This window comes from Gymnoscopelus microlampas (assembly GCF_963454915.1).
Source record: "Gymnoscopelus microlampas genome assembly, chromosome: 24".
Taxonomy (NCBI): domain Eukaryota; kingdom Metazoa; phylum Chordata; class Actinopteri; order Myctophiformes; family Myctophidae; genus Gymnoscopelus; species Gymnoscopelus microlampas.
The window spans coordinates 27283524-27355612 of NC_139961.1; the positions used below are offsets into that span (position 1 = coordinate 27283524).

General features: G+C 42.7%; 1 protein-coding gene across 1 annotated transcript; it reads right to left on the minus strand.

Annotated features, from left to right (window-relative positions):
- Positions 1-37942: 37942 nt before the first annotated feature.
- slitrk1 (SLIT and NTRK like family member 1) lies at positions 37943-40060 on the minus strand (the record flags this gene model as incomplete). Its single annotated transcript, XM_084051208.1, has 1 exon — positions 37943-40060. The coding sequence occupies one exon, from the start codon at positions 40058-40060 to the stop codon at positions 37943-37945; it is 2118 nt and encodes a 705-aa protein (XP_083907334.1).
- Positions 40061-72089: the final 32029 nt, after the last annotated feature.

Sequence of the window (72089 nt, forward strand, 5' to 3'; positions counted from 1 at the left end):
CTGTCCCTGTTAGCTCCCACACTCGTGAGAGTGAGGGACCAGGGGCTGATGGTGATACTGGTGGCCCCAGAAGGGGTCACTGGGTATCAGTCAAACCTCTCCTGTACGACCGCTCATGGCTGCTTCCGTTACGCAGAAACATGCTAACGCTAGCAGGGGGCGAGTTATTTTGTCCCTGACCAGTACATCTGACTCTCTGGGCTCAGCCCATGAGGGGATGAATCTGAGTGCCGTGGGGTCACCCCAGAATGGTTTGAGACATGATGCGAGACGTCTCGCACTGTGCCGTTCCATACCAAAGTCCATTGAGTCCTTCTACAGGACCTGATGGATAGGGGCAGAGCTTTTTCCTCAATAAAGTCTGCTTGGCGGCTATCTCAGCCTGCCATATTACTTGGGGCCGAGACGGTGGGTCAGCACCGCCTGGTTTGTCGGTTCATGGAAGGGACAGAACGTCTCTTCCCGAGTCAAAAGTCCCCGGTCTCGCCCTGGGATTTGAGCCGGGTGTTGGACTCCTGTCCAACATTTTTCGAGCCTCTGTGTCAGATTGACAGAACAACTGTCAATCAAGACTATGTTACTGATGGCTTCGGTGACTACTGTAGAGCTCAGTGATCTTCATGCACTGTCAAGTACACGCTGAGTGTACGCAGTTCAAGGAAGGGGCTACAAGGGTGGTTGTCAGACCCAAACCTGGGTGTGGGCCAGAGAACCCCTTGGTACCAAGTGTCCTTGTGACCTTGGGTGCGGTGCACCCGCCTATTTTTCGCCTCTTAGGAGGATGAAAGGTTACATTGCCTTTGTCCGGTTCGGGCTTTGGAAATGTGCATTGGCAGATCTAAAGGCTTTGAGAAAGTCAGATCAGCTATTTGTGTCATGGGCTCCACGGATAGTGGGCTAGCCCATTGCATAACAGACACTTTCCCACTGGATTGTAGAGGCTATTCAGTAGCCAATTCCAGTGGTGGGATGCTGCCCCAGTAAAACGGAGGGCACATTCTACGAGGGAAATAGAGACATCATGGGCCCTCTTCGGGGGGGTCTCCATCTGAGATGTCTGCAGTGTGGCATGTTGGGTTTAGGCCTTGACATTTGCCAGGTTCTACAGTTTGGACGTAACTGCAGCCCCTGTGGCGCATACAGTACGGTCCTTAGTGTAGCCTCCAGACACGGGGATCAAGTCCCTAGGCTGGTTGCTCTGGACTTCGAGATAACAATCAGGGAGTGTACTATATCTCCCATAGCGAGACATCGAGTGAAATATTTGAAATAAAACTATAGGTTACTGACGTAACCCCGGTTTTATGATAATATAAGCGAGATGTCTCGAAAGACACCCTTCTTGTTTACGAACGAGAAGAGAAAGGTTATCTTGAATTAGGGAAAATGACCCATCCACTGACTGATATAGGAGGAGGGCGGGACCTCCAGTCAGAGGAAGGTCAGTCCAGCCAATAGGATTGTCTGGAAGTTTATGAAGGTGTACTTCTGTGTGATCACGCCGGAGGGCGCTCTCCCATAGCGAGACATCTCGCTTATATTATCATAAAACCGGGGTTACGTCAGTAACCTATAGTTATATTCCCTCTCCCTGCATGGTCCACTCTCAAAACTAGCTCATCCTTGACGTGGGTGTAAAATTATTCATAAATCATAAATGGGTTTTGGAAAACGTAAAGCAGGTGCAACTTGTGCCCCCGTAGAAAATACAAGAAAAGACAAGTGATCGGTGCAGGCTGCTGATTCCCAGGAAATTCCATGACAAAAATAACATCGATTGGATACTTTTTGAGACTCACACACACAATTAAGCTTTTAAATAGAGCGAAACAAGAGGGAGGGGATCATTTCCTCTGACCCTGCAACGGCGGGTTCCAACATTATACACATAACTGACGAAATAATGATGACATAAAACAACATAACACCTTCCACATAATAACAACCAAATAACGCAATAAAACACAATGGATGTGTGTGTGTGTGTGTGTGTGCGCCCCAAGGCATGCTGGGGAGGCTGAGAAGTTCAATGGTATACCCTGGGATTGTACAATATATTTTATGTATTTCATAGCTAAAAACAGAAAGGTGTGACCCATGGAGTGCATATAGGGCTGTCTGTCATGAGTAACCCAAATGTGTGGTCAGCTTTTGGGGGTATGTTCTATAGAGAGGCCCCTCAACATGTGATTCCAATATTTATTTTATTGGTTCATTTTCCCCCAAAAATATAAAAAAGAAATGAAAAGGGTAATTCAAAAAGCACGGCCCCTCACGCATTAGCTCTGGGGTTTTCTGAATTATTAGGCTGAAAAGTAATCTGAGCTTGGCCCTTGGGCAGTGAAGTCACAGCCGATTAATCCCGCCCCTCCCCTATCCTTTCCTTTGGGGGGGGGGGGCGGAGCAGAGGCAATGATTGACAGGCAAAATCCCTCAACAGCGACACCCGCAGGCAAAGATTTATTTTTTCATTGCAGTTGAAAAGACTTTAGAAATGTGAGAGAAAAACACCTGCCATCAATGGAGTGGAATTTTTTGTTAAAACTTTTTATACACGTTTGAATGACAAAGACTTCTAATGTGTGGTAAAACTGAACGTCATGAAACCTTTAAAATACCCCCAAAAAGTTTGAAAGTGAAAAAGTCCTTTAAGTCTCCCTGTGGGTTTTATAAATAATGAATCACTGAAAAGTATAACAAGACCTTGTGACTAAATAACTATATTGGATCCACAACACTGGGCCTTTTTTCCATTTCCTGAAAAGTAATGGTTTTGGACATGCAAGGTTTCCACCTGACAGAGACAATGTATTACTTTTCTACTGAGAGTATACCACTTGTTCCTTTTCCTCTTATTCTAATGTATCTGTATTTCTCGCTGTATACCTGCTTGACAGCTGAAGGATGCATCATCCATCTTTGCCGCATAAATCATTTTGCATTTGCCTTTAGTTCAGCAGATTTTGCTTGTCACCTTTGAGTTGATATTAAACAACTTGTAATTCATTCTTACATTTCAATTTTACAGTTCATTTACAGTGGCCAGCCAGAGCCAGCCAGCCAAATATTAAACACAACTTATTCTAAAAGCCCTGCTAGTGGGCCCTTGAGGCTATGTGCTTATTCTTAAACCTAACCAGACCCATGTGGTTTGAACCGACTGACATCGCCATCCCCCCACACTCACCAGTGGGACTAAAAAAGTAACTAAAATGTTCCTAAAAAATCCCTGGCCAATGAGGGAAGCCCATGCATGCAATCTCCAGAACACACTAAGATTTCTGCGTCTTTCTCGGGGCTGACAGAGATATTCGTGTTTTTTCGGTTCTCGGAAACTGTTGGTCCGTACAAATTGCCATTCGGCACCGCACACCTCAGCGTCATATGAGTCATACATGCCTTAGTTTGAGACTGAATGGTCGTATGCTCTCTGAGTTACGTCCGGGACAGTGTCTCACACACACACACATTCTGTAACCTATAGATATAGATGGATACATGTGAGGGGGGGTATATTGTCTCAGTGCCTCAAAAGTCCAGTCTGTTTCTACTCACCCGTTGGACAGAGAACCTTGCAGCTTACGAAAAGGAAACTAATGAAGCACAGGGAAGACATCCACACACATTTTAACCACAGCGGGTGGTCCTTAGACAAATGAAAAGCATAAAAAGTGCCAAAATTGTGGCATTGCCTCTATAAGTCTTGAGGGATATTGTGTGAAAATGGATATGTTGTCCTAATAGTGATGCTAGAGGAAAGGCTGTGGGGGTCACCAGCAGGATTTATCCTCAGGAAGGTGCACAGTAAATTCCATAGCGATCCAGTCAGCAGTTTCTCCAGATATATCAGATACACATTGGCATCCTCAGGATCCCACACTAGTGAGGCTAAAATGTCAACAACATTTCCAACAAGCTTGGTGGCTCGAAATAATACTCTATGACAAGCAGGAGATGGAACATGTAGCTTGGTTTCTTTCTCTCTTTCTTTGGTGGCACTTGGCTCCGCCGCCTCTCTCTCTCTCTCCACGGAGGCTGCCATAAGTGTTGTGACCTGGCGGTCGCACTTACAGTGTGTCCCCGTCACCGAGGTTAGAGAGAGAGAGAGAGAGAGAGAGAGAGAGAGAGAGAGAGAGAGAGAGAGAGAGAGAGAGAGAGAGAGAGAGAGAGAGAGAGAGAGAGAGAGAGAGAGAGAGAGAGAGAGAGAGAGAGAGAGAGAGAGGTATATAACAGATGTACTAACATTTGGCTTTTGGAACAATGAGGCAAGCCTGGCATTTAGTGACATTTTGCCTTCTTGCCAGATGCATTCAGGGGGTCAGAGATGTGGGGGAGGGGATGGGGGTTTGTTATTGTGGAGTGACTTGTGAATCTTTTCACAGGAAGTCATGTCAGCTTAGTTTCTTTTTTTTTTCCTATTTTTATCCCACGATTTTGTAACCCACATTTTTTCACCCAGTGCCAATTGCCTATGTAATCCTGGGCACTACCTACCCTCTGCCAGCCTAGGGAGAGCCCAAGCTGAAGCTCATATGCCTCCTTCAATGCATGAGGAGCAAGCAGGCCGCTTCTTATCACCCGACAGGGGGGGGTTTCCCTGGTTGGACATAGCGCGTGGAAGGAACACGTTATTCCAACCAGTTCCCTTCTCCTCCATCAGGCGCCCCGGCTGACCAGGGGGAGGCAGTATAGTGACCAGGATTACTACATGTTTTTGTGAGGGTATTAACTACCCTGGGAGACACAGGGAGAACATGCAAACTCCACACAGAGTAGGCCCTTTCGCCAACCCCACCTAGGGTATGGGCGCTGATGACGCGGAGGAGAGGACACGCCCCCAGCGCCCACAGCGTCCCCGGCGGGAATCGAACCCAGGACCTTCTTGCTGTGAGGCGACAGCGCTACCGACTGCGCCACCGTGCCCCCCAGCTTAGTTTCTTTGTTTTTTTATTCTCCCAAATTACGGATGTGATTGATAGTGCGCTAGTTCTGTGCAACTGCCAACTTTTGGTTGCAAAATTATAGGCAGGCTATGCAGAATAAAGTACATAACATCGTAAAAAGAGCTGCATACAGCATTGTGTAAACATGGTGAAGTCTTTGAGTATATATGCATTTTGATTGCTTCCTCGAGTTAGGTAGGGGAGCCGTTGCATTAGTGTATTATGGCTTTTGGCATTATCCAGACTAGAACAAAGATACATAGATCATTTATCATCTAGGTTAAAAGGCAAGAAAAGTATAATGATGAATAGGGTTACAGATATGTGACATTGCTGTACTCTGAGGGCATCACTCTTTGCATCAATATTGTACGATGTTATCGTTTGTACGCTGTGTGATCATCTCGTTGATGCCTGTGGAAGAAAAATCTGCTTTTCCTTTTCATCATGATTTATTGTGTCCTGAATAGAGACATTCCTCATGACCCTGAGGCAGCCAATACACTGACATTGCCGTGTAGAACAAACGGCACTTTCTGTAAGAAAGTCGATCAGTGATCATCAGGATATTGCACTTGTGTTTTCTGTAAGCGTAATGAACAATTCATTTTACCTTAAAAAAAAAAGGTTGAGTCTGCGAATCTGAGTGTGGTGTATAAATCATTTAAAGCGACCGAAGCGATACTACAGCCAAGGGAAAATGTACATTAGGGGACTTTTTCAAAAATTAACTGATTCCAAGGCACTTAATAATCAATAATGTGTAAATGACACGAGACAACATGACTCATGCCTCAGTGCCAAATCAGGTTTCTGATATTGTGGACAATGCCCCAGGTTTATGTTCAGCCATGTTATCATTATCAGCTTCTTCTCACGCCTCCAATCAATAATCCCCCTGTCCAGCCTGACTCTGTGCACTTCCATCTCTTTTTATTCTGACCTTTCAGAAGAGCAGACATCACGCAGATTCACGCTTGAGATAATGTTCCAAGAATCAATGAGGACAGAGTAAAGTGATTCTTCATTAACCCTGTGTCGAGATTCCCACCATATTTCACTGTCTCTTTCCTAGACACACAGAGCGAGACACATACACATACACACGTGCATATGCACACACACGTGCACAGACACACACGTACACACGCACACACGCTTACTTTTCTTTTGGTGCATAATGCTCTACAAGTCAAGGACTGCCTCAGAGAAGTCAGAGATATGCTGTGATCTTTTGACAACTCTGTAGGCGTCATGTATGCAGCTTGCATCTTGACAACCCTCTGATCCCCTTTATAATGTAATCTCTTTGCATATCCTCATTGTTCATTATTGGGTAAAGATAATAACACAAAAATCACACCCAGTGTGAGTAAGCGGTGCCTACTGTGTTTGATTAGTGTGTGCTGGCATTCAGACGGTAGTGCTCTATTTGATGTGTGTGTGGGCGCTGGTATTCAGGCGGTACTACTCTATTTGATGTTTGGGCGCTGGTATTCAGGCGGTACTACTCTATTTGATGTGTGGGCGCTGGTATTCAGACGGTACTACTCTATTTGATGTGTGGATGCTGGCATTGAGGTGATACTACTCTATGTGTGCTGATTAGAGCAATGGTCACCGAGTTATGGCCATTTGAAATGTTTGAAACTGCTGTAACACTGCTGTAGTGGCCCATACAGTATGTGTGCAATTTAGGTTTATTTAGTTACTTTGAAGTATTGTTTATGATTTTATGAACTTTTAAGTAGTTTTACTTTTAACTCCCTCTAATAACTGTTGAGTATTTTTTACTCATTTGTATGCATGCACGTGTGCTGAGCCAGGCTGTGCATGTCTTTAATGTACATGTCTCCTGTTTGTGTTTAATTAGTGTAATTGTTTGCATCTTTGTGTTGCAATAAGCTGCAGCTGTTTATGCCGTGCTCGGACCGATGGACAAACACACACGGTCAAATGTAGAGCGGCTGGCACCGCTAAAAATAAGAAACTGGAACACCTTTGATACATAATAAAGCATCAGAGAATACATACTGTGCTGCATAGAGAATAAAATTCCCATGAAGGCAAATGTTCTTACAGTATATAAGGCTCATGTTGTAGGACGTTTCACCAAACACCTTAATGACATAAGCCTAAATACAGATAAGAAAACAAAAGACTACCACCGCAAGAATAATTGCCCTGTCTCTGTTTATTTTGGTGGATATTTTTTACCCCCTTGTGTTATCAGTGTCGCGAACGTGCATGCTCACTGCTCGGTACATGTCTCCATTACGAGCTTTATCTTCGCCTTGCAGAGGTTGTCGTGTCACTCAGCTACACACAGATCCACTGCAGGAGAACAAATGAGGTCCAACAAGAGCACCACAGACTGCTGCTCTGAATAAGACATCTCTTACTGCACCGAACATAAAACAATGCAGCTATCTATAGCATCAATATGTCATGGTAATACAGGTACTGAATACTACAGGTTTTCTTTCTTCCTTTTGGGAGGGGGACATTTATCTTTACGTCAGTGTAAATATTGCTTTGGTAATGGTTTTATATTCAGCCCAACTGGCTCTGTAGTGACTGTAATGAATTAGGTCCAGGGGTCTCAGTTGACAGCCTGGATCTGCACGGTCCCTGGAGCGCTGAGTGGCCCAGCCCAGTGCTTCTGTGATCCAGTGCATTTGCCCTGATGCTCGATGCCCCACAGTTATTTCACAGGTTTTGAATGGAGAGACGTTCAGAAATCCAGCATCATTTGAACCCAATGAGCGTGCCTCCAAAGTGGTCATCCATCATATATCGGCCTAATCAATATTAAAACATATCACACAAACCCGAAGCGAACTCCATTATGGTCAATTTAATCTAGCTGAATAGACTCCAGACTGGTCATTTTTCAGGCTCTCAACTGTGCTGGCAATGCTATATTTGACCAAACAAACATGGTGTCCTGCTGTAACCTCATCTTTGTTCTGCTTGAAACTCCCCATGTTAAATGAAGGAGCCTTGATCTTAAGTGATTGAGCTCTCCATTTTGCTTTGAAGAGGCTATTAACATTTTAGACATAATCATTCAGGTGATTCAGGCAATTCATCTGATGAATAAAAGGGCACGAGCTCCTCCATTATTACCCCTCTCCCTCAAGTGGTTTGGGCTTCAACACCTGGGTCACTAAGACCTTGTGATTGTGGGCATGGTGGGTAACGTGTATCCTCCAGAGAACAAGTTTCCAGATTCTAGTTTTTGTATTTTTAATTAGGAAAACAAAACAACAACATTGCCTCGGCCATACCCCAACCTTGTAAACCTTCTGCTTTCATTTCAACTTCCTGACCTTTAGGCTGACCTGTATTAATTGTTGATAATGATGAGGATTCGTGGGTTTGCGGCACAACATGCACATCTCAAACACATCTCTTAAACTTCATGTGGTTTATATCTATTGCAAGGTAACCCATTTGTGCCCCTGTTCAATTTCTGGGCCTGTAATAGGCTCTATTAATAATAGCAGCCAGGAGAATGAGACTAGCAGGACACTGCCAAAGACATCAAGAGCTGCCAGCTAGCAAATTGGTGCTGTGGGAACCAACACACAGGCATCGGTCACAAGGATGTCCCGCATTAACATACGGATGTGCTCAAGAAAGATGCAGGAGTGCAAAGCACCAACGAGCTGGCAAGATGTATGGAGAACCGAGATGACTGGATGCGACGATGGAGGGCTTGTCTGAGGACAACAGAGAGAGAGAGAGAGAGAGAGAGAGAGAGAGAGAGAGAGAGAGAGAGAGAGAGAGAGAGAGAGAGAGAGAGAGAGAGAGAGAGAGAGAGAGAGAGAGAGAGAGAGAGAGAGAGAGAGAGAGAGAGAGAGAGAGAGAGAGAGAGAGAGAGAGAGAGAGAGAGAGAGAGAGAGAGCTCTGTGCATAACTGTGGCTTTCCTGTTCCGGTGCGCGTGATTGATTGCTGCCGAGCCAATCAAACAAAGCCATGGGAAGGGAACGCAAACCAAAACAGGAAACGAGTATGCCACCTTCTGGAAAGCCGGGACTACATTTATGCACAGAGCCTATAGTGTGTTACATCACAATACCGTAAGTGATGAGAAGGATATTTAGCAAATGAAAAAAGGGTAGGATTTTGCACATCCCTACTGTTTCTTTCTTTCGGGTGGGGTGGTGATGTGGCAGGAGGCTGGCAACCCCTACAGGGAAGCTAACTGGATCAGTGTCTCTCCGAAGCTTGATCCATGGTCCCCAGTGAAGTGTGCGTCATGAACGTTTGACTGGGTAACTTGAGCATGTCACCGCACCTGAGATTCAGTTGAGTGGACAAGTGAGTTGAGGCTATAAATCTGGGTGAACCTTCAGTACTCTAGAGAGTTCAGGCTCTGTGGGTGAACTTACTGTGAGGTGAGGCTCTCTGGGTGAACCTAAAGTATTGTCTGAAATAAATAAATACAACATTTCGGGAAGATAACGGGAGTAGAAATAGGGAAAGAAAGGGAACCGTTGCACTCTTTGTTGTGGTATTGGCTCATCTATGAACATCATAACAATGCATGTGTGCATCCGTGTGTGTAAGAGATTTGGTCTTGCAAAGTGCTGAGATTCTGTCAGATTGTCTCTATTTTCTATAGCTGTGATTGCTAGTGAGTCAGCCAGAACCTGGCGCTACCCAGACGGCCCTGCACATGCGTGTGTGCCTGCCTGCCTGCCTGCCTGCCTGCCTGCCTGCCTGCCTGCCTGTCTGTCTGTTTGTCTGCCTGCCTCAATTGGCTCAGGCGATGGCTTGGACAGTGCACTCGGGACGTTAGCCATATGCCAATTGCCTTCTCCATAAATACATGTGAATCCAGTCGAGCGTCTTTGGAATGGACCCTGGCATGGTGCTGAAAACATCCAACAACATCATAAAACTATAGGACCAGATGAACTGGAATGTGTGCTAACTGGATGGAAACTCATCTACAGTCGTCAGTCTTGAGCTGGTGCTGACTGGTTTTGGAGATTTGGATGTACAGTACTTAAATGCAGTTGTATTTTAGACACATACAGTAGAACAATATACTGTAGTAGTATGTTCTCGCATAATGCAGTAGAAGTGCCCAGAATATCCCTTTGCTTTTTTTCCCCCACGCACACACAAAACACACACACGCTACCTCACGCACGCACGCACTCTTGCTCTCTCTCTCTCTCACACACACATGGACTATTCAACCACCACAGGGACTGTGATCATGCGATGTGTATTTGTACATAATATATGTGCATGACAAAAGTTATTTTATGTCAGATGTTCTTTTGTTTTTGATTGTTGAAGCATGTAAATGGACTATGCAACCCCCACAGGGAATGTGATCATAGGATGTGTATGTGTACGTAATATATGTGCATGCCAAAAATTATTTCATGTCAGATTTTTGTTGAAGCATGTAAAGCAAGATACATTTTTGTGTAAAAGGACAATAGGGTTTTTATGTTTCCGTGCCCTACAGCCATCAGAAAAACAAAGTTCACAATAATACATTTCATTTGATGTTAGTAGATAACATTTACACCCACAACTATGTTACGCCAGTTTGTTCAAACGTATTATGCTTGAGCGATACATTCATACTGTAGATACATGGTGTTTTATTGACTTTAATCAGCCTTTCAAGTGTATTAAAACTCACTGATGCACCCTAAAAAAACATTTTGTACTCACTCAAAAGAAAGCTGTCTTAAAACAGAGCTTTTATAGATTTAGATCTGTTAAACAAACAAACACAAACGTTTAATTATACACTCACTTCCTCTGGTAAATAATAAATGGGAAAAAAACAAAACAAAAGTCTAAACCATTTGTCCTCCAAGTCAGGTACATACCCTTACCCCAATTACCAGTCTCACATATAGCCTGCTACGTGAGTGAGGGGTGCCCCTAGTGCCCAAAAACAAGAAAAACTAAATGGATACAGTAAACAAATTAACTACTGCAACTACTACTAATCAAATAGTGAAATAGCTTATACACCCTGTTTTAGACGGCTTGGTTAAAATATAAATTAAGATGATTTTGTGTGATGTGGCCAATAAAGTAATCTGGTTGTCAGTGTTCCCTGCATTATGCCAATTCATGTGTGATACACTGTGCCCATAATTAAACATTCATGACAGTGGGCCCTTAACGACTGGACTTAATCTACCGGTAAGAGTGTCCTATCCTTAAGACTAGCCTGTCAAAACACACACATCCAATTAAAAGATAGAAAGCCTGCACAGTAGGGGCTGGCATGGTTCCAGTCTCTCTCTCTCTCTCTCTCTCTCTCTCTCTCTCTCTCTCTCTCTCTCTCTCTCTCTCTCTCTCTCTCTCTCTCTCTCTCTCTCTCTCTCTCTCTCTGTGCACACGAGACATGTCATGACAGTGACCATGGCACTGAATTAGACAGAGCGATAATATTATTAACCATTTATGAGTAATAAGAGGAGTTAGAATAGAGAAAGTAAGAATAGAGAAGAAAAACAAGAGAACACATTAAATAACAGAAAGACACAGAGTCTAAATCAGATGTACAATGTCCAAATACACATAAGCATAATGCGAGGTTAAAAAATAGTGTGGTGTATTTCAAGGCTAATACAGTGGAATATGAAATTATTATGATATTAGTACATTGTAAGCACAAAACCAGTAGAGTGTTTCATAAACAGGTGAAGACTATAAAAGTCACTAGTCGCTATTTGAGGAGGTTCTAGCAGTGGCTAAAAGCTGTTGAATTGGCCAAGGTGACACCTTCAGCTGTTCTGTCCTGTGTCTTGGATGTGAGTCTAAACGTGGAATCAAGCTGAGCTAAGTGCAGTCTAAACTAGGCAATAGGGCCAATAGACTGACAACTGCTCTCCACTTGGGTGGAACAAACTTAAATGCTTACTAATCTTCTCTAAATTCACAGATAAATATAGGACTAAGTTTTAGTAAAATAGGGCCGAGGGAAAAACCCTTTATAGTGGGATAACATGATCATTCTGTCTCTTAAATCCGAGATTAATGATGCGTTTCTTTTAAGTCATTTTGATCATGTAAATCATTTATACCACGTCAGACATGTTACTGTTTAGACTTATTTCAAAGCTAATAAAATGTTGAATAATAATGTTATAACGTGAGTGTATGGAAAAGTACCGTTCTATAGATAAGGTTTAAGAGAATACTTTTATGTGCACAAATCAAGGCAGATCCTAAATGCATTGTATTGACCAAGCAGGGGCGGGCCCACGCATGTGATTGACAGTCACAGACTGCAGATGGGCTATTTGTGTTAACTGTCTTGCTATATAATGGCCTGCATTACGAGTGAGCAGGACTCTGTGTTTTGGCTATACACAGTTGTCACGTTCAGCAGAATAAGCAGATTCTATGAACAAAGATGCACCATATATTGAATTGACTTGGATGTATGGATTGCTGAGAACTTTGACAATAAAGTGAATTGTTGAGAATGTAAACTCGGACTCTGAGCGTTGGCTTATTCTCCGCCGCCGGATATGGATTCTTATTTCTACCGGTCCGCTATGTTCAGACACCACAATAGCAATGTATAAAAATTGTAATACAGAAAAGCATAAATGCTCCTTTTGCAGGTAGAGAAACATACACTGTCGGGCAGAAACATTGTATATCCATATTTCAACTTTTCCCCATTGTTTGTCATACAAGAGAGTCGCACAATAGTAAAGCGACAAATGTCGACATCATTTTTTAAGTGAAAATTAAAGTGGTTAAGTCTGTCTGTGGGTTTTATATATATATAAATTCTGAACCAATGAAAAGTGTTAAAAAGAGCATGACTCATGACTCTGGGGAAGGTCGTAAGACCGAAACGTCAGTCTATTTTGTTACTTGCACCGCATTAAATAAAAAGGCCTAAATAGTCCGTGTTGCTCCAGCGTTCCTTCTGCTACTATTATATCCCTACTCTTGTGACGCACCGGACTGGCCGTTTAAGGCTGAGGCGCAACGGTTGAATCCCTTTGTTGTTAAAAAGAGCATTTGACTAAATAATAACTACTTGGGATCCACTGGAACACAGGTTATTTCTTTTATTTTCTGAGAAGTAGTTTTAGACATATAATGTTTCCACCGACAGCAGCAATGTGATATAAAAGCAGCAGATATTGAATCACCAAACATTTTTTTTGGGACCCTCTTAACGTCTTTTTAGACTGTTTTATGAAATGATTTGATTCTGTACAGTAGCACTTTGAGGTTTGTTTCAAAAGTAAAGTGTAATACAAATAAAAATTGATTATTATTATTATTATTGTACATGATATCATGGTGCGTAGTTAAAAATAACAATGGAGTAATATGAGTGTGTGTGTGTGTGTGTGTGTGTGTGTGTGTGTGTGTGTGTGTGTGTGTGTGTGTGTGTGTGTGTGTGTGTGTGTGTGTGTGTGTGTGTGTGTGTGTGTGTGTGTGTGTGTGTGTGTGCGTGCGTGCGTGCGCACATGTATTTAAATGTAGGTATGTTCATGCATATGTGTTTGCATGCTTTGGTGCATAAATGTATATGTGTGCATGCATGCGTGCATGCCTGCCTGCATAGTGTGTTTCTGTGTGTGTGCGTGTGTTTAAAGTGCATAAACAGGGCCTGATGCCAGCGGTGAACCACAGTAAATGTAGCCCTGACTGTGACTGTTTCCCTTAGCTCCCTCCCTGTCACTAGTAATTAGACTGATGGCTCTGTGTGCATTCTGTGTGTGTGTGTGTGTGTGTGTGTGTGTGTGTGTGTGTGTGTGTGTGTGTGTGTGTGTGTGTGTGTGTGTGTGTGTGTGTGTGTGTGTGTGTGTGTGTGTGTGTGTGTGTGTGTGTGTGTGTGTGTGTGTGTGTGCGTGCGTGCGTGCGTGCGTGCGTGCGTGCGTGCGTGCGTGCGTGCATGCGTGCGCGCACCATGTACCTCTCTCTCTCTCTCAACACACTTCCCCTCCCTGTCTATATCTACCTTACTCTAAACATCTCTTACTCTCTCTTCTTTGCATCTCTGTCCCGTCTAGCCGTCTGTCTGTATGTTGTTGTTTTTCTCTAACTCTGACTAAGCCTTCAAAATGTACCTAAATAAACAGCCCAAATGAATGAATGCTGCACGAGCTTCATTGGCTCTGACAGCCTTGCAGGGTAAATCAATGAAGTGATGTCATGGCAGAGGACAGGAATAAACACCAAAAAATAGATATGGCATTTTCACTTGCACGGTGGCATTTAAAAAGAAAAAAGCTACTATGTTGACACTACAATGATGGTGTGTCTTTCAATTAAGCAAAATTAGCTTGTTTTTTTCTTTTATTTTGCCATTGTTGTCTGAATCTGTCTATGTTCTCTGTCTCTGCCTCCCTCTCTCTCTCTCTCTCTCTCTCTCTCTCTCTCTCTCTCTCTCTCTCTCTCTTGTTTTTGCTGTAGCTTGTGATGTTCTGAATGCAAGGTTTTGCATTTGATAAAGTCCTCCAGACATATATGATATAATGTGTTTGTATTTATGCTTTGCTTATTCTGCAGAAGTCCAGCTCTGGAAAATACAGCAGAATCACTTTATTTTCTTTGAACAATTTGAATCAATGGAGCTTGATAATAGCTGACACGAGCTGGTGGACACAAAAGATAGTTTGATATTTTTAAAAGGCGGTCTATTATTTTTCCGTCAAAGCTACAAGAACATGTGATGCAATTAGCATTTAATCCATAAGTCTTTAGGTGTGTGTGTGTGTGTGTGTGTGTGTGTGTGTGTGTGTGTGTGTGTGTGTGTGTGTGTGTGTGTGTGTGTGTGTGTGTGTGTGTGTGTGTGTGTGTGTGTGTGTGTGTGTGTGTGTGTGTGTGTGTGTGTGTGCGCGCGTGCGTGCGTGTGAGAGAGAGAACGAGAGCGAGATTGAGTGAAAGGGTGAGTAAGTGTGGTATGGTATAATAATAACATAAGTGTGTGGGGTTGGACAGGGACTGTGTGTGTGTGTGTGTGTGTGTGTGTGTGTGTGTGTGTGAGAGAGAGAGAGAACGAGAGCGAGATTGAGTGAAAGGGTGAGTAAGTGTGGTATGGTAATAATATAAAAGCGTGTGGGGTTGGACAGGGACTGTGTGTGTGTGTGTGTGTGTGTGTGTGTGTGTGTGTGTGTGTGTGTGTGTGTGTGTGTGTGTGTGTGTGTGTGTGTGTGTGTGTGTGTGTGTGTGTGTGTGTGTGTGTGTGTGTGTGTCGTTGGGGGGAGGGAGACTGTAGCTCTGTTCTGTGAAGAGGTGAATTGGAATTGGTTGAGACTGTCTTGCCACTCAAACACAAAGGAACGTGAAGAAGACTAATGAGTCGAAACACGTGTTTGTTTCAGTGTAAGTGCTCTAGCGCCATTTTTGCATTCATAAATGCTGATGAGACATAAATGCCGGCAGACGCGAACCTCTACGGGGGGCTTCCCGCGGGCGGGTCACGGACAAGGTCAGGGAGAGAAGGATGAGGCTGGCTGGGCACTGCATCAGGCAACCGGAACTGATGGTGAGCAAACTGACACTGTGGGAGTCAACCCAAGGCAGAGCTTGGAGTGGAAGGGGGTGCACCCCCCCATCAGTGGTTCTCAACCAGTGGTCCGGGGACCACCAGTGGTCCTTGAGGGGGTTCCAGGTGGTCCCCAGCTAAATGATGGAGAGTTGATAACCAAATGGACCCTTATAGATCTTTAACTCTTGAGAGTGTAAACCCTCACAGGGTTTACATTTACTTACGGGTCCATTTGGTTTAATTTTACACTCTCAAGAGTTAAATGATTGTTAAATTACTTAATTTACAAGAAGTCTACACAATTAGAGAATGTAGAAGAATTGTTTTTTTGATCAACATTTTGCCTGTTATCTCTCCTATGGTACCAACATCAATACAGCATGGAATTGTGGACAATCTTATCCAACAATAACAAAATATTCTATAAGTCTTGAGTCTGAGAGTCTAAATCTCATCAAATGGTGGTCCGTGGCTCAAATGCTGAATAAATAATGGACCTCGATGTGAAAAGGGTTGAAAACCACTGCCCTACATGGACACACTGTGGTGTGACAGCAGAGCTAACAACACTGCAGAGCTCTGGACCTTGATGCTGCATAGGAGGGAGTGGAGGGCAGCGATCCAGGGGTCCCGAGTTGGTGTTGGCTAGTCCGTGCCCTTGCATTGCCTCGCATTGCTGACTGAGCAATATGATTCGCCACATGTGTTACTTCAAATCAGACGACTGTTGAATAAAAGCAATAGAACACTCCCTCTCATGCCCTATATTGTTTAATTTTGTACCATCTGAGTAAGCATTTCCGGACTTGATATAGAAATATTTCCTGATGATGACATTGAGCATTATTGATGCATCAGTGCCTTTTTCAAGGCAGGGCAATTTAGTTGCCAGCAAGGCTATTGCAATGATATTCTAATGCAATTCTACACCACCCAGGCAATCAGTTACCAAAAACTGCCACTCAGGGTTTTCTATGCTTTTGAAGTAAAATAGGCCATTTCCGAGTGGAGGTCAAGAAGAAAGTATGGTAGGCAAGTATTTTCAGAAACGAGGCCCCCGGGTTCGAAAACATGTGGCTGAGGTCCTGATGGTGAGCCAGTAAGTTGGTGAACTTGCAAATGCAAGTCAGGGAAATGAGTGCACCTCTTGAGTGGATGCGTGTCTGTCTGTCTGTCTGTCTGTCTGTCTGTCTGTCTGTCTGTCTGTCCTCGTACCACTAGAGCCGTCCAGTCTGTGTGTTTGTGTTGGGGAGGGCGCTGTAAGTGGAGGAGGCAGTAGAAGATAATAGGTCCGCAGAGAAAAGAATGACGAGCACAATATGGGAAGCTGTGGAAGACACAAGAAGTGTGAGGGAGGTTATAGTGCATGTCTTATGATAGAGAGAAAGAGAGAGAGGACAACAGGGGAAAGATGAAAAACAGTGGAGGTAGAGAAAGAAAGAAATAAAGGAAGGAAGAGAACGAGCGAAAGAACAAACGAGGGAGCAAGGAAGGCAGGAAGGACGAGACATGGAACGGCTAGGGGGTGAGGCAGCTGTGACAGAGAAATGGTGAAGCAGGATAGAGGTGAATGGCTGTGGAGGGAGGGAGGGGGGGTGGTGAGGAGAGATTGAGAGATTGGGCTGAAATGAAAGCGTCTGTAAAGTGAACTGAGGGGGAAATGAAAAGGGATTGAATGGGGACGCGGTGGGGGTGGGGAGCGGGCTGGCAGGGGTTTGTGAAGGCGGGGGACAAAAGAGAGAAGATGAGCGATGGAAATCATTGAGGTCCTGCGTGCGCACCAAGAGCCTTTCACCAAGTAGAATAGAGGAAGTGCAGGGGTCACGAAGGGGGGGGGACTTTTCTTTCATGTCTAATTTTTGTGGAATGACTGCCCATTTTGAAGTGAACCTTGTTGTTTTACGTGGTGATTTTGATACTGCAAACAAGCCTGGAACAAGGTGTGTTATTAAATGCTAATAACACCCATCTGTTTTATTCTCAATGGTCTGTCGACTAACAATCAATCAAAGTGTCAAATTAAAGCAGATATGACAAGTTTGGCCTGTTGATCCATGCCATTTTGCATTGCCTGCTGGATGATTACATCACAGAGTAGGCGTACTGTAGATTGAAAAAGTAGACCCTTCACAAAAAAGCAAATATTTGAATATATATTTTTCTTTTCTATCTTTGCTTCTGGGGGTCCCTGGAACTAAATATTTTGAGATGGGGGTCCGCAGCCAAATACATTTTTGGGGGTCCTTGACATGAAAAGGTTTGAGAACCACTCATATTATAGCATCAAAAGTGTTTCGGAAAACTGTTAGGTTTTAGAAGACTTTTGTAGAATCGGCCTCAGGTCTTAATGGGTTAACATATGTAGATTGAAAAAATAGACCTTTTACAAAAAAGCAAAAAAAAAGCAAAAAGGCTGAAGCTTTTTTTAGACATCAAGCGACTACTGTTTCACATGAATCCTTGAATGTCGACGTCAATGAGCCAGCATGTGCGAAATCAAGCTAAAAATAGCATGCTGTCACACACAACTGGCAAATTTGTGCATGCACTAAGATCCGCATGCAGCTATGTTTAATTACGACAAGCTTTCTGTCACATTTTTCCACTGGCATCCGTTGGCCGCATTGTGACAGCTTATCATCGCTTGTCATTCCCCTCTCTCTCTCTGACTCTCTCTCTCATGCTCACGCTCAAGTCATGCATAATGAGTGCTCATTCATGAATGCAGTTCATACATGGCGGTACAGCGCACACCCACACCTCCCTTTTTATGTAACAACTACAGCTAAAGCTATGGCAGGATGGCGTGATGGACTTGGCTCTATCAAAGCCATGCCAGAAACGAGAATGGGAGGGACTCTGTTAAGTCACTTCGTTAAGTCCCCCTTGATCGCTTGAGTTTCATGTTCTGCCAAGAGCTGCTTTGGAACTCTCAGTTCATTATGAGGTGTGTGTGTGTGTGTGTGTGTGTGTGTGTGTGTGTGTGTGTGTGTGTGTGTGTGTGTGTGTGTGTGTGTGTGTGTGTGTGTGTGTGTGTGTGTGTGTGTGTGTGTGTGTGTGTGTGTGTGTGTGTGTGTGTGTGTGTGTGTGTGTGTGCGTGCGTGCGTGCGTGCGTGCGTGCGTGCGTGCCTCATGCCCTACAGTAGTATGTTGTTTTCGTCTGCCAAGGAAACTGCAAATTATGGATATGATGACATAATTCCTACTACCAACCCCTCAACTCTTTCTCACTTACTACTCACTCTTTCTCTCTCTGCCTACTACTTTTGTGTAAGAATGAAAATAGGCCAGGAGGTAAGAGAAGAGACTCAATCGATTCTTTTTTATAAGTCGATCAATACATGGGCACAGGCTAGAATGAATTGAGTTAGGTTATGATCATCTAATGGAAATAATTTCCCCTCTCCTCTTGCCAATTCCACTTCCATATCCCTCCGTTGGCATTAAAGAATGGTGGCTGCCATTATCGTACTGCTAAAAATAATAATAATTTAAAAAAGACAATGGGAAATCCTTCACTGCAGCCAGGGTCAGAGAGGTTGTACGCCAGCACCAGTGTTTGGTACTGGGTGTGTGGGTAGACCGGAAGCCAATGAACAAAACAGTTTTATTAATTGACAATGTAAACTGATTTATATGACCACCTCACAAGTCCTTCATCCAGTTGCTTTGATATTTACAAAAACATATTAGAGAATACCTTCCCTGGTTCCCATGGCTTTACTGGCATGGCCTCTTGGTTCTCTGCTTGCCCCAGGACTGCTCTGTTACCACGACAGTCCATTGTCAGTGTTAGAGACATTTTCTATTTATGTGATTTGTGTTTATTCTGGTATTAATTGCCTATTTTGAATTTGAATGTTATATTTTCTTGGTTATTTGATTATTCTATGGATTTGAATGGTTTGAATAGAGGCTCTCCCCCCCCCCCCCCCCCCTGGGAATGGAATGATTTGGGTGCAGGGCACCTGAAGGGGTGATAAGTAATGGGTGACACCATGACAAGGAAAGAATGTGAGATGGTTAAGCGTCACAGTTTGCTGACCGCAGACTCTTTTTTGTTTTGTAAAATTCAAAGTTTATGTTTATTTGATGGAGTAACGCTCAAAAATAAATATCATTTGATTGACGCAACTTTCGGATCTCCGTGCTTGAGTGTTTGTAAACAAGAAGAGATGTGAGTATTCAACAATAGACTGCAACACCACCCCGACCAACATTGGCTTTATTTGTTTGTTTGAAAGGCCACAATTTTAGTCAACAAACTCATACTTTCCCTCTACCAGTCTCTTGTTCTGGGTACGAAAGGTTTCACGAAGACATGACAAAACTAAACAATAAACAGCTAGTGGAAACTAAAGCGTTCTTCACCTTGCCTGTGCTACAGCGAGTATTCCCAGAAGATCCTCTTGCTATAACCAACAGGCTCACACTCTACAGCTGTAGCAATTGGTTGCGTTGCCATGTCCAAATGTCTGTCACCCACTGTCCGTCACTGAATCCTGTTTGTGTGTTTTAAAGGTTTCGAATTCCCCATCAACAACTCATGACATCATTGGTACTCAATTATAATACTGCATTGGAAATACAGCCCATCTTGTCGTTTTTAGGCTTAGATGTGTGTCCTTGAGCAAGACACTTAACCCCTAACTGCTCCTGATGAGCAGGTTGGCACCTTTCATGCTTTCCTTCACGGTCGTTGTGTGAATGTGTGTGTGTGTGTGTGTGTGTGTGTGTGTGTGTGTGTGTGTGTGTGTGTGTGTGTGTGTGTGTGTGTGTGTGTGTGTGTGTGTGTGTGTGTGTGTGTGTGTGTGTGTGTGTGTGTGTGTGTGTGTGTGTGTGTGTGTGTGAAAGAGTGAGTGTAATGCACCATGTAAAGCGCCTTGGCTACAGGCGCTATATAAATGCACCATTTACCATTTTTTCCCATAACCACCAGGGAGTCATCAATGGGAATGGACAGATCCAGCAGGGGGGCTGCCTGCATGCACCATAACAATCATGTGATTCTATAAGCTCTTTTATATTTTATTCCATTAAGACCGGGGAATCTGTCATTTTAGATTTTAACCACTTTAACCATTATTTTACACTTTGGCTATTCAAAAATAGCAGATATACAAGCTCATAGCGCGGCATGAGCTTGTAGATCTGCTATTTTTGAAAAATCGCTAGGGGGTTGCAAATCTTTGAATATGTATTTCTTAAAGCAACCATTTTTACTCAAATCTTTGCTTCTGGGGATTCCACAAATGTCTTCTAAATCCTAACAGTTTTTTTTTTAAACTTATGTTTCTATATCAGTGGTTCAATTTGAGTTTAAAAATGTTTGCTTTGAAAAAATATGTATATATTCAAATATTTACACACACTTTCACGATTTAAAAAAGAAAATTGCATAAAATGACACGCACACGAGATGCGTTCCCGGATTGGATGGGTTATTCCCAGTTGTGATGTCACAACTGAAGAAGTTCCCTCCAATCAGCTACTTACTGTTTGCATCCCATTCCCTGGAAAGACACACCTACCATCCAGCTCTGCTAGTCCTTGTTGAAATATCATTATGACAGAAACAAGCAGTGTTTCTATGTCAAATGTTTGCTGTCAGACAGCAAAATAGATATGTCTATGGTTTTAGAAAAAAGATGAATAGATGTGTAGTAAATGGCTTTTGGGACAAGTTAAAGGAGGGCCTCACCTCTCTATCTGTCAGTCCCAATGGACTATGGTCACCTACCAAAAATGGCTTTGGGGAGGAACAGAGGCTTTGAAATTATTTATTTTTTTAGAGAAAGACTAGTAGATTTAGGTTTTCTTATTTTAAGGAACTTTCCTAACATGCTTCATAGTAACAGGGGAATGGTACAAAATGGACTCCAAAATGGCTGATTGGTAGTGCTAAGTACATGAAAATGAAATAAAAAAACATTGACTGATAAGGAAGGAAGCAATGAATAGTCACATAATCTAGTCCCAACAGACAGGAATGAAATGGAACATGATCATGTTGTTCAGTACAGGCTACATTCCAAAACATAGAGGATATTATGTTGACCATGCCAAGGAAAACATGAATTCGGTTCCACATTCACTATGACTATAATACGATATGATATGTACATACTGTAGCATTGTACTGCCTGTATACAGCCTGCCTTGTATTGAGCCGAGGTACAGGAACAAAAAAGAAAGGAGAGGAGAAAAAAAAGTCTGGGAAGGAAAAACCTTTCGGTTGCACTGTTGCACTCGTGCACACACATGCACACATTTCCACTCACAAATGAAAAGAACACACACACACACACACACACACACACACACACACACACACACACACACACACACACACACACACACACACACACACACACACACACACACACACACACACACACACACACACACACAGTTCATGCAGAAAGCCACTGAGCGAGCTGAGAGAGAGAGCTAGAGAGCGTGGGTTGTCTTCCCTATGTTTCTGTGTCTCCACAATCATAAATTAAACCCCTGGGAAAGACTGAGAGGCAGAGGGGAATAGAGAGGGGAAGAAGAACAAGAAGAGGAAAGACGGGACGGAGAGAGATAGAGAGAAAGAGATAGTAGGCAGAGACACAGAGAGAGAGAGAGAGAGAGAGAGAGACAGAGAGTGAGAGAGAGAGAGAGAGAGAGAGAGAGAGAGAGAGAGAGAGAGAGAGAGAGAGAGAGAGAGAGAGAGAGAGAGAGAGAGAGAGAGAGAGAGAGAGAGAGAGAGAGAGAGAGAGAGAGAGAGAGAGAGAGAGAGCAGTCGAGAGAGAGAGAGAGAGAGCAGTCGAGAGAGAGATAGGCAGGCAGAGATGAAGGGAGAGCAGAGAACGAGACAAAGCCTAGAGACCCACCAGAAGCCCCAAAGGCCTAACATGAGAGGAAAGAGAGAGAGAAAGAGAGTGGGAGGCAGACTCCTCTGCTCCCCCCTCCTCTCTGCTGCCAACTGTGCATCGCTGAAGGCTTTCATCATCTTCATCTCTGATACGTTGTTTCATTTCTTTCACAAGGGGTGATGTTCAGATTGGAGAGCCATCAAACCAGTGAGTGAGTGTGGATGATGTTGTGGGGAGATCACACATCGCAGAGACAGGCATCATCATCTGTAAAAGACTTTGTGAAGCGGGGCAACAGCTTCATGGTGGCGGTGGGGCGGGTGTTGGGGTGGTGGGGGGAGGTATAACAGTTTCTACCGATGAATGATGAATGGTCAGCCGAGAATAAATGAAAGATTAGAAGAGAAAAAATAACCTCTTATAATGATCACATCTGTCCGGGTCAAATCGATCACTACAAGCAGATGCTTTTCATAAGTACATTTTTAAAAACATCAATGTTATCTCTGTTTCTAAATTGTTCATACCAACCTATATGGAAACTTTTTAAATTGTACTCCCCCAGGCTCACTGCCAATTCTTCCGTCTATTCCCTCAACAATGCTCAAGGGGACATTACCAATCCTGGCATTATCAATCCACTTGACTAGGGTGACTCAGTGTGTGTGCATTCCTTTTCTGTCTCCATCACCAGTAGCCCTGATTGTTTCTTTCTCTCTCTCTCTCTGTTGGAATAGACTACAGACAGCCTGAGGAACACTGAGTTTCACTGCTGTGATTTGTCATAAGCTGCTGGAAGATGTTTACGTTTTCCATTGAGTGAAAACAACTTTTTTCTTCTTTTCTTCCCCTGCCTTGATTTCAATGTGCGCACAGCTCCAGTCTCAGTTATCCAGCTAGGAGCAGACAGATTACCGCGAGGCAAAGTAACATTCATGGATAGATAGATGACCGGGTTAGCATAAGGTACTATAAACCATTTGCAGGGATCATGACAATAATGAACACAGGTATACAGTATATACTGTAAGTATGCAGAATTGCATTGCAATTGAATTTTAAAAGTATTTTAATTAGATATAAGGCACTGCACGGTATGGCTCCACTCTATATTTCTGAATTACTGAAACCAGTGCAAAACGTGAGATCTCTCAGGTCCTCTGGCAAAGGCCTTCTGGTCGTACCCAAGTCCAGACTCAAAACCAAGGGTGACCGTGCCTTTGCAGTGGTTGCTCCCACTCGGTGGAACGCTCTACCCTTGGTTATTAAAAAAAAAACGCTGAGTCAGTTGGTTGATTTAAGAGTCTCCTGAAAACACATTTGTTTCATAAGCACTTTGTTTCACTTCATGTGCTGGTTAGTGCTTTTGTTGTCTTGTTTTTACGGTTTTATCCTTATTGTTGTAACTTTATTTTTATAATGTGATATGTTGCTTTGAAAGGTGCTTTATAAATAAAGTGTACTTACTTACACAGAAATACACAAATTGGCGTGTATGGACAGACTCAAAATCAACACTGTAAAGAGGCTACAGTGTTGATTGTAGACTACAGCTTGTGTATAGCATTCTGTCCCAAGCTTTTGATCCATTTAAGCAGCTGATCACTCTAACCCTGATCACTAAAGCAGTTTACAGTGTAATAGTAATCCGATAGTGTCTAAACTGATTCCCAGTGTGACGGGAAGCTTAAGAAGTATATTTCTGGTGCACCCGTGGATTTTGTTTTTTCTGCACATCTTACCCATGATGCATTCTTGCCTCAATCCTGAAGCGGAGAATTCTAATACTGTAATAGGACTATTTTATATGTAAGGGCACAAAAGCCATCTGTCAGTTCAAGTGTAAAACATTAAATTGGACAGATTGATCCCCCTCTCTCTCTCCTACGCACGCACGCACGCACGCACGCACGCACGCACGCACGCACGCACGCACGCACGCACGCACGCAGTGTTGCACTGCCCCTATGTGTGAGGCCTACCACATAGGGAGTGTGTGGGTATTGTTAAGGCAGATGCAGTCATCCATCATTCAGCCATCAAGGGAGAGACAGTGGCAGTTTATAGATTGTCTGCTTCTCTCTTCTCTCCTCTCTCTCTTTCTCTCTCTCTGGCTGTCTCTCTCTGTGTGTGTGTGTGTGTGTGTGTGTGTGTGTGTGTGTGTGTGTGTGTGTGTGTGTGTGTGTGTGTGTGTGTGTGTGTGTGTGTGTGTGTGTGTGTGTGTGTGTGTGTGTGTGTGTGTGTGTGTGTGTGTGTGTGTGTGTGTGTGTGTGTGTCTCTCTCTCTCTCTCTCTCTCTCTCTCTCTCTCTCTCTCTCTCTCTCTCTCTCTCTCTCTCTCTCTCTCTCTCTCTCTCTCTCTCTCTCTCTCTCTCTCTTCATCTCCTGTCACATACGGTACAAAGGAAAGGAGGTGTGCTCGTCAATGCCAGACAGTGTGGACTGACTTCCTACCATGTCTGCAGTCCCACTCAGGGGAAAAGAGTGTTTGCCACCACAATGGATAAGCGCTCGGATACCGTCCTCTGCCGACGTGTCTGTCTGTCTGTCTGTCTGCCTGCCTGCCTGCCTGTCTGTCTGTTCGTCCTGTCTGTCTTGCTTTTTTCAGTTCACATGGCACTTCACTACAAACGGTTCTATCTATATCTGGTAGCCTAATATCTCCTAATATTCAAGTATTTAAATATTATTATAATAATTATTAAATAAAAATAGGCCAGAATTAAGAGGATATGTACATTTTCCCCTTTACATTTCTTCTTTAATTTTTTTCTTTCTTTCTTTCTTTCTTCTGTCCATCCGTTTGACTGTCCGTCTGTTTGCCCTGTCTGTTTAGCCGGTGACTTTTATTTGCAGACTTTCTGGGCATATTTTTTTATTACATTGTCTCCTTTTCAGTCCCACTGGACATAAACCAGTGATTCATGGTGAGTGAGACACGTTGGCTCTAACCAGCTCTGGACAGAGCCTGTTTGCTGCTCGTTTGCTGAAGCACAAAGTATATGAGCATATAGAACATTATATGTGACATTACATCACCATGGTGGGATAACTGTCTGTCATCTTACCTGGGCATGGTTTACTATTGCCACCTATGGGCAGCAATATGATTTTCACCTGTGCTGCTGCACCTACAGTACAAGTACCGAAGTGACCAGCAGATGATGGAAGTACTCACATGTTTTACTTAAGTAAACGTATCAATACTGCAATGTAGATATACTCTGTTACAAGTAGAAGTCCCGTATTCAAAATGCACTTGAGTAAAAGTACAAAAGCAATCTGCATCAACATATACTTAAAGAACCAAAAGTAAAAGTACTCATTGTGCAGAATGTCCCATTTCACAAGTTCAAAATGTATTAAAAGATCTTTGGAAAATAGCAGATCTACAAGCTCACAATGCCCGTGATGCGACGTGAGCTTGTAGATCTGTGAGCTTGTAGATAGTTTAGTAACTAGTTAGGCCTACTAAAGTTTTCGTATAATTGTAGTCGAGTAAAAGTACAATATACCTCCTCTGAGAGGAGGAGGTATATTAGGTATGGAGTAGAAGTAAAGTAGAAGTAAAAGTATTGAAATTTGTAAATACTGAAGAAAGTAAAACTACCTCAAAATTGTACTTAAGTACAGTACTTGAGTACTGAGTTACTTTACACCTCTGGAGACCATAGGGCTGGCATTACTTTATACACATCGGTATAGAGAGGAGTCACTTATTTAAGTCAAAAACAATTACAAACAGTTAGTAAACTACCCGTTAACAGTACAGACAGCTAAGTTCTAACATTGTTGTTGATTGGGTAAAATACAATTGTCATTGCTGGAGTCAAATTCTTTACATGTAAAACATTGTTGGGAAACAAAAATACACAGATTATTCGGTGTCTGAAAAACAATACCCAGTCAACGTTATTGTGTTAATTTTAAATAAGCTAAAATAGAGCTCAAAGTAACTTTTAGTAACATAATAAACACATAGGTAGGCTACACCACATTTGCTAAGAGGAGTGTATTTATTCTGGGGGGCTCTCCTTGGTCCAAGGCGGTTATCCCAGCATAGAGTTTAATTTGAATAAAAAGAAACACGTCCCTGGCCCAACTGTGAATTACGTACATGATGTAACTTCACAGATAAACTGACCCCAATGCACATAAAACAAGCCGCGCTGTACTGCCCAAGCATCTGCGTAAATGAACAGAGATTAATGTAATGTATTTCCTTTCTCAGACGGCAAGATGCTATACGTATGCCTTTAATCAGGCTATGCACGGATGTAATGGATTTTGCACACTAAAGGAATGAAATCAAGTTAAATAAAAACTGAATTTTATCTGCAATGAGGTCCATGTCACAAGGCTCATTCCATTAATTTGAACTCCACCGAGCCAAGCCTTTCTGCTGCATGGTCTTAATGGTAAAAAAACAAAGGCAGATAAAACCCTGTGCTTGATGTTCCATCCCTGCATTGTGTGTGTGTGTGTGTGTGTGTGTGTGTGTGTGTGTGTGTGTGTGTGTGTGTGTGTGTGTGTGTGTGTGTGTGTGTGTGTGTGTGTGTGTGTGTGTGTGTGTGTGTGTGTGTGTGTGTGTGTGTGTGTGTGTGTGTGTGTGTGTGTGTGCGCGCGCGCGTATACAGGCATGTGTGTGTGTGTGTGCGTATACAGGCAAGCGTGTGTGTGTGCGTGCATGCATACATATACTGTACAGGCATGCGTGTGTGTGTGTGTTCACATATGAACTGACAGGCTCCAATGTTCTTCGTATGAGAGGAAGTTAGAACGCCCAGAGCATCTGTTGACCCAGCTGGTATTTGCTGAGCGGTTGTGGTACACCAGGTTAAGGACAGCATTTATGTGTGTGTGCGTGTGCGTGTGTGTGTGTGTGTGTGTGTGAGTGTGAGTGTGAGTGTGAGTGTGTGTGTGTGTGTGTGTGTGTGTGTGTGTGTGTGTGTGTGTGTGTGTGTGTGTGTGTGCGCGTGCGTGTGCATGTTAATGCGTGCATTCGTACACCTGTGAATGTGTGTGTGTTTGAGAGAGAGAGAGGGAGAGAGATGGAGAGAGAGACAGGGAGGGGATGAAAGAGACTAGGGGAGAAAGTTAGCCTATATATGTACATATGCGTTTGTACATTATGTGCATAATTTGCACACATATTGTTGGTGCATCTGTACATGCTTGGGAGATCAGGTCAAGGGTAACGTTGCTACAGAATTTGTTTACTGTGCCCTAACATATGTCCCACAGCAGACAGACATAACCAGGGAGTAATTGACGGCAATGTTGAAGCATTTAGCCGTGATTCCTCATCTGCAGGTTGAACTATGATGAACTGATGTTTCATTGCGATGCGCAGAGCAAAAGACAGTGTACTCCATAATTCAAATGTTTATCTACAGTATGTCTTCCCTCTGAACTTTATCTCCTAATGATGGAGGGATGCACAGATCTCTTACCTTTTTAGCAAGCCATCCTCCTGTCTAGAATGTAATATAAGTGCTAGATTCAGGTGCTAACGGAAAGGAATAGAAAGAGGGAGAGATTGCAGCTTTTTCCAGTTTTGAGAGACAAAGGCAAAGCTGACTCCTTGGGAAAGGTAGAGATTAGATTAGAAGAACACAAGGCTGTTGGCTTTTAGTTGTCACATTAAAATCACAATTACATAACATCACGATCACTACGGCTACTGGCCCTGTTTGTTTATCTGAGGAATGGCTGACGACACCAATGGCTTCATGATTCTTCTTGTCGTGTAGGCACCTGCAACTATACTTCCAGATGGTTGAACCTCAAACGTACTGTATATGTTTGAGGTGTGGGTAAAATCAGTTTTCAATTTTTCAACATTGCTGTCTTTATTGAGCAGTCTAATCAAGTACAGGTTAGGTCCAGTAGGTCACTCTGTTACTGTTACTCACCTACTACATGGCAATACTAGTTTTATTTGTCAGCATTTGCTGTGCCAAACTAGTAGACCAGTAGCACAGAATACCTCCAACAAAAGTCCTTTAAAATAAAATCATACTGTATAAAACATGTTTTTTGAGGAAAATGCGTTGTTGTCCCTTCTTGACGATGGCTTCAGATTAACACTGCCCCTGGGATAGCTTATTGTCTAATTAGTGCTATGCTGTTTTTATTTGCATTCCTCAAGGAAAACAGATGCTGCAAACGGTGAAAACAAAGATTATGCACCTCTGGGATGCCTCTCTCACCAAAGAAGCATGTTGGCAACTCCTTTGACATGCACACAAACAGAGGATGGCGTGTGGTCATAATTGATGTCAACGTTTGTCTTGTGCTTGTTGCCATTGATGTGGATAGCATCATGTCTTTGACAGCCTCAAGCTGTCAGGTTGAATGGAGTGGTAGTTGAGAGCTAAGGCACCACTTGCTGTAATTGTGCTCTGGTCTTTGTCAGTGCATTAATCATGAAAGAGTGACATTTCATCCTTGATGCTCCCTTATTTTGCTAGAGCGCTGAATAGTGTGCCGTGTGTTTGTGTTGAACTGTCGCCTTTCAATGACTCAATAAACACTTCTCCCACCTGCTGGAGAGAGCAGCTTCCAGGTGTGAAGAAAATGTCTTGATTTATGCCCAGTGGCCTCCTGTGTCTGTGGGTGGTTATAACAAACCTCTTCTCTGGGTTCAGGAACAGTATGCAACATTGACAACAGCCATCTCATAGAGTGTGGGAAAATGTATGTATGCAGATTTTTTGTTTTGAGCACATATTGACTTAATATGTGCTTCGGTAAATTGACCACCATTGTCAGTTTGTTTATGCTGTATGTGCAGTGCGTGCAGTTTCTGATGCAGGAGACCTGGGTTAAAATCTGGGTGGTCATATTATATTTTATTTAAGGTGCCCTGTGTCTACCTGGCAATATATTATTTTTTTGAAAGGGATAACATATGTTGCACTAAAATAGAATAGCATTTGCACTGCTACTTTTTTCAGCTACCACAAGTAATGCATATTACATTAATCTATAACACTGTATTGTATAATAAGCAATCCAGGTCTGACAGTGTCTAGTCTAACTGTGAACACAGCAATATATCATTAAAAATAGTATGACCTTCACTGTGTATATATATATACAGTATATATCGCTGTCCTTCAGCAAGATACTGAACCCCTAATTGCTCCCAATGAGTAGGTTGGTGCCTTGCAAGATTTCCTCCGCCATCGGTGTATGAATGTGTGTGTGAATGGGTGAATGTAATGCACAATCTATGTAAAGCGCTTTGGATAAAAGCGCTATATAAATGCACCATTTACCATTTACTGTATATATACAGTATTGTACATGTGAAGCTGATACATTGGCATACCCCAAAGTACATCAAATTACAATCAAGCATGACCTCATCAGCACTTTTATAGTAATATTTTATAGCAATTGATTCCCACATCAGCTGTTGCTTTTACATCATATCCTGACGGGGTGTTGTTTCCTACAGTATATACATAGTCTACACATTGTTTTGCAGAAATTATGGAAATTAATCACAATGATTAACCGCAACTTTGACCAACCACGCTGGGTTGGACAACAACAAATATTAAAAGAGCCCTCAGAATTCATTTCCTAAAGACTCACTTTGACTGAAGCGCCATTTAATTTCCCCAAGCAGCATCATGGCACCATTTTGGCTTCAAAGTCTTGGGGCGAGTGCAACTAGTGGTGTGTGTGTGTGTGTGATTTTAAATCTTCACATATAAAGAGTGCTGCTGTACAAAATGTGTCTGGGCCCGCCGAGGTTCTTGCTGTGATCCATCAATAGGCCAAAGTACCCTTGGCCCAGTTTCGAGCTGCTCTCTGACCAGCCACTTAATTGTAAAAAGCGACGGGGGCAGGCTTCATTGGACTCAGGCCAACACGGCTTTGGGAAATTAAAAATTCTCATAGCCCAGCTCTGGCGGGGTACAGCACATGTGCGTTGAGACTGTGTGAGTGCTCATTCACATCTGTGTATATGTATGTCTTTGTTACAACGTTCAGCTCAGAATGACACAGAAGTCTATCGAAAAGCAAGTTTGTCATGACTCTAAACCCCCTTCCACGTTTGCCACCGAACAAATCTTACATTTCCTTAATTCATGACTGCAAACACACTCCATTTTGTACCATGGTTATAGTTCCCAATTGGCCAATATAATCAGATCAGGTAGAGCCACATAATGCCTCAAATGCCAGTGAGGCATGGGCAGGCGTGTGGCCGCTAAATCAAATCAATGGGATAATCGATACGTGGGGCCTGGGAGCGGAGGATTACTTAGAGCTGGAGGAAACACTCCGTAGGACATTCACTCATCTTGATTAAAAGGCCCGCTCACGCAGCTGACGTAGGCCTGTGGTGAGCAGGCCTGACACTGGATCTGGGTCAATTACAAATTGAAATCTTCTCCATTATTTTGAGTGTTTGCGGTGGTATGCATGGCACACACGGGAAACATACCATATGTATGTAATGTATTGGACCACTTTTTTTGCTCGCTATACCCTACTGTCCTGGCAAAAAAACAAAAAGTACCCGGGTTGACTGTGACGTAGGGTTTGTGCCTCCCTTTAGTAGAGGTAATGCCAAGTCAATATACTTTAAGTGATCCTGGCCTGGCTAAAGTTGATACATGTCCAAACAAAAGATGAATGAGCAGCTCCTGAACACATAGTCACTCACTGTGGGCACATATTGAAAAAGCGGCTGCAGCAGGGCTGTGGGCCCAATGTGGCATTTCCACAAAATGATTATTGACCTCCGGAAGCTCTCCAGTCTGCTTTGGTGTACTATGATAACGTTGTTCTTTTGGGATCATTGTATTGTTACACGGCATATTAATAGGGACAGATAATACTTCAGCTTATCTAAGCTAATGTAACCAACATCCAGCAGCATTCCTTTGGCCTGCAGCAGTTTTCAAATTTTGTGACATGCAGCCACCACCTCCCATCTCATCCACACCATTATGAAACTCATCTGCTGACACAAATTCCAAGCATTCACTACGAGAGCCTGGAACTAACTATTGGAACAAAGGACATAACCATTGGGCCTCATAAAACCCAACCATGCAGACATATATATGCTATAGTACTTTGATAGCAAAGGCTAATAATAATAATAATAATAATAATAATAGGAATAACAGGAAAAAGAAAACCCCTAGGGATGACACCAGGCAATCATTGCTGAACACCTCCTGGGTCTAAGACTCAGGCTGAGTGATTGGATTGCTGTACTGGAGCTGCTGACAAAGCCACAATGGATCACCTGGGACTTTTGCCAAGCCTAACAGTCTCATCCCCCAACCTAGGAACCAACTGAGATAAAGACAGACCCTGGGAGGGCTCACGTTGAGCCTGACCAATTATGTGCCCAGGGGCATAACAAGGGATATAGAAAAACATGGCACTATATTTTCCACTCATATTGTGTCATTTCTTCACACTTTGATATGATTTAACTTCTATCTGTGTGTAATGTTGCCATCTGTGACTTTGCTGTCCTGATTTTGTGCTCAGCACGAACCAGAGATGACAGCAAATTATGTGGAAAACTCAGTCAAACAGGGGTCAGTTTAGCTATCAGCTCCAACATGAACTACAGCATTTCATCCTGTGCAAATTTGAATCAAATGGCTACCTTTACGGGACCTTGTCTTTGTGAATCATGCTACTGTACCTTAAAATAACTACAATGTTATTTGCTGTGAACTAGAGCTCTGCATTTCTAAGCATACATCATGTGGAACCAGTGTGGGTGTGCATTCAAGGGGACCTTTGCAGACATTTAACATGAATCATATTGTTCTGTTGTCAAGAGGACACGTGCAATTTATGCTGGAATATTGCCAGCCTTCTAAAGGACGAGTTTTACGTAGGCTGGGGGGCAATTCTCCAGTGCTGGCTCTACACACAGTTCACCCTTAAATAAAATTGTATAAGACTAAGATCTCATGAATTTGTTTCCCTTAATTTTATGTGAGAAATGTCTATACAATAAATTAAACTGAGAATAGCACCACATGTTCTGAACCTAACCTTTCACATACTAGAGTTAATGTTCTGTGCAGCCGTCAAAAACAATTGGAAAACTAGATTACCCTGATGAGGTTTAAACATGTCCTTTCAACACAATAACAGTACCACTTGCCAGTATTCAATTGGAAATTAATTGTAGGCTATAGTGTACTAGAAATACGTAGACTACACATGAGCAGACATTTGTTATTTGTTTAGTTGGATCTATCTGGGTTGGATTTTCCATGTCCTGACATTAGGTGATACTGTATTAACAGGCACTAGTTTATTCAATGAAAGCATGTTGTAACTCCATCCTTCAATTTCCTGGACACTTACATGTCCATGTGTACATTCTAGCTCTAAATTAACACTTAGGAGGATCATGCATGGCAGCCACAATATTAAACAGAGAATTACATTATCGTAGTAGTGCGTGCTAAAGTTTTGTTTTGGTAATTGTTTACATTCAGCAAAAGGAATATGCTGTGTGAGGCTTTTTGTGTTGAAAGGGAAGTTCTTTCTATACTGAGTTGTGTCATATTTAGCCATGTCAGATCGCATTTAACAGCTGCATGAAGTGATAATACTCTTTATCATAACCAAACAGCATGTTGGGACTGCTGTAAAATATAGAACCCGGGTTGAAAGAAAGAAAACAGGCTCCTCATTTGAAATATGGGAAACATATCTTTCCAACAACATTCTTCATACCCCAGAGCTAAATACCAGACCAACGCCCCTTGGGACTTGCATGAAAGCAAAGTGTTATGAGGTGTACTGATGATGTTACCCTGCTGGAAGTGTTGCCTCAACTACCATCTCCTCAGAGGGGGGGTGGCTATCGCACTAGCTACACTAGGCCTGCTGGGCCATAACAGCACCACAGAGGAATGAGCACAGTGTGTTTAAAATACAAAATAATGCCATTATTTAATGGAATAATAAATCAATCCAACTGCCATAGGTCTACATTTAGCCATGAAGCACCATGGGACACCAGCTAATGTTATGGTGATGCAGCACAAGGCCATTAATGTCATTTTGTGTTGTGTAGCCAGGAGCTGTTGGCTGATAGTACATATTCCCCTCAGGTGTTCCACTATGCACAGCGTTTGCCTTTTTCCATCCAAAGCATTGCAAAGACTGCACCACAGTACATTCTGCCAATGGACAACCAGCCTATGCCTGTTTCTCAGCATAACCAATGTAACAATGCCGTTCTGTGAAACTGAAGATCCATCAATCTAGAGAAACAAACCCTATATGATTATATTAGAATATGATTATTTTATAGGGTATCTTATCTATTGGCTTGATAAATATCCAAATGAAAATAATAACATATTTAAGGGTCTCACATTGCATAATTTATCATGTTTGTTTTATGTTAACAAGCATAGCACCGAAACGTAATACTTTAAATATTATATTTGCTGTGTGGTTCCTAAGATCAAATGCCCCAGATGTCCAACTGAGGATTATGCAGGATCTCTAATTAAATAATCATGACGTGTTTTGCATTCAAAGCTAGGTTTTAGTTAGCTGTTGTTATAAGAGGTTGTCTTTCAGAGGAGTTGACCGAGAGATAACACCCACAGATACTTTGAAGACATATTTCTAATAAATTGGGGCGTTGGAAACACAGTTGGGATTGAAAAAGAGAATACAATGTAACATAATGACCATCCCCACACCACACTCCTCTAACCAGGAGGCAGTTGTAAACACAGGCTAGGCTATAAATATACAGTATGAGGAATATAATGATGACATAAATAAAAACAAGTACCACAGCAAATGTGACTTCTCAAGCACATCCTCACCCCAGTGAAAATGGAAGTCAAATGCAATAACACTTCAAATACCAAACATTGCTTTTTACTCAACCTCAACCACACTTTATTTAACAAAATAGAAGCAGGTCAAATATCGCAAAGCATATAAATGTAACTTTGAAACACAGCGTTTGAAAATTATGAAAAATCATCAATGGGTTGTGGCACAGTAATATTCCACAGAAGAGACAAATAGTTACCTCTTCCTCTCCCCTGATTGAACAGATAGAAGGAAACGGGAATTGGGGGAGATGAGGCGATTTGGACCAAAAGTAGGAAGTGATGAAGAGCATTGTCACAAGATCTGCCAAGAAGATATTAGTCCCCAAGGCCATGTAGTGCCTGGTTATAGGGTGGGAGTGGGCGGTGGGAATTAGGCGAAATGAGTGAGTCCATATGTACAGGCAATTGCTATGTACAGGCAATTGCTCAAACAACTAGGCCAGCACGGCAGCGCACGCGCACACACACACACACACACACACACACACACACACACACACACACACACACACACACACACACACACACACACACACACACACACACACACACACACACACACACACACACACACACACACACACACACACACACACACACAGTCCCATGACATTGGTACATGCATGTGGATCTGCATGCAGTGGTGTAAAGTAACTAAGTACATTTACTCAAGTACTGTACTTAAGAACAATTTTGAGGTACTTTCACTTTACTGGAGTATTTCCAATTATCAGTACTTTTACTTCTACTCCACTACACCTCAGAGGCAAATATTGTATTTTTACTCTGCTATAAATTATTACATTATAAAACATACATTAACCACTTTAGCCCTATTTTATACCTGGATATTTTCAAACATTTTAGTACTTTTACTTTTGGTGCTTTTTGTACATTTTGATACCAATACTTTTGTACTTGTACTCAAGTCAATTTTTAATTCTGCACTTTTACTTGTAACAGAGAACTTCTACATTGCAGTATTTATACTTTTACTTAAGTCAAACATTTGAGTACTTGTTCCACCACTGTCTGCATGCATGCACTTGCAAACACACGTATTTACTCAACTCAAACACAGACATGGCAGGCGGAGTGATTCAGCACCGTGATCAGCGCTACACTACAGACTGGGAAAGCGGTGTGATTCAGCACCCCGGACAGCGCTACTCTATAGACTATGGGGAAAGCGGTGTTATTCAGCACCATGGATAGCGCTACACTAACAGACTGGGGGGAAAAGAGGCCTGTTGGCATTAGAACTGCAGGGGTCTTCAACGTTCTTCAGGCCAAGGACCCCTTAGCTGAGAGAGAGAGAGATGAAGCAGGGACCCCCCACTACATATTGTATAGAATGGTGTTGCAGATTACAGTTTTTCATACATGTCATAGATAACTTCGTAGACTTGTTTGACAGCACTATTGTCAGTGCAAATTAATGTTTTTTGGTTTGTTGACGTATCTTTTCTATTAATGTGTAGTTTTAGACAGTTAACCTTTTAAACCCTTAATATTTAGTAAACGTGACCGTTGGCTGTACTTGGTCTGCACTTTTTCCCTCAACCCCAATTCTCTGAAAAATAGCAGATCTACTGTAAGTTTGGAGATCTGCTATTTTCAGCTAATCTTCCCCGTCATTCAAAGATTTGTCGGACCCCCTGTAGTAACTCTGAGGACCCCCTAGAGGTCCCGGACCCCCTGTTGAAGACCCCTGGTGTACTGTAAACCCACCTCAAACCGACGGCATCTTAGGTAGTTCTGAGCCGAATTAGGTTAATTGTTTCAATATACGAGCCATTTTATAGGTGTGTATATTTTGTCGAGCACAGCAACTTTTCATCATGTTTAAAACAAGATTGCACATTCCTTGTATCTGTCTCTGATACTGTGGTGAAAGTGATGAATCTAGGCCTATACATTGTGAGATAGGTTACGTAGGCTACAGTATTATTGAAAGCCTCCGTCTTTGTTGTTTTCTACCTTTGTTCCTTCGTAAATGCAGTAGGTTAAGCAACATAACTCGACAGCTGAGCTATGCAGAAGAGATATTCAATCAATGGCGGTTTTTCCCCCCCTCGTGAGCCCACAGCTAGTGACCATGCGCACCCAAATAAATAGCTCAGGTTCAAAATGCTGAATTGAAAAAGGCATCCTGCATCATCTTAACTTGCTCGTTTCACTTCTCCCCATGGAGAATTCACAGCTGCGTCATCGTTGGGGGCACGTAGTGGGTTGTTTTCGCCGTGCCCCCCCCCCAAGCCTACTTTAACAACGCAAGCTTTGCCTGAAAAAAACAGTCTATTTCAAGCACATTTGTCTAGTAAATACAGTGAGTTTCAGTTCTCTTATTTGGACAAGATTAGATGGCTTTACAAAAGCTCACGATATAATGAAAGTGAATCATAGCCAGAAGCTTTTTTCGTGGAGGAATGCTTTTTTTTACTTAAAAAAAAGCAATATATTCTAGTCTACCTGCGCTCTGTACACCGATCGAATTGTACACAGCTCCGTTGAAAACACTCTTTTGCTTTGTTTTTGTTTTTTGAAAAAATATGATGGTATAAACCCCCCATTTTACATGACTCAATGTCTGTTGTTCTTCCTTTCACCCAAAGCAGGCTAGATATTCATTGACACACAAAAAACACGAAACTGTTATTTTAGCTACATTAACTTTGCAGCATAAGCATCTGAGTGACGGTAACGTGTCATCATGCTCATCTGCATGTCTGAATATTTGAAAGTCAACAATTGGCACACCATGAAAGAACACAGTTTACATTCATAAAGGAGATGATGACTGTGCAGACGTGGTTTTAATCTGCACCAACTAGTACGGTATAAATAACCCCAATATTTATCGACAATCAAATGATAACAAACGAAAATAACATGCATTGACAGCTTTGAACACTTCCATCACTCCTTCCAGAATTAGGCATCGTTATTTTCCGTTATTATAATAATCATTATTGTCTTTTTTTTCTCCAAACAAGTTTTTTAAAACAACAAATACAAATCCTAACTGCAGGTTCACAAAAAATAGAGAAATGGCACTTTGTAATAGTCATATATAATTCTTAATATCTATATATAGTCGTCATATTGATATAACATGAAATAAGGGTCGAGTTGGCTTCTCTTGGTTGGTTAATGGTGGTATTATGGTTCCTCATCAGTGTGTTGAAACCATGCGAGAAATATCATCATGCAGATTATGATACAACGGTCCGAATATTTACATTACATTCATGCGCTCGCGTGCACCATTCCCCTTCTCTCTCTCTCTCTCTCTCTCTCTCTCTCTCTCTCTCTCTCTCTCTCTCTCTCTCTCTCTCTCTCTCTCCCCCTCTCCCCCTTCCTCTTTCTGTCTCTATACAGATCCGTAGTCCGATTGCGGCAAATAGCAGAACTGGGAGGAGGAGGAGGAGGCGAGAAGAAGGAGGAGGAGGAGGAGGGGTGGCGGGGGGGAGCGGGCATATACATATATTACAGTATGGGGCCTGTGCAGCAGACTGACTTACTTGATTCCACTGGAGAAAACAAAAGAAGTCTGTAGGTTATAACAAGTCTATAACAGCAAACAAAAGGAAAGCGGATGAAGCGGCTCGCTATGCCGCCGCTTTAGTCACTTTTGAGGTCACATACAGTCCGTGCGTCTGTCTGTCAGTCCGTCTGTGTGACTGTCTGTAATCCATTGTGGTGTGTATGCTTATATATAGGCTTTACTACTACAGTAGAACTGTCATTTATGTTTTGTTTACGCATCGTTGGTCGTGGAGAGGTGCGCGCTACAGTCGAAGCCCCTGTGCGCGCCCCCATCTGCGTGGTAAGGCCCACTCCCACTGTGCCAATAAGACGAGTCGCACACCGTCTGTAAGGAGTTGATCTCCGAGGCAGAGGAGTTGCCGTCCCTCCGCTTTGACTTCTTGCGGTTCCTCAGGATGAAGACGAGCATTCCCACCACGGTGAAAGCAGACGTGACAAACACCAGTAGCAACCCGGGTACGAGGACCGAGATGGACACCCTGCTGGGCTCCAAATAGGAGTTCGAGCGCGACCCCGAGTCCACTGTGAAAGTGTTGTTTTTGGACAGGGAGGTCGGCGAGGTTCTCTCGTATAATTTAGGGCACATGAGATCATTTTGGACGCGGCGGAAATCTTTTTTCCAAAAGTCCTCCGGGGACTCGCATTTGAGCTCGCTCAGAATGGCGTCCGGTGCGAGTTTCTCCGTCCACAGCTTGAAGGGCACGATGTTGCACGAGCAATCCCACGGGTTTCCGTGCAAATCGATCTGTAAAATTGAACTGAGCTGGTCTAACACGCCGGTCACCGGGAGATGCGTGAAATAGTTATTATGCAGGCTAATCTTGGATAAAGAAGTTCCAAGGAAAGCATCCACGGGCAAAGCTTTCAGCAAGTTGTTGTTAAGCAACAAAACCTTGAGTTTGGGCATGGGGCTGAACGCACCTGCCACAATGAGCTGAATGTCGTTGTATTCCAAACTGAGATATTCCAGATTCTGTAGGCCAACGAACATCTCTGCCATGAGTGTATCCAGGTAGTTCTTATCCATATACAGCCATATGAGTTCGGTCAGGTTATGAAAAGTACTGTTGTCAATCACCTTGATGTTATTACCCCCCAAGTGAAGCAGGTTGAGGTACGAGTACCCCACCAGATGGTTCTTTTTAATGGCGTGGATGTTATTATCTCTCATGTTCAACTCGTGAGCGGCCAGGGGTTTGGGTTTGAGGTTCGATAGGCTCTCAATCTTCTTTCCCTCACAATTGACCCCCAGGCCCTGTCTGGATCCAATCAGCTTGCAGCTACAGGGCTGTGGGCATGTCGTGTTCTGCAGCTGCTCTCTCTCCCCGTCCACACCTGTCACAGGAGTGGGCTTCGTTTTCAGCTGCCAGTTTTCACGCGATTTGGAGCGGCTCTTTGGGCCGTGGCCTGGCGTCGCGGGTCCTCCGGCGGCATCACCGTTTGGTTTAGGCGTTGGACGCGGGCCAGCACCGGCGGCGGGTTCCGAGGTCTCATCCTGGGTGGGAGGTGCGACCAGGCTAGTGTCAGCACCGCCGTTCTTTGAAGGACACAGATCAGCTTCTGACGTTTCGTTCAAGTCGCCCCCCTGCAGTCTGGTCGGAGCCTCGCAGATCACCCTCCCAATGAGCGCATTATGCGGTATGTTCTCCAGCCATTCCTTGAGAGAAAGCAGGTCGCAGTTACAGTCCCACGGGTTGTCCTCCAATAAAACCTCCGCAATTCCCGGTATTTGCTCAAGAATCCCCTCATAAGGCAACGTTTTGATTCGGTTCCCCCGCAGGTCAAGATGCGTAATGGGCACATGTTGAAACACGTTTATAGGTAGCGCACTGATTAGGTTATCATTAAGTATTAACACCTCGAGTTTATTTAGGTCCCTGAAAACCGCGGGGTCGATATCCCTCAATAGATTAAAATCGGCTTGGAGATATTCCAAGTCGTCCAGCCCCAGAAATGTACTCTTCCTGAACGATCGTATCTTATTGTTATTGATGTGAAGCCTTTTCACCAGCTGCAATCCCAGGAAGGCGCCGGGGACAATATCATGCAAGCCATTGTTTTCCAAATGCAGGCTCACAGCGTTATAGAAGTTGGCGAACTCGTTGGGAAAGAGCCTAGATAGAGAATTCCCATGCAACAGCAAGTGGTAAAACTGAGAGCTGGGGCCAGTCAAATGTTGCAGAGTGGTGAAGCTCCTTTTTTCGCAGTCTATGTGCAGATCTCCCTCTATCTCGCTGCAAGAGCATATCTGCTCCTTACAAATGTCCCTTGTAACATTTCCACTGGCAACACAAAGAGCCGCATTCAGTAGAACAATCCAAAGCAGCATTTTTCAACGCGGACAATTCATTCCCGGTTTCAGGGCATACGAGCAGTGAATTTAGTGTCTACATTAACCACACGAAGAAGGGGAAAAGAAAAAAAAAAACATACGCGGCTAGGTCGAGAATAAAATAAGGCAGTCTTTCATCATCATATCCATGCTGCATCTAACCTGCTCTCCGGGTCCAGATTTCCAGTTGGTAAACGACCATATAAACGTTTCATTCACATCGACCGAATCCTCAGACGTTACGCATGTTTAAGAAAATAATCGAAAACAGCGACGAGGCTGTAGTCTCCGACACATCTTGGGGCTTTAGTTCGTTAAAGACTGACCTTGGCCAAATTAACAAATCCGTGCCTTTTTCCTCTGTCGTGCTGCGTGTTGCGACGGGAGCTGTTTCCTCTCCCCTGGTGCTGAAATTCACACCCTGCGCCCAGGATTTAGAGTGGATCACAGCGCTACGAAAAAGCCGCATTCCTCACATCTTTTGGCGTCTCTTGCTCCCCTTTCCTCCGGTTTCCTTTGTTGATTTTGGAGCACAAAGAAGAGAGGGACCCAACTATACTGTGTTCATTCTATAAGCACGGCGCTCTCAGGAAGATCTGACACCCTCTACTGAGCTGCAATGGCAAAAAATCTGTCGACTGACTGCAAGGGAATGCTGAGAAGAGAGAGAGAGAGGAGAAAAATCAATCCACATATAGGGCGAGCTTTAAAAATGTTCACGCTGTATATAGCTGTGGCTGTCTAGTCTTTTTAAAATCTATATACACAAAAAATCCCACTGCTTCTGATTGCAAATTTCGCATCTAAATTCATGTTTTCACACTGACACCGAAAGCTTACTGGTCCATCTTAAAAGTGTACAAGTCGACGTTGCTGAAAACACAGGTCTCACACCAGGCTGACAATAGCCTATAGTTTAGTGTTTAAATCCCCAGTATTCGGGAAGAATAAACGCCTTTCCTGTATAGTCTATTGCTCTTCCTTTGGGGCACAGGAGCCCCGTGACTTTAGCCCCTTGCTTAGAAAACACTGTTGAATGCGGAAAAACAATTATCCGCCACAGGCATGCCACAATCCAGCACACACAAAAAAAGAAAACAGAAAACAGTTGACTACACAACAAATGATGCGTCAATGTAGCTCCCTATATGCGCATGTGTGCATTTTGCTTTTAAAAAAGGTGGGAAACAAACATCGTCTGCAATTAACAAGGAAAAGACGAAAGGCAGAAGTGTGTTTTCTATAGATCAGGGGTCTTCAACAGGGGGTCCAGGTCAGGACCCCTAGGAGGTCCTGAGAGTTACTACAGGGGGTCCTCCAAATCTTTGTGTGATATGATTCTGAGGATAGTGAGGGGAACGTTAGCCCAAAAATAGCCGATCTACAAGCTCCAAGAATAGCAGATCTAATACAGATCTGCTATTTTTGGCAAAGAGGTTTGGTGTTGAGAGAGGGAAAAAAAGAGCTAGCCAAGTACAGAGACAACGGTCAATAGTTTTATACAATCTAGTGGGCATCTCTCTCTCTCTCTCTCTCTCTCTCTCTCTCTCTCTCTCTCTCTCAGCTTAGGCGTCCTTGCTGGCCTGAATAACGTTGAAGACCCCTGATATAGATAAAGTGCATTCATTGTGCATTCATATCGATTTGATGATGCACCCCCTACCCAACCCCCCCCCCCCCCCCCCACCCCGTGTTTCAATCCCATTGTTTGAAAACATGCTTCAGCAGCCCTGGCTCATGGCCCGGGTTTTATTGGGGGCACAGAGGAGAGAGCTGAGTTATTTATCCGCCCCCATCTGCATTCCTCTCGCTTTGATGTTAAGAACCGGATAGAAAATGGGAGCTTAAGTTAAAAATCGAATCTCTGACATAATTTTCTTCTATCTCGTATAGGAAGGGAAACAAAAAAAAAACGACTAGTGCTGCTACAGATTAAAGTAGGGGAGCCAATTAGTTCTAGAAAGTAGCATTAGCGTTTTCCAATGTCTGGAGTAACATCATTAGGGCTATAGGCCTACTGTATCTGTTTATTGTTGTGTTGCATGTGCAGTATAGGCTATAGCGACTGACCAGTTAGTAATAATATGTCCTTGGCTGTGTCTCTGGCTGCCTTCCTGTCTGTCTGTCTGTCTGTCTGTCTGTCTGTCTGTCTGTCTGTCTGTCTGTCTGTCTGTCTGTCGCTCAGTCTAACTCCTCATCTGTCTTTCTCTTTGTAAAAGAGCTGTTCCTCTGCATATACCCTCTATCTGTCTTCTCGTGTTCTAAATGTCTTTACATCTGCTATCAGTCCAGGCTGCCTCTCTGTCTAAATGCATTTGTCCTCCTATAGTTATCCCGACTCTCTCTCTCTCTCTCTCTCTCTCTCTCTCTCTCTCTCTCTCTCTCTCTCTCTCTCTCTCTGTGTGTAGGGTATGTGCTCATTTTGCTCTGACATATGCATTATAATCCTGTGTCTGTCTGCCTGTTTTCTGCTCTGACTGCCTAACCTCCCCGTTCCGCTCTGCGCACATTTGTGTCATGTGTGAATGACGGCCGCCAACCTTGCTCTTTGCTCAAGACGCGCTGTTGTGTTTCATGCAGTGGTTCTTTACCTTTTTAGGCCGCGACCCCCCAAAATAATCATTTTGAACTGTGGACCCACTACCCTAACGTCACAGTGGAGGCATTACATTTGTTTGACTATAGGTTCCACAGGGAAAAAAATCTGAAAATAGTAGATCTACAAGCTCACGAGCTTGTAGATCGGCTATTTTAACATGTTTTTCTTTCTTTTTTTGAGGTAAAAAGATCTTAAAGGTACTCAAAAGAAAAAAATCATGTGGGGACCCCCTGGGAACCCCACAACTCGAACGTTCTGCTTTGCAGACTTCCGAGTCGGCGTGGTGTCCTGTTTGCCGAGGGGCAGATCAAAGCGTGCAGCGATGTGTTCAAGCTAAACCGATAGTCAATTCGGGCCCCGTCGCGCTAAAACAAACAAGCACAGAGGGCAGTCAAGCCAAGGCAAGGGCGCGTCTCATCACACGCGCACGCTCATTAATTGGAAGTACATTGTGTGTGTGTGTGTGTGTGTGTGTGTGTGTGTGTGTGTGTGTGTGTGTGTGTGTGTGTGTGTGTGTGTGTGTGTGTGTGTGTGTGTGTGTGTGTGTGTGTGTGTGTGTGTGTGTGTGTGTGTGTGTGTGTCGCGCACAGCTCTCCAATGCAACTTCGGCCAGTGGAAACGGTGCTGACCGTGGTGCTGAAACTGCATATAGCAGATCTACAAGCTCACAACGCGTCGTGATGCGACGCGTTGTGAGCTTGTAGATTGGCCAAATGGAGTCAGTCAGTCAGTGGTGAAAGAACTGAAGTACTCAGATTTACAATAAGCACAAGTAGCAACACCAGGTAGCGATACTCAGACACTCAGTTACAAGTTAATCCTGTAATTGAAATAGTGTAAAAGTGCAAAAAGTATTGGCATCAAAAGTACCAAAAGTAAAAGTATATATAGTCATTATAAATGGCATACTTAACTTGTTTTGTATTATTATTGTAAAATGAGTTGGAAAAAATAATAGATCTGCAAGTTCACAACATGACACATTGTGAGCTGCTATTTACAGTGCATTGTATCGTTCATCAATACATGTTGTCCCTCCCAAATACACAAATAAATGAAAAATGAAATGATATATAGCTCAATTGGTTAAAGTATGTTTTGTAGTATAATCCTAATCTTACAAAGTAACTAACTGTTTTCAAATAATTGGTGGTGTAAAAGTACAATATTTGCCGTTGAAATGTAATCAATCAAAAAACTGAAGTTAAGTACCTTAAATGTGTGCTTAAGGGATATTTCACTTTCAAACAACCTATTAGGGCCTTCCTATTCAAACTGTAATTTCAAACTCTATTTTAACCATGTTAGATTCATTGAAAACACCCGTCCTTGGTTCTTGATGATTGATATTGGCTTTGTAATGCGTGAGTGGGCTGTTTTTCTTAAAAAAAAAAAATATTTTTCATTCATTTTTTATTTGTTTGGAAAGTGAAAAAAAAAGTAATTGGAAAAAGCACGACCCTCTCACATTAGAAGGACAATAATCTAAATACTAAATCAAGTAACTTAAAAACTGTCTGGGGGGGCTTACAAAAGCCTGAGTAGATGTTAAAATAACCCCAAACTTGTTTGAAAGTGAAATATTGTACTATACTTGAGTAAATATACGTTACTTTCCACCAGTGGACTCAGTGATCACGGACCAGTGCGTCTGTGTGGAGGCTTATATTGACCCTGAAGGAACAGGACGCAAGCTTCCAAAAGCAAGCTCAAGAAAAGAAAACCATCAACTAAAACATTGGACTATCTTAAAGCTTCAGGGGAAGTCGGCGTGCCTGACATCTGCCAATCACTAGGTTTCCCATAGTGTGTTCCGCAATGCTGCCATTGGAGAGTATATTTTGACTTTTGCACTGAAGGCGGTTGCTCCTTCCTATAAATAAAATATATCAATTTGGTGCCCAGCTAGTATGATCCACGTTGTTGTCCTGTACAACCAATTTAATAAATTTCTTAACAGTGCAAGGGATTATAGCCAGACATGTTGGAATTGTAGATGTAATTGCCAAATAAATACTCTCTCCAGGGCGTGAAGTTTATAAACACGACCATGTTAAAAGTAACTGGTATAGAATGTGTTGTAGTTGTTAGATGAGAACCACAGTCTTGCACATTCTTGTACTGTATATTCTGGGGATTGGCAGATTATTTGATCGTATGGAACAAGCATACATGTATAAGCTAATGAAAAATCAGGAGCTGACTGAAATAATCATAGTGTTGGGTTATAGCTGTCAGCTCCTGATTTTATTAAATGCAATATATTTTTTGAAGTAGCACTGAAAGATGTTAGCCTATAAGAGGGTCTGTGTGCGTGCCTGCCTGTGCACGCGTGCGTATGTTTGTGCGTGTGCGTGTGTGTGTGTGTGTGTGTGTGTGTGTGTGTGTGTGTGTGTGTGTGTGTGTGTGTGTGTGTGTGTGTGTGTGTGTGTGTGTGTGTGTGTGTGTGTGTGTGTGTGCGTGTGCTTTTGCGTGTGCGTGTCCGGAGCTAATGTCACAAACTGCTCAGAGCCACATTTCTAACTTCACAGTAACTAACTAACTTAGTACCTCCAATCATTTATTTTCACATATGTGTTGTACTTTTTAAAATATTCAACTTTCATTTTCTAAACAAAGTTAATGGGGTTTGGACTTCATTGATTTGAAGTAATAGACATGTCAAGGGTAGACAGTGAAGCAGACTAGCTATTATTCACATTCATGCGCAATCATGCAGACTGCAGAAAATAGATGGAGAAAGAAGAAAAAAAGATCCTTCGGTGACAGTTAGCCAGACAATGGCGGAGCACAGGTGAAAAACACAAGGGGCCACGTAGGGACACCGACAGTCAGACAGACAAACCAATTGGGCAGGGCGCAGGCAGTGAGAAGTACAAGACACAAGCACAATACAAGCACAACGCAAGCAGGGTCACCGGCAGTCACATAAACAAACCATGGCGGGGCACAGGCAGTGAGAAACACGAGAGGCTGCGCAAGGACACCGAAAGTCAAACAGACGAACCATTGCAGAGCACACAAACGTTTGTGAGCTTTTAGCCACAGTACACAGGCTAGTTGCACGGGGACTGCAGATTGAGATAAGAAACACATTCTCACGTCCCTTGCTTCAAACGGGTGACGAGTTGGGACAGGATCTGACCAGGACCCTGACGAGACAGGACTCCCCTGCGTCAGATGTTGACACAACTGGACCTGTCCCCTGTCCTGTCGGATGATTCTAACTCGAATGGCACTGAGTTGGCAGAAGCAGAATTCGCACTGATCTGTACTGCCACTCGCTCACCTAACGGCTCGCTCAGGGGTCCCTTCCAGGGCTCAAGTCCAGTTCTCATGGTGTGTCTGCTTGTTTGAACAGTTTTTAGCAGATGTGTCAACCTACAGTATTATGAGTTTGGAGTGAGAACAACACTCATTCCAGTGTGGCAGAGTGTGGTGGCCGGGCGCATTAAAAATGACTCGACACGACAGAGGGATTTCCTTAGTGTCAAACGGGTGACACATGGTTCGATTTTGCTCCAACTTCATACGGTTCATAGGTTCGGGATTTGTTGTGCGCCCCCCATCCAGTTAGAACACTGCCCCAGGCGCGGTCCAAAGAAAGAGAAAAGAGAAAAACATAGGACTAGGACAACAAGAGCTCAGTCACACTGTCAGTCAGTAACAACAGGAGGGAGTAGAAACTAAACACACAAACACACAGACAACCCACAAAACAACAAGTCAACCTAGGAGTCCTCTACAGTGAAAAGGTGGGTCTTAAGCATGTTTTTAGAAGTCCCTGGGGTGGGTAGTCACCAGTACGACTTGAGAGTGAGAATATGCTGCTTCAAGAGTAAAGCACTGCTCCATTTCTGTAAAGTATTCACAAACAAATGTTAAGTTGTGTAACTCATAAAACACAATTCATGAACACAAAACATTACAGGTAGAGATACATATATATCTGCATACAAATATATATGCAGATATTACTCTGCATGCATTTGTGTTTTCCAATACTGTACGTTTTTGTATTTGTGAATTGTGTTGTACGAGTTACAAAACTTGACATTTGTTTGTGAATACTGAGACTGTTCTGATTCCGTGCAGTGTGTGTGTGTTATGTATTAGGTCAGTTTGTTCATGTTTGCACATTCCAGCAGGAGGTTGGCTGTATTTGTGATGTGCATGAGAGAGTGTCCAAGTGTGCGTGCATGATTGTGATGCAATATTGAACACATTATGTGCAAAAATGCATACACTATAAGGTCCTATTCAGGACCACATGCCCACCCCTACTACCGTTAAATAGGGAGAATTGGAGCTGCGCACCCCCTATATGTTATTCTAGCACCTGCTAGCACCTGCGCTCCCCGTCCCCCATTATGCCGACGCCGTTAGTTGCGTGTGGAGGTGTGCCCGTGGGCGTGTTGTTGCTATCTCCCCCACATTGCCATTCTGCAGACACACATGGGTACGGCTTTGGGGGGGGGGATAGTGCATTCTAAAAGCACCCGCCCGTTTCTGAAACCACCCGCCAAGTGCACACAGACACTGCAATGGCTTTGTGCGTTGGACATTGAGCCATGTTGCCATGTAGCCTTGGCGAGAAATAAGCAACGCAGGTCTATGAAAACAAAAAGAAGCAACTAAGGCCACATGAGCACTTCAAACTACTAACTAGAGCTTTCATAATTATCCCCTAAATATTTTAGCCCGGCTCGAATAATAATTGACAAATTAGACCCAGCCCAGCCCGTCAGTTATTTTTCTAAAGAAGCTTAATTTCTGCAGCCTTTTTTCACATTAAATCTTGGTAATTCGTTAAGAACAGGACTCATTCCACCCTATTCCAACGGTCGACCATTACAACAGTCTATATTTTATTTAAAAAATAGCTTGGAGCAAATAGGGCTATATAAATATATACACTGCCCCATAACCATTTTAAGAATGATATTCGGTTATTATACGAAATATACTTTTAATTGAGATTTTTTCGTTTTTTCCATATTGCTGTCATGTCTTAAGGGTCTCCAATTTGTCTGAAGATCCATTCTATATGTCATGTTGCGGTTTAAACTTTAAAGAGTGCTGCTCAGTGACAGAAAACAGCTTGCTGATTGATTGATTTGACCTACTTTTGCGCTATGGTGATTATTAGCTGCTTTGCAGCTGTGTAAGAATAGTATTTGAAAAAAACGTCGACCCGGCCCAGCCGGTGCCGACCGGCCGGGTCGGGTCCCGTTGGGTTTGGGCTAAAATCTTAAGCACTTACATTTGTTATAAGATGATCGGATCATCTAGTGTGATTTTCATTTTGGCTGCTGTGTCGTTAAACCCATGCTGCGGGTGAATTATATTATATATTATATATATTATATTATTATTATATTCCCCACGTAAACGCTACGTTCATGTTTACTGTTAAAGGTTCTCAATCTTTTCAGGTCCATCGACCCCCCAAAATAACCATATTTGAACTGGGGACCCCCCCATTTTGTTTGACTCGGTCCCACAGATAAATATTGTGAAAATAGCAGATCTACAAGCTCACCAGGCGTTGGGTGCTCCATTGTGGTGTCGACCCACAGGTTGAGAACCACTGCATTAAAAGCTCCAAGCAAGTTACATGTCTATTGTTGACCACGTAATGTAATATTTTTGGTTTAGTGTTATAGGCTACTCCGTGGCGCGCGCGCGCCTCATTGTTATACGCTGTCCAAAATAACAGATCTGTAAGCTGTTGACACGACATGACGCAGCGTGTTGATAGCTTGTATGTCTGTTATTTTGGGTAGGTAGTAGAGATGCGCGGATGGCCTCTCACGTCCCCCGAATCCAAATGTACAAATTAATTATCCACCCGTTATCCAACCGCAATAATTATATTATCCAATTTTAAAATCCGCATCCTCACTAACCGTTTTTCCCGTATGTCAAAATATTATTATTTTCTGGTATTCCCCGTTAGTATTAGTTGTGCGATGCGAGCACAAAATGCATTGATTTCGCCTATGGAAATGTCAGTGCGTCTTTTTTCTTTTTTTTAAACCGATGCTGCGCTGAACGTTCTGTGCGGCATCGAACACACAGGCATCCAACCAGTGGTGGAAAGTAACTAAGTACATTTAATTAAGTACTGTACTTAAGTACAATTTTGAGGTATTTGTACTTTACTTGAGTATTTCCAATTTCCAATACTTGTACTTCTAGGCCTACTCCACTACATCTCAGAGGCAAATATTGTACTTTTACTTCGCCTATGGAAATGTCAGTGCGTCTTTTTTCTTTTTTTTAAACCGATGCTGCGCTGAACGTTCTGTGCGGCATCGAACACACAGGCATCCAACCAGTGGTGGAAAGTAACTAAGTACATTTAATTAAGTACTGTACTTAAGTACAATTTTGAGGTATTTGTACTTTACTTGAGTATTTCCAATTTCCAATACTTGTACTTCTAGGCCTACTCCACTACATCTCAGAGGCAAATATTGTACTTTTACTTCACTACATTTATTTGAAAACTTTAGTTACTAGTTACTTTTCAAATATAAATGATTATATTATGAAACATACATTAACCACTTTAGCCCTATTTTATAGGCTATTTGAAAATAGCCGATCTACAAGCTCTCAACGGTGGCATCACAACGCGTTGAGAGCTTGTAGATATTTTCAAATATTTTAGTACTTTTACTTTTGATACTTTAAGTACATTTTGATGCCAATACTTTTGTACTTTTACTCAAGTAAATTTTGAATTCTGGACTTTTACTTGTAACAGAGTATTTCTATATTGCAGTATCGGTACTTTTACTTAAGTAAAGAATTTGAGTTCTTTTTCCACCACTGCATCCAACATACATGCGGCATCCAACATACAGAGCACACTGCTATTATAGCACCGGTTAAAAACGCATTTTGTCATCGCATCGCACACTGCTCTACACACTCACACAGACACAAGCACGCAGAGATTTAGCTATTTTATGGATAGATATAGGCTATTAGATGTCATTAATTTATTTACCGCAATATTTCACCCGCGCTTTATCCGATATTAATTAATAATTATATTTGATTGACCCGAACCCACCCAAACCGCGGTTCGCAGCAATGTGTCTGGGTTTGAGAGGATATGATTGATGTAAACTTAAAGTGTAGCTCTGTTCGGGATTACTGAACAAAGGTGGATGATGAAAGATAACGGGAACAATATGGATGTATTAGTTAACTTTAACTGCGTCACTTCAGAGGAAACTATGGAGCAACTTCACACCCCTGTTTACACACCCCTGGAATCCATTAGAATGGTGGAAATAGAACAATAACAGCCAAAGTGAGTACATATCTTTCCTAAAACTGTCCCATTTATTATACCCATGTGCTACTGTATGTCAGTGTACCACCGCCCAGCCCTGTGGTCGACCAGCTGGAGGTCCATGGGTGCCTGTAGGAGCGTTGTGGCAACATGATGTAATTAATTATTTGGGAGCAGCCGGTGTGTACCAATAGTATAAATATTTTAAATGGCTTTAAGTTTCATAATACTATTCCGGATCTGACTAATATGACACGCTTATTGTTAACACAATAGGCTACACATTAATATAAAAATGTATTTGGATAAAAAAAAATAAAAAAGAAGGAAAACAAGCCCAATGTGGCTTATAATAATCAGACCAGGCAACAGTGCAGACGGGGAGATAGGCTAGAGCATATATTGGATCGGGGATGACGGCGGATGACGGCGCAGTCTTCTCTTAAAGGCAATGGCTTCTGGCACGGTGATTGGTTTTATCATTGTAACGCCCAAACCACACCTATGCATAATGTAACGGGGAGCGCAGGTGTTTTGCGGGGCGGGGGAGTACCACAGAATACCAAATTTTGCGGGGCAACGCCTCTTGCCTAGTGCGCACTCCGAAACTAGCGGTTTGCTCAAAGTGCACGCTGAATAGGAGCCATATGTGTGCATTGCAATTATGCCCCTGCAGCCCATCCAAATCATAGCAGAACTCCAATCATAGCTTAGTCATGCCTGGGTGTTTTTTCATGCTGTTTTTCACCAAAAATACATTAAATGTTTAGCTAAATACTCGTATGGACCAAACATTTAGACTCTGATAATCCCTTAAACAGGATGAATCATACTTGTATCACAGAGGGGGAAAAACCCTTATCTTGCAAGTCAAAACTAATTGGATTAGAAATATTGAATACATCCCGAGGAATAATTGCATGGGTCTCAGCATGATGATGGAATGCAGATACTGTCATTTTGCATTAGTGTGATGTGAGACCAACGGACCTCATACACAACATGCATGCATGCTTGCGGACGCAGTGCAGCATCAACGCAACAACTCTAACTAGAGAATTGAGTTGTGCTTGTAAACACAATGCGCCTTCTCACTTTAATTGGTGACACTGTGTGTGTGTTGGGGATAGTGAGGTGGGGAAGTGGTGTGTGTGTGTGTGTGTGTGTGTGTGTGTGTGTGTGTGTGTGTGTGTGTGTGTGTGTGTGTGTGTGTGTGTGTGTGTGTGTGTGTGTGTGTGTGTGTGTGTGTGTGTGTGTGTGTGTGTGTGTGTGTGAGAGAGACTGTGCGTGGTGAGAGGTGCAGTGCTGCTTCCTCTACCTTATGAAAACGAATAGCCCTTTTTCACAGCAGACTTTCTGACATGCTGTAGAAGGGTAAACACAGATGAAGCTAATGACATTACTCAGTGAAATGCTCAGTGTAAAAATGGACATTAAAATATGTGTTGTTTGTTAAAATGAGTGTTAAATAGCTCTGTTCTGATAGCAATCATTGCTAGTGTTTGTTCAGTTACAGGGGTCTCCCTGTATCTCCAGCAAACAGAAAATACATATCTCAGGTTGGGATACCAATTCTATCCAATCAAGAGCATAATTAAATCTAATAAGATAAGAGTTAATGAAAAAAAATAGTTCAGTCAGTCAGTTTAATGTTGAATTTGAACAGACATGTGTAAATTACCTCAGGGTGGGCGCCTGGACATAATAAAATACGAATCAAAACGATCCTATGCATATCTTTAAACAATTCAAGAGTACATATCTTACTTACTCTACAGAAACAAACAAACTAACTAGAAAAAGTGCTCCTCGGAGCACAGGTCTCCGCCAGGTCAGGTCAGGTTTAATTGATTGATTGATTGATTGAATATTTTATTAGGCAAAAAATGTAAAACAGCACAATTACATTTAAAATACTTTGTCTAGCAGGTCCGTTCATTAAAGTCCTTGCGGACTTGTTTCCAATGAGGGCCTTGGTATTCAATTCATAGACATATAGGTTATTGTGGCCTCCTGGTGGCGCTATAATAGGCCAATGTGAAAAGGGTGCCATTTCTTCTTGGACACTGCATTCATGATTTGAGGCATTTTGTTCAAAAAAAGTGTTTTGCTAAATTAGACCTGCTGGTGGCGCTATAACAGGCCAATGTGAAAAGGGTGACATTTGTGCTTCAACATAGTGAGAATGTGTGTGCAAAGTTTGACCACAATCGGACGCTGCGTTCATGATTTGCGGCATTTTGTTCAAAACAAGCCACTACTGCAAACTTTAGATGTCAATCTTAGCCAATAAGGATGGAATATGAAAAACCACACACATCCTTCTTGATCACATGACTATAGAGATCATGTGTACCGATGTGCATGAAATTTGGATACAATTGGAAGGAGTAATATAAAAAAATGTGTTTTACATAAAAACGGCCTCCTGGTGGCGCTATAGAAGGCAGATGTGAAAAAAGCAGGGCAAAGGTTTATCCTTGACCTCTTGGGAGTGCGCTTACAAAGTTTTACACAGATCGGTGCAGTTATAGGTAAAAACACAAATCGGCCTGTTATAGCACCACCATGAGGCTGATTTGAAAATGTTCAAGTGGCATTTCTTCCTGGGCATAGTGGAAATATGCGTAGAAAATTTCAAGGAAATTGCATGCTGTGTTCATGATTTGAGGCATTTTGTTCAAAACTGAGCACTCCTACAAACTTTGGAAGACATTTTTAGCCAATCAGGATGGAATATGAAAAATGTGAAACACCTGTTTTGTTTAATGACTATAGAGATACTGTGTACCGATTTGCGGGATTCTTGGACAAAATCTGTAGGAGTACTGTCAAAAAATATGTTTTGCACAAATCGGCCTCCTGATGGCGCTATAAAATGCCCATGTGAAAAATTTGGGGCAGAGGTTCTGCTGTGACATCCAGGGAGTGTGTGTGCACAGTTTCACTGCGAGCAAGCCAACGGTGCGGGAGATTAGCTGTCCACAGACAGAATGACGGACACATGGACGGACACACGGACGGACGGACGGACGGACGGACGGACGGACAGGGGGTAAAACATACTCTCTCGCCATGCCTTTCGGCCTGGCGGAGACAATAACAGAAAAAGAAAGGCACCAACCCCTATACCTTATCAAGGCTGTACACTAAACCACAGGAACACAAATCTAAAACGCCGGCAAACATGAAGACGCAAAGGACTAGTGTGATTGGAGGCTGGCTAGGAGGAAGACCTCAGAGGGCTGGCCAGTGGTGACATCCCGTTTTATGGTTGAGCCTGGTCACAGGAGCCAATCACCAGCAGGCTCCACCTAGTAGTCAGCCACTCACACTCAGATACCACTCACCATTCACACCAACTGGTACTCAATCAGTCACTGTCTCCTCACCACTCAATCACCCATACACCAATGAGGGGAGAGACATGCACACACAAGAAACTATATGACCCTAGCACCCATATATGGGCATACTGTATACTGATGACACCAGCGATCTCCATATATGGGCATTAAAGGGTCAAGGACTGACAACGGTGCAACGTAGGTATGAGGGTCGCTTAGCGGCCCAAACCTCTAGTAAATTAAAAAGGGCAGAAATATTTTTTGATACCTTGATTTTGAGTTGAACATTTTTACTCTTCTATTGATTCAATCAGTGAGGCACATCCAAAATAGGGTCTCATTAAAATATTAATTTCAGGTTATCAGTTTAAGGCAACAGAGCCGTGATGTCAACAGAGATGCAATGGGGCATTGCGTTCCCACTTCAAAATGAAACCGAAACAAATTACGAAACAATGAAATCAGTGTCTGTGACAGACACGGATCAGTCTTGTAATTACTTTTATCTAGACTGCAGTCTGTCTCCTTTTCAGCTGTGTGCATCTCTTTTATTCAGTCAATGAATGCAGAGAAGTATGAACCTTGTTACGCTCTATAGTGAAATGACTTGCAGAGAAGAGGGGGCAGGTGCTGCAGAGAGATAGGATATGGCAAGGAAAGAGCAGGGTTCCCACTCCCCCAACCCCCATATGCCCCACTTCCATTTCCATTTCTCTCATGTGTCAGTGCACTCCAGGATTTGTTGAACACCGTAGCTATGTTTTACTCGTTTCGTTAATACTTTACTTAAAGGTCGGGTCTTTATTGCATTATAATCACATTTATAATGCATTGTGATTAGCTTAGGCACTATAACACTCGTTATAAATGTTAATAATCGTGTATGAAAACTTATAACAACGTTTATAGCATGTTATAAGTGCTGGTCATAATACACTGCATTAAAAGCTCCATAATTACCTTAACTTTGTTAGTTATAAAGTATGTTTGCTCTAAGTTGTTGTGCATAAGTATAAACATTAATAACAAGAGTTATGAGGCATTAGAAGTGCATTATATTGCATCATGATGCATTGTAATGCATTATAAATGGGATTATGCATTATAGACCCGACCTCTAATTAAAGAGTTACCTGGTAGTTATAATGTGCTTTTCCACTGAGTTTACAATGCATTATGACCAACACTTATACATTATTAAAAGTTTAATACTTCATAAACCTTGTTAAAAGTTGTTATGCATAATTATCCTACATATCAATGACCAAACCTCTGTGGACAGAATGTCTCTGTCCAGCCCGGTTCTCCTCAATGGCTGGAGCAATTGATCTGAAATTTCCATTGGCCATTAGCATATGCACCAAATAACGTCGTCCGTTTTTAACTTTCCCAAAATGTACGCTGTTTATTAGCGTTTTTATGTCAAAGAATTTGACAGCCGTCGCCGTGGTTACAGCCCCCCAAGCTATAGACCAATTATTTGTTTACTAACATTGAGCCTGGACGCACAGGTGATTGTTTCACGCAATCAATTCCCAACCTGTTTCGGGGTGCACTGGTTTCAGCACACCCCAACCCCCTCTTGTGTGTGTTGGCTAGTGAGACGCGTCCTAACGAGACCTGATATAATGGGTTTCGTTGCGCGCATACTGGCTGCACGCAGCCAGTATGACGTCGTCTGTTAAGGGGTCTATGGGATCAATGATCAAACTGCACATGCGTCAACCCACTCTGTTATACTGTTGCCGTCTGGCACACACAGAGAACGCGCTTAAACTTATAAAGGACTTTCATTTACGGGCCGTGTACACTCACACTGCGTTTTAAGAGAGGGAGGGCGCTTTGGATATCCCCTTCTCCCAAAGAAAACATTATTAACCACGTTGTTGTCTTTATAAACAACAACAGCCCAGCCTAATGAAGAGATGTGTAGTAATGAGCGGAATGTGGGAGTTAACCTCTGAAGCCTTATAAAGAGGGGCGGGGCGTCAGTGGAAGAGGGGCGGGGTTGGGTAAGAAATTCTCTGTTTGTAGGAAAAAGGGGGCGGGTAAACTAAAAAAGGGTCTGGAACGTGTCATCATTTGTTGGCCGTCCACCGATTGGTTGTGATATTGCCCTGACAACCAACAACAACCAATCAAACCTATGACTGTCCCTTCGGGATATAGCATCTAGCTCCATGCTAGTAGCCCCTCCCCCGCGACAATCTTGTGTGTGTGTGTGTGTGTGTGTGTGTGTGTGTGTGTGTGTGTGTGTGTGTCTGCAAGGCAACAGCGCGAGCATTGTTACTCCTCCTCCCTCTCTGTCCCTCTCGTGTCTGTCTGTCTCTCCCCCTCCCTCCTCCCCCCCCTCCCCCTATCTCTCTCGCTCTCTCTCTCTCTCTCTCTCTCTCTCTCCCTCTCTGTCTGGGACGCTCCGTGCTCACTTTTTGTGTGTGTGTGTGTGTGTGTGTGTGTGTGTGTGTGTGTGCGTGTGTGTGTGTGTGTGTGTGTGTGTGTGTGTGTGTGTGTGTGTGTGTGTGTGCGTGTGTGTGTGTGTGTGTGTGTGTGTGTGTGTGTGTGTGTGTGTGTGTGTGTGTGTGTGTGTGTGTGCGCGTGCGCGCGTGTGTGAGCCCTGCCGGCAGCCACGCTGCTAGTAGTAGTCACGTGACAACAACACACACACATGTTGCACACACACATTAAGCCTGCACTTTTTCTTCACGGCGCTTGTGACTCAAAATGGGGAGTTTTTGTTTGTGTGTTACACACTGGATTGGAACTATTTTTGCAATATTCTTCTTCACAGTTGACCTCAAAGAAAGGTAGGCCATAATCTTTTTTTGTTGTTGTTGCTGGCTGGGGTGAGGATCATGACGCTGCTGTCTTGACTTCTTGTGGTTGTGTGTGTGTGTGTGTGTGTGTGTGTGTGTGTGTGTGTGTGTGTGTGTGTGTGTGTGTGCGCGCGCACGCGTGTGTGCGTGTGTATGCGCGTGTGTAACGTGCGTTATTGTGTTTGCCAGAGATGTCGTATGGTTCCTCATCCGTTTATTCCGTGTTGTTCAATACAAAGCATTTTAATCCGATCGACGGCCATTTCCTCATACAGTTACAATGTATCAGAGTGCAATACACCTCCCAACCGCTAGGGTCGCTTAGTTGAATGCATGGAGAAAATTCGGAGAAAGAGGCCACTGATCGAATTAGAATGCTTTTCATTGAACAATACGGGTGACACGGCTACTTCTGATGGCCCATATATAATTGTAACATCCATGGCCATGTGGTAAGCACTTTATATTTGGAACCTGAACGTTTATGTAGATGTACGGGTTGTAATGGAGAAAGTGCAAAAACCAGGTTGACGTTCAGCCATGACGCTGATGACGGACGATGCGATCGTGTTTCCACAGTGTGTTTCTTTTTTTCTGTATACAGTAGTTATTGTTTTGACAAGGTGTCACCTGAACTACTACTGTACTAGGCTAATGTTAACCTTGCTAGTTATAGTGTTATGTGCACACTACAGTAGGTCTATGTACATTATGTGAAGGCCTGTTATGTGCGCAATAGGCCTACCTTTTATTATTTGACAACTTCAGTTACTATAGTTCCTTTGTAGATTTCGATTATTATTACAAAACTTACATTAACCACTTCACCTTCATATACATTTTGTCCATTCGAAAATAGCTGATCTACAAGCTCACAGATCTTGTAGATCTGCTATTTTCAAAAGATGTCATACATTTGACAACTTTTGCAATGGGATATTCTGCATAATGAGTAGCCTACTTTCTAGTTTTGGTACTTTAAGTACATTTAGATACCAATGTTTTTGTACTTTTACTCAAGTACATTTTTAATTCCGGACATTTACTTCTAACATAGTATTTCTGCGTTTTCTACATTGCAGTATTGATACTTTTACTAAAGTAAAAAATGTGAATGCTTTTTCCACTGACTGTATGTCCATGTCCAACCACAAGGTTAGTGCCAGGGACCAGCATAACATTTGTGGTCTAAAAATGTTTGCAAAAACATTCCACGTTTTTCACATTTTGTCAAAAGTTTTTGTAAATAGCAGATCTACAAGCCCACAACGCGTCACATACTCTCACATTGGATAATATGTTATTCAATTTATTAATTCAGATCCAAACTATGGTAAGTACGTAGCTACAAAATACTACATTTCACCATAGCAGATCCAAACTATGCCATCAAAATGAATTGAAAGTATTAAACGTAAAAATGCTATATGTCACAATAGCAGATCCAAACTATGCTAAGTAGGTAGCTAAGCTACCGATCGTCCATACTGCCAGTAAGTACATGTTTACCATAAATAAATAAACTTCCTCTATTGTCTACATGACAAAAATGTGCTAATATATGTAGGGCTAAATCACCTGTTGTCGTGGGTTCCTTTTGTGGACCTGTAATGTTCATATAATCATCATAACAATAACTTGATATAACATGCTACTTGTGGCCACAATTAATTTTGTAAGAACAAATAAAACATTATCAACCTGTAGATTCATGTTACTTGAATGCTGTGATTGGTAAGCTAGGAAGACATAATAGTCTACTATGTGGTCATTAGCCTAAATGACTATCTAGGCCAGTGATTCTGGCTCTTTCATTTATAGGACCCCCGTTTGATATGTACCAGGGCACCGGCCCAAACATTTTCAGAGAGAGAGAGAGAGAGAGAGAGAGAGAGAGAGAGAGAGAGAGAGAGAGAGAGAGAGAGAGAGAGAGAGAGAGAGAGAGAGAGAGAGAGAGAGAGAGAGAGAGAGAGAGAGAGAGAGAGAGAGGGGACACAACTTTGTGTGCAGCTCATTCACACCTCGCGGTTCATTCGCTCATGCGTTAATGTGTCAATAACGCGCTAACTTTGACAGCACTACTTCTGTCTTTCCTCCAGGATCCTTCTCAGATCATGAACACAGAAGCCACGTCCTAGCTCTCCAGTCAAAATGACATCTATTGTATGTCATTCCTCCTTGTTTTTTACTGGGTTGACAGTGAAAAACTAAATGAAACTCATCCTCCACAACTCCCAGGTCACAAAGAACACACAATCGCTGCTCCTCAGTATCCACAGCCAGAGGTAATGCACCAGATCTTAGCTGGGCGCAGAGGGACCTCTGACCTCTGTTGAATGCAACATAAGGTTCAGTGATATAGTCCTCTTTGAATTGAACAATATTTCTTAACTTAGATTATTTCCAAATAACTCAGCCTCCATATTAATTCATATTATGACACGCTGGACACCACCTGAAAGCTAACAGCCAGCTTGAATTGCAGTCAGAATCAGTAAGCAACTTGAAATTTGCAGCAACATGGTAGTTGGTGCCATGGTGCTACACACACTGTAGCACCATGCCAAATAAAACTGTTTAGTAATTTCTCACACTAAAGCAAATAATTAAAATAATATCTAAAGCAAAATGTTAATACTCCTACCTGCCTGGGCAACAGTGCATGAATAACGAAAAATGTACAGAAAAGGGCTAGTCTCTCGAAGCATGCTGGGAGGTATGGAGGCGGGGCATCACCAGGCAGGACACTACAATATTCTCCTACACCCAGCTGAGAACCACCACTAGGCCTGTCATAAGTATTACATAATCGCCTAATCGCAATTATTCGAGATGATCGCAATATTTGTTTGCATAATCGTCATAATCATTTAATGTTAAATACGTTCATATATCTTCAAAAAAAAATGGAAATAGCAGATCTACAAGCTCAAAACACGTTGCGATGCGTCAGAAACACAATTAAATCGTTGATCGCAATTATTTGAGTGACAATGAATCGTCAAGTAAAATGTCATAACCGTGACAGCCCTAGCCCCCACTGTCCAATACATCAGCTAGCAGAAGCATTAGCTCTTTGAAACGGACCCCCAGATGCTTACTGCCGCCTCTGCAAGGATTAGACATCCCACCCTGCTTTGAGGAGAAGTATGAGCAAACAGTGCTTTGCTGAATCCCCAGCTAAGCTTCACCCGCTCACACACCCCTACCCGCCACCCCCCACCCACCACCGCCCCCACCCCTGATTCAAGCGGTTGCATCATCCCGTCAAACAGCAGCTAATAAGAGCCTTGACCTCAGTCTTTCGTATCGCCCGCTGAGAGTTTGTTTGTTTTGATTTATTTTGATTTATTTATTCTGCTGTGTGTATGTTCACTTCGACATCTCCCACTCTACTCCACATGTGCACGCGCCTCTTCAAGAAAAGTGCTTTCCCCCCGAGGCTGCTATGAGGCAGGGTGGGTGAGCATGGGAGACTGAAATAGTCCGTAGGTAATTACCGAAAGGTCAAGAGCCATGTTGCGCTTGTTTTTTTCTTTTCTTGTTATTTTTTATACGCCCGTATGGTCTGCTCGCCAAGCTGACAGACATCAAAACGCAGCGCGGTTGTTTAGAGTATATACCATGGTTAGTGCTTTGGGAATAGCCTTTGATGAGATTTTGCTGCACACGCACGTGCATATAGGCCGCGGTTACCTGATGTTCTTGCACACATTTTGAAACCCTGACCTGTATGAGCTACGGAAAGACTAAGAGCTCTGGCAATAGGTAGGCTGAATGATTCACTTTTATTATCTTACTCTAGAGTTATATTTTGGGGGAAACTCAAATCTGATTTGAAATATATAGTGCAACGCAATATATGCACGTAGCTATGCAAGGAAATAAACAAAATGTCATAGTAAAATATCATATCAAGATAAAACACCTACAGTCAGACATTCCTCCACTTTTAGAATTCCTTTGCAACACGTTTCATTATTGAAGAGCAGGCCTTGCAGAGGCGTCATGTACGGAAAAAGATGGGTCAAGTGCAGACTAAAAATCAATGTGAACTATTGGTAAGGCAGCAGTGCCGCTCTCAATGTATTGAGCGGCGATCCTGCACGCTGGGAATCAGCAGAATGTTTGACTGAAAGTCCATACAGGTCTATTGACATACTCCATTTCCCCGCGTTGTAATCGTCAACACAACTCACAACTGGCCCGCTGAAATCTATCCAGCGTGTAGGTGAAGCAGGGTCGGGAAGTACACGTATGGGCAGCTCAGTGAACAGGGAAACACAGTGAATACATTCGGTGGGTGAATACATTTTGTACTGTGCGTGGTGTTGGAGCATTCTTTGATTTGTTTTTCTTCCTATTGGCCCAACTTTGCAACTTTCTTTCAACAAAAGTATTTTTTTTGAAAATCCCCCAATCCTCGCAATTGAGATGGTGGTGTAATTCTAGCTTTGACAGTTTACGGTGGAAATACTTCTGGACTACAGTACATAGGATATTTGGAGTAGTACTTGTAGCTCTACTTGTGGCTCTACATCTGTCGTCTCTACGTGCTCCCATCTGTTGGGAGCAGGAATGGGTGTAAATATCCATTAGGCTGGCCCAAAGAGATGAGTAAATTGTGTTAGAGTTGAAAAAGTCAAATGTCAAGTTCACAATCAAGGTCAAGATCAAAATGACATAATCAGGGAACTATTTGGCGCAGAAGTGTAGAACAGCAGATGTTTATGCGGTCAGGGTGTGCTCCCCCAGGTGCATTTGTTTTTTGTTTCCATATGTGGTGGGTTGCAGGGGGGTGTCAGTCTTCCGTAATGTTGACACAAATGCATTTGGGAGCCAGTGTTGAAAGGGAGTCAGGGAAACGACCTTGAGCGCACGCGTCTGTCACTGAGCGTGAGCTGTGTTCAATCCTGTGCGGCAAAGCCTGCATAATATCCTGGTGATGGTACCCACACAGTGTGATCATGTATGTTATCGTGACCCAGTTGTCAACTGGTTGAAGTGGCACAGCTGTAACTGGCACAGACTTTGTGTCAGATTAATCCATTAAGACCGGGAACACATCTGTGTCATTTTAAGATTTATTTAGCAAAAATAGCAGATCTACAAGCTCATAGTGCGGTACCGAGTGCCAAGCTATGAGCTTGTAGATCTGCTATTTTTTTAGCGGCGCTAGCCGCTCTATACCTTTAGGTATAGAGCGGATATTAGCCCTCTATACCTGGCTTTTGCGTCAACGTTCTGATTGGTCAGGCTCGCCAACGTTCTGATTGGTCAGGCTCGCCAAGGTTCTGATTGGTCAGGTCCGTCAACGTTCTGATTGGTCAGGCTCGCCAAGGTTCTGATTGGTCAGGTCCGTCAACGTTTTGATTGGTCAGGTCCGTCAACGTTCTGATTGGGGAATATTGTTTCTCTAGTAGAAACACATATCTATGACAAAATATATCAAAGGCGCCGCTACCTTCACACAGGTGTGATTTTTTCTTAAATCGTGGAAAGTTTGTAACACAAATCTTTGCTTCATGGGGGTCCCTGGAACAAAACATTTTGAGATGGGGGTCCGCGGCCAAATACATATCCTTGACATGGACAAGTTGGAGCAACATTGATATAGCAACATACTGTTAGGATTTTTAGATATGTATTTGGTCCGTGGACCCCATCTCAAAATGTTTTGTTCCAGGGACCTCCCAGAAGCAAAGATTTGAGTTACAAATGTTTGCTTTAGAAATAAATATATATTCAAAGATTTGCACACATTTTCAAGATTTTTCAAAAAATAGCAGATCTACAAGCTCTTAGCGTGGGACTTGGTGGCTTGCATTGAACTTGTATATCTGCTATTTGTTGATATAGCCAAAGAAATCTTAAAGTGACACGGATGCGTTCCGGGATTGAATGGGTTAATCAGATTCACATATATGTGAGGGTGGATATAGGTGTGGATGACTGGCGCTCAGCCAAAAGTGACCTTGCGTGTGCAGGGCCTACTTTTTTGGAAGAGTGAATTATTCTTGGAAAATATCAATCTACCTCAGTGCATAGCCTATATTCAGGTTTTTGAGTTTGGGACAACCAAACTCCTATACACAGGTTTGTGGTATGATCGGAATGTGGGAGTTAACCTCTGAAGGCTTATAAAGAGAGGCGGGGCGTCGGTGAAAAAGGGGCGGGGTTTGGTAAGGATAGCTCTGTTTATGGGAAAAAGGGGGCGGTTTTGCTAAAAAAAAAGGGTCTGGGACACGTCATCATTTGTTGGCCGTCCACCGATTGGTTGTGATATTGCCCTGACAACAAACAACAACTAATCAAACCCATGACTGTCCCTTCGGGCTATAGAGTCTAGCTCCACAACATGCTAGTAGCCCCTCCCCCGCGGCAAGTTTGTGTGTGTGTGTGTGTGTGTGTGTGTGTGTGTGTGTGTGTGTGTGTGTGTGTGTGTGTGTGTGTGTGTGTGTGTGTGTGTGTGTGTGTGTGTGTGTGTGTGTGTGTGTGTGTGTGTGTGCGCGCGTGTGTGAGCCCTGCCGGCAGCCACGCTGCTAGTAGTAGTCACGTGACAACATCATCCGTTTATTCCGTGTTGTTCAATACAAAGCATTTTAATCCGATCGACGGCCATTTCCTCATACAGTTACAATGTATCAGAGTGCAATACACCTCCCAACCGCTAGGGTCGCTTAGTTGAAAGGGTGGAGAAAATTCAAAGAAAGAGGCCACTGATCGAATTAGAATGCTTTTCATTGAACAATACGGAAGACACGGGTACTTCTGATGGCCCGTACATAATTGTAACATCCATGGCCATGGGGTAAGCACTTTATATTTGAAACCTGAACGTTTATGTAGATGTACGGGTTGTAATGGAGAAAGTGCAAAAACCAGGTTTAAGTTCAGCCATGACGCTGGTGACGGACGATGCGCTCGTGTTTCCACTGTATGTGATGTGTTGCTTTTTTTCTGTATAGTTATTGTTTTGACAAGGTGTCACCTCAACTACTACAGTACTAGGCTAATGTTAAGCTTGCTATTTATAGTGTTATGTGCTGCACGTGCGTGTGTGATTGTTGCCTCGCGCATCGCCTCGCTGCGTGCATGCAGCCAGCAGCGGCTGTTAGAGGCACTCGTCAACGATGATGAACGCACCGTAACGGTGCAAAATATGCCGTGATCAATATGGCGTGATGGGTCCCAATCTGGCGGTTAAAAGCAGCGCAGCACAGGGCACCAACCTTGGGGGCTTCTCCTAACGGCGTGCGAGAGAAAAAACAGCGAAAATCGCCCCCCCCCCCCGTTGACCAAACTGTCCGGTGGGCACCGTGCTGCACCCCCCAGTTGACAAAACGGAACGGGACCATTTATTTGGTGCGCACCAAGTCACATCTCCAGACGTGCTCTTCTGAGTACTAGACCTAAAAAGTTATGTGCACCCCTGGTTATGTGCACACTACAGTAGGTCTATGTAGGCCTACATTATGTGAAGGCTATGTGTGCAGTGTGCCTACCTTTTTTATTTGACAACTTCAGTTACTTGTTACTTGTAGATTTCGATTATTATTACAAAACTTACATTAGCCACTTCACCCCTATATACTGTACATTTAGTCCCTTCTAAAATAGCCGATCTACAAGCTCACAGATCTTGTAGATCTGCTATTTTCAAAAGATGTCATACATTTGACAACTTGTGAAATGGGACATTCTGCATAATGAGTAGCCTACTTTCTAGTTTTGGTACTTAATTTACATAGCAATATTTTTGTACTTTTACTAAAGTATATTTTTAATTCCGGACTTTTACTTGTAACAGAGTATTTCTAGATTTTCTACATTGCAGTGTTGATACTTTTACTTAAGTAAAAAATGTGAATGCTTTTTCCACTGACTGTATATCCATGTCCAACCACATGCAAGGTTAGTGCCAGGGACCATCATATAACATTTGTGGTCTAAAAATGTTTGCAAAAACATTCCACGTTTTTCACATTTTGTAATTTTTTTGGGGGAAAAAGCAGTTCTACACGCCCACAACGTGTCACAAACTCTCACATTGGATAATATGTTATCCAATTAATTCTTGTTACTCTGTACACATGTAGCATGGTTCTGTCCTTGATGGCATTACACACAGTAACACAGGACACCTCGATCTTATTTCATTGTGACCGCTGGTATCATGGAATAAAAGGAATGGAAGATGTGATGGGAGGAAGGGTAGAAGAAGAGGAGGATGGATAAGGCTGGGATGAGGGGTGTAGGGAAGGATATGGGGGGAAGAGGAAGGGAGGAGCGGAGGGGATAACTTTGAGAGGGTTCCAAGAGGGGACTGAGAACCCTAAGTGTTTGGCCCGGGGTCCAAAGCGAGGCGTCCAACTTGTTAGTCGCTGTACATGCGCACTCATTCTGAAACCCCCATCTGGAACCTGAAAATGTATGTATGTATGTATGTATGTATATTATGTGATGACGATTATGATATGATGGTGGTGAATGGTTTATTTCAGTCATTCGTTATAACGAACCATAACCAACGTTGTGTGTGTGCAAGAGATATCATCATCACACTGTATATGTACATATTATTTACATATAGCCAACCACTTCATACAATCAATGACCGAAAAAAGGAATAGGCTGAAGAATATCTGGAAACCTAGAATATCTGCTGCAAAATACATGTAACCTTTATTTAACCAGGAGAGTCACATTGAGGTTTGAGACCTCATTTGCAAGTGAGACCCGGCCAAGACAAAGCCAAAGCAGTAAAAATAACAAAAAGATGATAGCTGAAATGTGCAACAAGTACAGAACAAAAGTTCAAATAAAAACATCTAACCTAAAGTTATACAGTAAAGTATGAGTTGTAAAAACATGAGCAGTACATATAGTGTATCCATTTAGTTATTTATTCAGTTTATCCTTCAATTACCCAATAACTGCTGCTATATCAGAAAAATGTGCACCCTTGTATGCTTCTTCAACATGTGGCATGTGTTGCATATCATTAAAAGCCTGGGACGAGAAGAGTGTCTCTTCCTTGCATATACCGTATCTCTCTCTCTCTCTCTCTCTCTCTCTCTCTCTCTCCCCCCCCCCCTCCCCCGCTACTTAAAGATGTTGCCAATTAAGCCCCTAATATGTTTCCTGACCTGATGAGCTGGTGATGAAATCTGTGCTAATGTGAATGATTAAGTGGCAAGGCAGAACATGCATTTTAAGCAACAGAGACGGTTTCCTGTGCCGCAATTAGTTGCTGTCGCCGCCATGTTACCATGGTAGCCAGTTCATCTCTGCTGAATCAGTGTCATCTCCACACTGCCACAACCACCCCCCCACCACCACCACCACCTACACCCACCCGCCCGCCCCTTACCCCACCCCACCCCCTCTTGAGCGGATATTCAGGAAGAGTCACTGTTCAGCCCTGATCACATGGTAATTGGCAGGAAATTGTATGAAAAGCAGCACGCCGTGGCTCCATGAGCCCATTTGTGAGAGATGGAACAGTAACAGCCGTCAGGCGTAGCAGATAGTGCAAACGTTTAGAGGGTGCTAATGGCCACCGAAGGGTGTCAAATTTCAAGAACTGCGTTATAGCGGTGCTTTCAGGTCCTCTCAATAACCCCAAAGGTTAATCGCGTGTAAAGCTTATTTAGATAATATTATTTTAACCTCGAACTCTAGAAATGCGCTGTTGTGAGCTATAAGGAAAAGCATAGAAACAAACAACACAATAAAATAATAATAAAAAAGAAACGGTGGAATGATGTAGGGGATCCATGAAAAATATTTCTCCATCATATATGCATTATACACTGTGACCTTACATCTTTAACTCTGACAGATATTGAGCACAGTTTTTCATTAAGATTAAGATTAGATTAGACCACATTAGATCAGATTAGATTAGATTAGATTAGATTAGATTAGATTAGATTAGATTTAAATAAATCAACTGATGCCATTAACCAGAATGCCATACAACATTGAGTGGAATATACTGTCTGAATCATTCCACAACTATCAAGAGGCAAACTGGCAGCAAAGGAGTGCAGGGGTTAAATCCACAGGCCACAGTTGATTCACTGATCAGATTGGCAACATCCTAATGGTTTCATTGTGCCCTGAAAGCCAACGTTGAACTTTGACATGATCTCCTACTCAGAAGGGCTTCCTGTTCAAACATCATTCTCTATATACCCAAGAGTCACACTAAGCCTTCGAAGATGTTTCACGCTTTTCATGTTTTTTCTATTTTCTATTTCTGAAGGTCTGAGGTCATTATGTTGCCAAACATATGACGTACAGCAGCAGTGGATTTCACGTAGCTTTAAGTCCTTTTTACGGTGTGCCTCTTACACACCTGTGACTCCTAAACAAGAGCATTTTCTGTGCACGTGTGTACGTGCGTGCGTGCGTGCGTGCGTGCGTGCGTGCGTGCGTGCGTGCGTGCGTGCGTCTGCCTGCCTGCCTGCCTGCCTGTCTGTCTGTCTGTCTGTCTGTCTGTCTGTCTGTGAGATAATGAAAATTCATAATCTCAGAACCTTCATTCTGCCAATCCGCCGATCAGTCTAGCCCATATGGAGTTCCACACTGATGCCATCAATATGTCATCAATGTGACGTCAGAGCTCCACAGGGAAGCCATGCTATTATTAGTTAGACCCCTTTTTGTTTTTAGTAATATGCATCTATTAGACATGCAGTAGCATGACGTTTCCATATCTCTGGCCAATGCTTTTGGATCCAAGCAGCAGCAAGGTGGCAGCTAGTTTTATAACATCTCTATCTAACCACATTTAGATCAGAGAAGAGAGGTAGCTTGAGGTGTAGACAGACTGTCTAAAAGAGAAATAGACAAGACTGGAAGCGTGAATGGATAATAATCAAACAGCTCTTAGAAGCAGACTGGTTGATAGAGAGCCTCTTCTATCACTTGTTCAGTATACATAAGAGCATCACATATTGTTTCTGGGCAATTTGCAATCAACAATTTAGTCCTTCAGACGCTCTCACCCAGAGCGACTTACAAAAGACAAGATGATGGACTCCTGCTTAGCAAGAAATAAGCAGCATGAACTCTGTTCAACTAACTACAGGGTACAGTAAGTGGTCAAGTAATTAGAGTGCTAGAAAACAAGAGTATGTGCGATGAATTAAAAAAGATAGTAGGAAGACATCAAACCTAGTAACCCCCCTATTTGGTTGGTGGGGGATATGTTTCTGATCAGACTGAATTAAATACATGCATTTCCTTTAGGGCAGTGGTCCTTGAGGAGGTTCCAGGTGGTCCCCAGCTAAATGGAGAGTTGGTAACCAAAATGGACCGTAAAATGAAACCAAAATATTACGCTCTCAAGAGTTAAATTATTACACATCTGCTGCTGCATTACTTAATCAAAGAATTGTTATTTTGATCAACTTTTGCCGGTTGTCTCTCCCATGGTACCAACATCAACACAGCATGGAATTGTGGACAAAATCGTATCCAACGATAACAACATATTCTATGTTTTGGGGTCTGAGAGTCTAAATCTCATCGGTCCATGGCTCAAATGCCGAATAAATAATGGACCTTGATATGAAAAGGGATGAAAACCATTTCTTTAGGGAAATGCACACAGGTTTGAGTCTGTTTGGTCCGAGTAACGCCTTCCACAGAGTGACAGACAGACTAAGATTTGGTGAATTAATAGAAGGACTTGTCGTATGATGAGGTTTATATAGGCTTAAGTGATTAAGAAACATCAAATTGTAGGTACATCGTTGCACATATATTCTGACTGTGTACGCGTGAGACGCGTACACAGTTGCACGCGTGTGACCAAGACCCTAAGGGATATTTTAAAATCCCTAATAATTACGCTGTCAGTACCCTGTGGATCAAAGTGCTCTAAAATGCTCCACTTTTATGAGTCATGCTATCTTTTCTGGGGTCCCGTGCCACCGCGTGACAGCACTGTCCACCCCGACTCTTTCTTTCTTCCAAGATCAGAGCAGCCGTTCTGAGTGGGTTGACAGATTTGGGTCCTGGCTAGCTATCTGAGATCCGGGGTCCTTAGCAAGGCTTTTGGCTTATTTCCCTCCTCAAATTTACTTTGTTACATAACTGTTTCCAGACAGCGTTTTTATTGTCTCCGCCAGGCCAAAAGGCATGGCGAGAGAGTATGTTGTTCACCCTGTCCTGTCAAAAGACATGAATATTTAATTAAATGTTATAAATAAACACATTCTTTGCAGTTTTCAAATATTTTTGACACAGAATCAAATGTTTTATGGTCATGATTCACCAGGTTCTAGGCTTAAAATAACTAATATAAATATTTATATTATTATATTACCACTGCTATATGGGGCTGCAGTGTTTGTTATAACCCAGCTCTGTATAGTGTTTTCAGTGTTCCATGGTGATTGGAGGGTAGAGTGGCAGTGGGAGGAGATTGGGGACACTTGGCCTCATTCTCAATCAGCCAACATCAAATCCTGAGAAGGCTGTCAGTACAATGATGAAACCTTTGGAGAGTGCTTTGAGACTGGCCGGCAGTGCGGGAGTGGACTGTGAACTTTGTTTCCTCTGGTGGTCCAGCCTGGGACATGACCGCGGACTGGTCGTTAGAGGGGGTTTCGACAACTTGGGATGCCCAGAAACGAGGCTGGAGGGCTGGCGGAATGTTGTGCTGTTTCTGCTATGATTGGCAGCCGCCATGTATGGCGGAGAGGCTGCTGCTTGTGCCCATGGAGTGCTGGGTGACATGCTTGTTTCATGAGAACATATGCCTTGTCATTGTGAATGTAATCTGCACCTGTAATATTTATGTCCTTGTATGCAATTTCCCTTGTGTGGACATGAATACATTGTTAAAGTGTGTGTGTGTGTGTGTGTGTGTGTGTGTGTGTGTGTGTGTGTGTGTGTGTGTGTGTGTGTGTGTGTGTGTGTGTGTGTGTGTGTGTGTGTGTGTGTGTGTGTGTGTGTGTGTGTGTGTGTGTGTGTGTGCGCACGAGCGTTTCCGGGGGTAATTTTGCAAACCACTGGACCGATCATCACCAAATTTCTTGCCAATAGGCCAAGAAAGTAAATCCCAGAATATTTTTCACACATTGTGAATAGTATTATTTTGTGTATATATATTTTTCTGATGTTTTGAATTCGTAATCTCAGTTCCACAGTTCTAAGGTAAAAGTACTCATCATTTTGCAAAAGGTTTTCAAGTGTATAAAAATCCTTTGAATCCTTTAAAAGTCCCGATGGAACGCTAGGTGAGTTTGTAGATCTGCTATTTTCAAAAAGCTGAAATATATATAGGGCTGAAGTGGTTAACGTATGTTTTGTAATAATATAAAAAATCTACAAAGTAACTATTAACTAAGGTTTTCAAATAATTGTAGTGGAGTAAAAGTACAATATTTGCCTCTGAGATGTAGTGGAGTAGAAGTAAAAGTAATGAAAACTGGAAATATTCCAGCTAAGTAAAAATACCTCAACATTGTATTTAAGTACAGTACTAGATGACATGTACCTATAGTTACTTTCCACCACTGTCCATAAGGAAGCCACAACGTAATTAGACCGTGTGACAGTGAGATGTAAATAACTGGCTTTCACTTTCTGTCAAAAAACAAATAATGACTCAATATGTTTTTGCATGGAGATTAGTATGCAGGTCTTTAATGTCTGAGAAATGTAAAAGGTTAGGGCTAAGGTCTTAGGTTCAATAAACAATTTAGAGGGAAATGAGGATTTCTGTGCATGCAACTTCACCACAGGGCAGTAGAGAGGTGAAAGTTGACAGCAGGGAAGAAGAAGTTAGAATCGAGTTTAAGTTTTGAAACCGTAACATGCATATTAACAACCTATATGGAAACTAGCTTCCAGCATCCTGCATCCCACGAACAGTTCATAAACATATCTATATTTAACATGGTTCAATTAATACATAAATACTGAAATGCTGCTCACATATCATTTCAGCCTGATCTTTTATGTGATAGTTTAAAATAGATAGCTAATAATGCTCCAGCAGCCTACACTGTGCTTCACTTTCATGGCAGCGATCACAATAAAATGTCAGTGTCTTGAAACGGTGACGGCCACAGCGTGAAACCTCTCTCAACTTATAATTAAGGGATGTCGGATGTCTCAGATGCTGCACTGTATGCTATCATCATCAGTATGTTAATAGTCCCATAAATTATTCTTTCATTATTGTTTGATGTGCATAAAAACTTCCTCCACGGATAGTCAGAAGTTGTCTATTAAATCATTGATCCATTCCTTTGTTAGGTTTTATTGTTAAATTATTGACTTATTCTATGCTTGCATTATTCTAATTAGTAGCCTATAGTAACTTGTAAAAGCAATGGTGGTTTTCACTGTTGACACATGGGTGATCATGCCAGCCTTGGAAAATGTTAATACTGTACTGCAACTGTAATGTATGGCAATAATTCATAGTCGATACAAAAGGCTGAATGGCTTCTACATGTACTCCAGCAACCGTGCACTGGGGGATAGCTGCGAGACAGTTGATCTGTGTGGATTTAATTAAAAGCTCAGTTTGTGTGCACTAAGTCATCGTTGTTCCTCCGAAGCAATAGGCACTATAAGGAGTGGGGTTACAAATGAATGAGCTCCACTGATTTGCAATAAAAGGGCCTCATGCACGTGCAACGCACACTCTCAGTGCTCACATCATTAAATGCACACACAAGCATCTACACGCATGTGCGCGCGGGCAGACACACACACACACACACACGCACGCACGCACACGCACACGCACACGCACACACACACACACACTGAATACCGTAGTGGTCGTCTTGGACAGTTTAATGATCTCTGTGGCGGATGACAATATATAGCTTCTCTCTCAAAGTGGCAATGTGTGCGTGAGCATTTGAGAGCCTGAAGCCTATGATGGAGAGGTAATTATTTGTGTCACAGAAAACGGCAGCTACATATGTAGCTGTCACAGGATTTACTGCTCGCAGTACGCAAAATGGTGAATTACTGCTGCGCTGTTGCGCCCCGTCCCCTCCCCAAGAGGAACTGTTTTTGGACAAATCCTATTTAGTTTCTCCTTACAGCTGTCGAGAATCCGTGAGGAATGATCTGGCAGCCCGAGGGTCTGATTTATAGCCAGGAGCGTTGTTTAGATATGCCTTTCTCACTTCTGCTTGTGAACGTGGGATGTCTAATAAGCGGAAGCAGCAGCCACTCTAGTATTAATGAAGGACAGATATCCCTACAAAACAGCTGCCACTGAATGTTTTACCACCATGCATTATACACCCTGATACACTTTTAATCTTGCATAATACATTATATAAACAAAGAGATGAGTGTTTTGTCCTGGCATCCTGGAATGCAACATGTGTGCAAGTACTGGAGGTTCTGCTTTTCTTTTGCTTGAGACTTTGTCACCCTGCCACATAGACAAATACATCTCACCACTATGTGCAACAGTTTCTGTTAAACCATTTTGTCCACCATGTTAACCCATGTGTCACAACCACATGGACCCGAGCGTGCCTATGGGCATGTCATTATAGGCGAACATACATCCAAAGTAGGTTAACATGCAGCGAAAATAGCCAAGCTCACAATGCAAGATTGGCTATTTGGCGTAGGGGGGAAAAGGAGGGGCAGAGGTATCCCCTGGGCGACCCCAATCAATGAAGTATATAGGGTTTAAGTGGTTAAAGTGCTGTTAGTGATTTTCTTTTTGTTAAAATAAGTGTTGCCTCTATATTCCCGTAGTCTATATAGTGTTCACATTTTCAGGTCCGGATGCCAGTTTCATCCAATCAGGGGAGAGAACTCGTACAGGATACGGGATAAACATGACATTGGAAGTTATGAAACCAAAACAATTAGTGGACAAAATTGGAACAGAAACACTTTATAATGGATTCTCATTACTATCATAATTTAGAGCATGAACCTTTTAACAAAAAAA